The sequence below is a fragment of the Pan troglodytes genome, chromosome 4, assembly GCF_028858775.2.
Source record: "Pan troglodytes isolate AG18354 chromosome 4, NHGRI_mPanTro3-v2.0_pri, whole genome shotgun sequence".
In the NCBI taxonomy this organism is placed as follows: domain Eukaryota; kingdom Metazoa; phylum Chordata; class Mammalia; order Primates; family Hominidae; genus Pan; species Pan troglodytes.
Window position 1 is genome coordinate 131,534,864 of NC_072402.2, and position 72,089 is coordinate 131,606,952.

Below are 72,089 nucleotides of genomic sequence, written 5' to 3' on the forward strand. Positions count from 1 at the left end.
CAGAGGCCAAATAAAGATGGATTTGCTCTCTCTCGCGGCAAACACAACACCTCCGTCAATCTCTGGGCACCCAGACCATGCTCATTGTTCTTGTGTGAATTCCACAGATGCTTATAAACACTTCCATTACTTCTGAAGTTTTATTTATGGTTTTTGTTAAACCTTTACTCTGAAATTTGCCATTTTAAACACTCCCTGACTGAGTAAGATTTATGCGGTTTCCTCACACAGAAGCTACCTATAATGGACAGAGCCAAAATCAATTTATAGGGCCTCCAGAGCAGCAGACAACTTGTTTTTATTGGAAGAAGCTGTTCTCAGGAAGGAGAAAAAAAAATACATTACAACCCCAGAAATATCCACTCCTCCAAGAGGCAGATTGCACTGGGCACCCCTCTCTGCTCCTCCTTCAAAATGAGCTCAATAAAATGGCATAGAACCTGCTCCCCTTCAGACCAGAGATGGAAACAAGGATGCCAGCCTCCTCAGGAGAGGTCCCTGCCCCTCAGTGGCTTGGGATATACAGGTAGGGCACATGCTAACCTGAGCCCAGTGATTCAAATGGAGCCAGGAGTGGGAGGTGGTCAGGGTGGTGGGGGAAGGTTGGCCATGTTACCAATTCATTCATGTTCTAAATCCGCATCCGAAGGGAACCTCACCCACATGTTTTCAGGCCTTGTCAAATAAATTAGGAAATCTCTTCCTTTGAAGATCAATGGTATGGAGATGACTTTGAACTCTTAATATCAGGCATTAGCAAGATAATGTTAGGTTTTATAAAGAATGAAAAGAATTTACCAATTTTCTTCCAGCAATTCTCTCTGGACTCTACAAGGAAGCTAATCACTAGATAATTGTTCAATGACTCTTCAGGTCCATTCAAATGCATTGAATTTTTAGAGAGGGAAAAAGTAGAAGTCCCTTAAAGGACCAGTTACCAAACTGCTGGGACCTATACCGCTGCCAGAAAACACAGTTCTGGGAAAAGCCGGGATGCAAAGAGATTGGTGTATTAGTTGGCTCAGGCTGTCGTAACAAAGTACCACCGACTGGGTGGCTTAAACCTCAGATGTTTATTTTTCTCACAGTTCTGGAGACTGAAGTCCAAGATCAAGGTTCTGGCTGATTCAATTTCTGTCAAGGGCATTCATCCAGGCTAGTAGATGACCACCCCTCACTGTCCTCATATGTTGGGGCGGGGGAATCTCTGATGTCTCTTCTTATAAGGACATGAATTTTATTGGATTAGGTCCCTGCCTTATGTCCTCATCTAAACTTAGTTACTTCTTTAGAGGTCCCATCTCCAAATACAGCCATATTGAGGACTAGGGCTTCAATACATGCATTTTGGGGAGACATAAATATTTACCCCATAACGCTGGGTCTGCCACAACTTGGTTCTCCACTCACAGGATTCCATTTCCTACCCCCATGTGGCGGCCCAAACCTTCTCCATGCTCTCCACCTCTGGTCTCCGCCTCTCCCTCCCCAGTACCTTCTGCAGGAGCCTCCAGTTCCCAAGCCACAGCTCAGAGTCCTTTCTCTGCTCAAAAACTTCAATGACTCCTCCATCATGCATATAATTAAGTCCGTAAGTTAGAAAGCCAGTAAATGCATTGATCTAAAAATGAACAAACTTACTTCAGAGTCAGGCAGACCTACATGAAAATCCTGGCTCTGATCTATAGTAGCTGTGTGATTTGGGATAATTTAATTAACCCCTCAGAGCCTCAGGTTTCTCATCTACAACATGGGGAAAATAACAGCTCTTACTTCATTGGTTTGTGGTAGAGATGAAAAGAGGGAATGCTGGGAAGTGCCTAGCAGAGTGCTTGGCATTTAAAACCAAATAAAATGTTAGCTCTGAGTGTCATTACGCTCTCTCAACAACCCACTGGTGATCACAGCCCCTCTTACGGTTTTAACACCATCTAAAGGCCAATGGCTCCTACATTTCCATCTCTAGCCCTGACCTCTCTCCAGGACTCCAGATGAATGAAGCCAGCTGCCCCCTCAACATCTCCACACAGATGTCAACAGGCATCTCAGGATCATCACGTGTAAAACAGCTCCTGATCCACTCCAACCTGTTCTACCCACAGCCTTCCTAATCCTGACTGCTGAGGCTAAAACTGTGAAGTCATCTTTGATTCCCCGCTGTCTCTCACATCCCACATTCAGATGTTAAGAAATCTTCTGTGTCCAGAACAAAACCGCTTACCACCTCCACGGCATTCGTCTAGCCCTCGCCTCTCACCTGGAGGCAGCAGCAGCCTCCTGACTGGCTCCCTGAGTCCACCCTTGCCCCAGAATGCTCAGGTTTTCACACATGCACACAAAATAATACTTTTAAAACAGAAGCCCTCATCTCACTGATGGTAAAGTCCAAAGTCCTATACTGGCCTGCCAGGCCCCATTGCCTCTCTGATCCCTTCTCCTACCACAGTCCCCTCACTCACTCTGCTGTAGCCACACTGCCTCCTTGCTGGTCCTTAGCATGCCAGGCACACTCCTGCTTCAGGCTCTCCTGCCCTTGCTACTCCTGCCTGGAGTGCTCTTCACCAGATAGCCACCTGGTTAGCTCCCTACAGCCTTCTCAAATTACTCAAATATCATCTTCCCAGAGAAAAGTCTACTCAGCTACCCTTGGCGAAATTGCAACCTGCATGCACATGTGCGTGCACACACACACACACACACATACACACTGTTCCCATCCTATCTCATCCTACTCATTCTTGTTTCCTTGAACTTACCTCTTCCTAACATACTATATACATTACATGTATATTATATTTATTTGTTTATTGTCTGCTTCCCCTTGGTAGAAACTAAATTCACATAGGAGTGATATTTGTTTTATTCACAGCTGTATATCCAGCCCCTAACACAGTGTCTAGCACACAGAGGTCACTCAGTAAATGTTTGTTGAACTAATGAGAGCTGAGCCATTCACTCACATATTTATTTAACAAATACCTGCTGAGCATCTTCCAAGCCCATCAGGGCTCAGTGTTTCCAGCCACTTTCCCTGGATGTCCCCCCACAGAACCTCTTACCAAACTGCCCTCGTCTGTCTACACACCTGCATCCTGAGTGCCCCTTCCCCTGCAGCCTTGCCCATTCCTATTCCACCTGTGGAAATCCTAGGCCTCCGCCAAGGGCAGCTCCCCTCCTCCTCCTCTGTGAGGTTTTGCATCAGTGTGGGAGCCTGGCCCTTGAGTTTCCCCATGCCTTTCCTCTAGCCATCTTCCCATTCTGCTGGGCATCAGCATGGGTTATGGCCTGTCCTACATTCCCACTGATCGCATTTTGCTCCTCTCAACCTCACCCGTGGTTCCAGGCACACCTCAGCTGTTCCAGAAAGATTTAGGAGTGAGTTGGCATGCCTTTGCATCAACCTGTAAATTAAGAAGGCAAAAGTAAACCTTGGTTTTGGAGAGTCAGCTAATTTGGCCCCTTGAGACAAGAGTGGTACGTAATGATATAATTACCTTCCTCCTGCCAGGCTCACAGCCCCATCAACAGCCCCAGAAGGAACATGCTGCCTCTCCCTCATGACATGTCTCCATGATGCAGCTGACCTGTGTCCTCCCACTGAATGCAGCTGCTGCACAGCCTGCCCTCAGGCTCCACCCCAGGCCCCATTAGGACTGCCCCTCCCAGCCCATGAAAAATACTGTGCATTCAGGAACAGAACAATGATACATTTGCTATAAACATGGGGTCTACCAGGCACCACACTCCACTGGTTTTTATCCTTGAAGGAATGAGTTCTGTTGAGCAATTTCTTGCTCAAAGATGGAATAACACATACGATCAAAAGCATTATCTTCCAGCCCTGCCCTGCAACCTCATTCTCTGAGAAAATAGGTGACACACCACCCATGACATCCCAGAGTTCATGTGTCCCCAAAGCTTGCTTCATCCGTGCACATCCATGTAGAAATTAACATAAAAACAACATCCTTGTTTCCGTCACTCTGTCTGACTGTCACTGACTTTAGCTCCTGCTCCTAGCAGGGGTCTGAGGGCACCGAGGTTAGGTGGGGAAGGCGAGGCCTATGTTGTAATCACATTTCCTCTCCTTTTGCTCATCTTCCCAGAGGAGAATGCAGTGGAAGTCATGGAAAGTCAAAGGAGAGGAATTATATTAAATGAGACATCCCTCCTCAAGTCAGCAGTGATCCCATGGCCCAAAGCAGCAATCCAAGTTTTATTTGCTCATAAACATTAATGGGACCAAACCTCATGGAAAGGAACAGGAAAAGCCAAATGGCAGAGAGCACAGTGATGCTGTAAAACTCGGGCTCAGAGCAGGAGGGGAAAGGTCAGAGCTCTGGGGAAAAGGGCGCTCAGAATCTCCCCTTCACAGAGGGACTGTCCTTGCTGGCTCTGGCGGGTAGATCTGGGCAGGTTTTTTAATTCGTTGGAATTCTATAAGTGCTTTTCTTGGGGAGGAAGAAAAAACTTAAAATACAAGGTGTGCTTTTAGTGGCCAACCTCTGCCAAAGATCAATGACAACTGAGGCCCACCCCTCAGGCTCTACATCCCTGACCAGCTGAGACCTGGGGAGGGACCACCCTCTTGGTGCAGGGACAGGACATCCTAACAGAATAGACAGATCCCAATCCCAGTCTAGTTAGTGACAACCAAAATGATTTTAGGTAAACTCATACAACTGCTCTCAGTCTCTGCTTTGTTATCCCCACCATGGGCACATCCCCTCTGCCTGCTGCTGGGGCTTAGAGCTGGTGCAAAGCACCATGTGAGCAATGAAGGTGTTCCCAGGCACCGTGCTGAGCTCCCGCCCACACCAACTCATTTGAGCCTTTCAGCAACCCTGTGAGATAGGCACTACGTTCCCCATTTTACAGATTAGAAACTGAGGCTCACAGGACCTAAGTCCCTGGTTCAAGGTCTCACAGCTGGAACATGGCAGCGCCAGGACTAGAACTCAGGTCTGTGTCAGGAGTTCATGTTTTTCAGCCAGAAGCTACCTGACCTGATTCCACACTGCGGCAGCCCAAGACTAGCACACAGCAGCTGCTTAAGCAAAGCCTGCTGAACTGAATTGATGCCCACTCCCGCGGTCTCACATCTCGCGGCAGCCCCTCAGGGTCAGCACCACCTCCTCCCCTGGCCCTACTAGAAGCAGCCCCGGGTTTGTTTCTCCCTCTCTGATTTGGAGGGAACCACAGGAGCGTGGAGGCCATTTCTGACCCTCCAGCTCTGTATTCAGGTTTTAACTTAGAGGGAGGAAAAGAGAACGTATTTTCTTTCCCAATTTCCTCTCTCATTTGAATATTGAATTCTGTGGGATTTGTAGACGCCCAGTTTCCCGGAGGAATTCCCTGAGAAGCCATCTGCTTGTGTGCTTCTGAGACTCCTTGGCAAATGAAAATGTAGGAGGCTAATCAATCATCCTGGGGAGCCGCTTGCCCTTTCCTGGGAGATGGGTGTGTATGCACGCCCTTGAACACGGGGCTGCACCTCTGAATCTCCGGGCTCTGCAGATGCACTGCCATTCTGGGCTGATCTCTGACTTGAGCCAGGTCTATCCAACCCAGAGGCCAAGGCAGTGACAAGGCCAAGAGAGAGGGCCAGGATAGCTTTTAGAAGGGCTCATGCTTTGGGTCAGAAATGCCAGGGGGCCACCACTGTGTGTTTGCCCACAGCAGACCCCACCACGGTTACAGACAGCGATGCAGACATAACACTACAAGCATATCCATCAGAAGTCAAGTCATGGGGCTGTCCCCAGGAAGTCAGCTCATTAGTGTGGCTGACCAAGGCCATGCTGGCCCTTAGAGGTGGCTGCTCCAGCTCCAGCAGCGACTCTGTGGGCATGAAAGCCTGGGTTCTGTTCAACCCACAGCAGACCACACTCAGGTGGGCCCTGTAAGTGAGCCCTTTCTTCCAAAATGGCCACTGCCTCCAATTTCTCTCACTGGGAATCAAGGCAGCATTGGTAGCTAACAAATGTGTGAACAGACAAACCAGCTTCTGAGTAGAATCCTGTTACATAAACCCTGACAAGCTGCAGAGGGCATCTGCTCACCCATGTAGTTCTATCAGTGGGCAAATCCAAGCCCTCTGGAGAGGGACAAGTCCTTGCCTAATGACTGCAAGACTCCCAACCCAGCACTGTATCCAAGCACACACCACAGCCATGTCCTCCCAGACTCCTGGTCAGCAGTGCCCACCTTTTGCAGCTAGCAGGCAGAAGACGGGGGGTGGGGAAGATCCATCGCCTGCCACCCTTGAGCCATTCCTGGACCTCTCAAGGAAGCTCCACCTCTGAAGTGATTCCTCTTTCCCACTGGCCCTTCAACTCCTCCCTCTAAGCTTGGGGGGTTTTCTGTCACATGTCCAGGCTGCTCCTGGTGCCTTGACAAAAAGGTTTTCAAAACCAGAAGAATTTCTTTCAATATTTCATCATTATATGCAAAACAAGGCAGTCAGAACAGCCCGGGGCCTAAGCAGCTGCAGGTGATTGTGGATGGGACAGATGGAGAGTTTCTGCACACATCCTGTCCCCTGCAGAGCTTCCTGGCCCCAGGTGAGCTTTATTTGGCCGTGAAGGTGAATGTACAGGCTGGCTATGGGGCCAAATGCTCCGATTGAAGCAGGAAGCAATCTGTCTGCAAACTCAGGCCGGCAAGAGGATAGTGGGGTGGTGCAGAGTGAGCAAATGCGCCTGCGCCCTGGAAGCTCAGGGGAGGCCACGGCAAGCCAGAGAATAAATGCCCTGCCTCATGTTCACTGTGGAAGGAGATTTCAAGCTTGTAAGTCCACAAGGCTGTTAGCATGAGAATATAAAGTCATCAGAGTGCCCCAAGGTGTGCATGTCAACTTTCACAGCCTTTCTATGACGAAAGGGATCTGTGATCAAATAAGTTTAGGAAACACGGGATTAAAAAAAAGTTTAACAGGTTTCTTTAGCAGAAGGACTTCGGAAAGCTTTGGAATGCTGATGTTCATTGGGAATCTCCAAGAAGGAAGCACAGAATGGGACGTTTTCCAGGATTATTCAGTTGGCCGTAGGCAGCATTAACAGAGCATCTTAGGAGACTCTACCCCCATAAGGCCTTCTGAAATGGAGTGAAATCATGTCTAAGGAAGTTCTGGAGAAAGACACAAGTGCTCATAGGAGCCGAGTCTCTGTGGTTTTGGGTAACATGCCCTCCTCTTCCATGCAGCCTAAATTCCCCACCTGGGAACCTCCAATGAGTAAGGGAAGCACCATGCCCAAAGCTTGGAGCCCAAGTGGACATTTAGAGTGTGAATCCAGGCCTGCATGGGGAGGAGGTCACCTGGAGTCCACGGGGTCTCCCAAGCCCTGAAGACCCTGGCCCCTTGCTCAGTGTCCAACGTCCCTGCCCTGCACTTCCACCCTCTTTTCTCCCCTGGTCACTAGTCCTTCTGCTCTTCTTACCAGCCCCCCTCCCACTCCTCCAACCACTTCCCCATGTGCTCCTTATACAGCTGTCCCTCAGATAAGGACACAAGTCTTATTTGAAACGACAGAGAAATCTGTGCTACTGAAATGGGAGAGTTCCCTGAACCCCCACGCAGGACATGCGACAGGGGTGTAGCTCACCTGTTCAGTCACCGCTGCTGCTCAAATCCCTTATGGGAGGGGGAGCACACAGGCAGACCAGGTGCAGGAGCCCAAGTGGAATTGTGTTACAGTATGCCCTTTCAGCCTTGCTGTCTGCGGACAGCTTGACTGTCAACCAGCTCAGTGGACCCTCTGCCTTTCTGCAAGGGCAGAGGGCCAGTGTGACCGCTTCCTGTATCCCGAGCTCTGGTCCAGCATCCCAGAAAAATCAGGCCACACACAGACTCGAAGGATGGATGCAGGAGTTGTATTGAGCGGTGGAGGTAGCTCTCAGAGGGATGGATGGGGAGCCAGAAGTGGGGGATGGAATGGGAAGATGATCTTCCCCTGGAGCCTGACTGTCCAGCAGCCAAATCCCTCTCCGACCACCCCCAACCAAACTCCCCTTGGCGTTCAGACATTCCTCCTCTTCTTTCTCTGCCGCGTCATTCCGCTGTTCTGCCATCTGTCTGTCTGCTTGTCTCATCTCCTCACCTACTCTGGAGCCTGTGGTTCAGGGCTTATATGGGGTACAGGATAGGGGGCATGGTGGGCCAAATGGCAACTTTTTGGGGATGAAAACAGGCATGGCTGTTCCCATTTAGGGCCTCGGGTATCCAGGCTTGAGGGTGAGGCCTTTGCCAGGGAATCGCCCTGGGTAGAAGTGTTTCCGCCTCCTGTCTGTGTCACTGCCAGATTCACCAAGTCAAAAAGTGTTATGAAATCTTGGAGATGAACAGTGCCCATCCTTGGCTCCACTGAAGAGTAGACTGCATTGAGCCCAGGAATCCTCAGTCCCCTTTACCACCCTTCCTCTTGTTAATGGAAAAAACAAACTCTGTAAAATATTTTAAAGAGATTTATTCTGAGCCAGTATGAGTGACCATGGCCTGGCAAAATACAATCCCCAGAGGTCCTGACAAAGGGCACCCCAGGCAGTCAGATTCCAGTTTGGTTTTATACATTTTAGGGAGGCAGGAGTTACAGGCGAAGACATAAATCAATACATGGAAGGTAGACATTGATTGGCCTGAAAAGGCAGGATGTCTTGAAGCAGGGGCTTCCAAGTTTAGGTGGATTCGTGGATTCTTTAACCTGTAGTTGGTTAAAGGAGCAAGGCTCTGTCTAAAATTTGGAGTCAGCAGAAAGGAATGTTTTGAATTAAGATAAGGATGCTATGTAGTAAGACTGATGACCTGCAGGGTTCACTTAATCCTTGCCTTGCATGGCCTTAGATGTTGTTTAAAATTTGGCATTATTGCCACAAAGGTTCTGTTCCATCTGTCTTAGGATCTCTATTTTAGCATTAATGCTGGTCAGTTGTGCCTAAACTCCAAAAGAGAGGGGGTATAACCAGGCATGTCCAGCTTCCCTTCCCGTCATGGCCAATAACTCAGATTTTCAGATTTCTCTGGGGTCCTCTTGGCCAAGAGGGGGTCCGTTCAGTCATTTGGGGGTGCTTAGGATTCCATTTTTAATTTACAGTCTTCTCAGTTCTCCGTAGGAGTCCAGCTCAACCTCCTCCTTCCCAGGACTGGGGTACCTTATTTGCATCTTCCATCATCAAATGCCCCTTGCTTCAAAGACCCATCTCATACCCTGAGCAGCGCTTTGCTCCCCAAACATGCCCTGAGGTCAACCAGTCCCACCGCAGGGGACCCAGCCAACCTCCTGCTTCAAGTCTCAAGTCAGTCTGCTCTAAAAACAGCCTCGTGGCCCCAGAGCACAGCCACAAAAACCCAGATATGCTAAACTTCTCCCCACCCCCACAAACACACACACACACAATTGTGCAAGGACAACACTGGCCCGCAGGCTCTTCCTTCACACAAGAATCCAGCAACACCTATAGCTGAGCCAAAGCAAGTGCAACTTGGCTCATTCCAATCCTACGTGGCCCTCTGCTCATCTGTGAGCACGGGCCCATCCCAGACCCTACTGCTCAGCATATTTGCTTTTTCTCAGGTGATTTTCTGCTTCTGAGGTTTCTTCCCCTCAGGCCAAAAATAAGTAAAAATAAAATTTTAAATCATACATTTTGAGTTTCCAGAAGATGGGTTCTAGAGGTTTGGAATGTTATAATCCTTGAAATTCAGCTACTTCAGCCATCTCGCTTCCCAGAGGAGCAAACTCAGGGTGAGAGGGATGAAGGGAGCTGTGATTCTCAGAGGGAGGTCTGTACAGGGAAGTTTTTTAAAAAAATACCAGATTTTATCATTGTGGACAAATGAACTCTTCTCATATATTTGTTTCCTGGACATGGTTTTATGTTAGCTAAGCTGTAAGACTAGATTTAGAAAAAAAAAACTTAAAAAAAAAAAAGACACCAAACTGCATTTAACTAAGGGAGAGCTGAAACAGAAACAAGGGATGCCATGTACAGGTACTGGGCTCCCGCTTCTCTCCCAGTCAATCCTCATGCACAGGGCTCTGACCTAGACAACCTCACAACATCCTGCGGTGGCCATACCCAGCCATAACAGAGAACATCAAGGGACAACCGAAATCTTAGAAAGCCTCTTGTCCCCGCTCAGTTCTGTGGGCTCCTACAGCCCTGTACTCCCCAAACCCATCACCCCCATGCCTACCAAGTAGCTGTCGGTTCTGTCTGCCTTCCCCACCCTGAAGGCACAGACCTTAGTCATTGTATCCCCAGCTTCCTACGGTGGGCCTAGGACACATTAATTAATTTATTAATGGAGGCAGGGGAGGGAGAGAGAAAGGGAAGGAGAGGATAAGGAAGGGAGGGAGGGAGGGATGGAGGAAGGGAGGGAGGGAGGGATGGAGGAAGGGAGGGAGGGAGGGATGGAGGAAGGGAGGGAGAGAGAGGGGAAGGGAAGGAATTAGAGGGGAGGAGAGAGGGAGGAAGGTAGAGAGGAAAGGAGGTGGGGAGGAAAGGAAAGAAGGAGGGAAGGCAGGGAGAAAGAATCTAGCCAGCCACCCCTGACTGGTGAGACACCAGCTTCCCTGGGTTCCACGTGCCCCTCTTCTCCTGGGCATGTAAGCTAATGTTCACAGGTCTTCTAACACTGGGATCTTCCCAGCACCCCGTGGGCACCAGGCCCAGAGACGAAACCTAGTGGGGGAGTCAACACCAGGGGTGAGCCATCCCTGCAGACCTTTCTGGTCTGGCACTCTGAAAATGGCCCACTGTGATCAGTACCCATTCAAGCTAGTTTCAGCAGAAAAGAACTTATGAGGTCACTAAAGCATCCCACGGTGCTCAGGGACTCAGGAAAATTCTAGAACTGAAGATGGGTTAAGCCACAGACACTGCTTCTCATCTCCATACCTCTGAGCTCCTGACAGGTGAGCCACTCTGCCCTTCCAGAAGTCCACCTGTCTGCAACCCCACGCTAGGTACAGGGCTCTGAGGCAGGCCCTGGGAGCCCACTCAGACTCAGAGACATGGGGTACCTGTGGCTGGCAGCCACAGCGTCTCTCCTCCTACCCTGCCCCCAGCAGGAGATGGTTGTGTGCTATCTGCAAATTCTTACCCATCTCATCTCTCTCCCAGGCTGCAGCTGGTAACGCCTCCCCCTCTTGGCCCAGCTTGCCTAGCTGCCCTCACCTTGACAACCACAGAAAAGCCAAAGACTGCACACATGTGCACCACACTATTTATCCTCCTGCCTGTGTTTGCTACAGTAGCCCCACATAAAACATAACAAGGCCACAACAGAGATGCGACACGTGCCATGTACCAGCTCCCCATACTGCTCAAGGAGGAAAGGCACCTGGTGATGTTCTGCAGTTCATCCCCTGCAGCACCTGAGCACCCTTCTCTGTCAGCATACATCCCTGCCTGCTGGGGGAAAGCCAGGGACCTGCACGAAACATCAGCACACGGCGTCCCAGCCCATGCAGTTGTCATGGACAACAGGAGTTCAGAGGAAAGTGCGGGGCATGTAGACCATATGGGCTGCAGGAATTCAGATAGCTATCAGAGTCCAGGATGATTTAGGGAAAGGAGTTTACAAAACAGGCTTATTTTGGAAAGGTTGGTGCTGAGAAGCGGTCCTCCCCAATGTTGGGGGGCAGTCAAAGCAAGGGCAAAGAGATGCAGATGGGATAGAGACAGTACTCAGGGAGGGGACAGGGAGGAACCACCTTCCTGGCCAAGGCTGGTGAGGCAGTCTTGCACCACGGTTTAGGGCAGGGGTATCCAATCTTTTGGCTTCCATAGGCGACATTGGAAGAAGAAAAGTTGTCTTGGGCCACACATAAAACACACTAACACTAACGATAGCTCATGAGCTTTAAAAAAGGTCGGTGCATAAATGTCATAATGTTTTGAGAAAGTTTATGAATTTGTGTTGGGCTGCATTCAAAGCCATCCTGGGCCACAGGTTGGACAAGCTTTGTTTAAGGGGAACAGGGACCAACCGCTTCCTCCTCCCACTGCCCTGCAAGCTGGCATTTTCTCCTTCCCCTCCCCCTGCAAATGACCACCTTTCTCAAAATAACTACTTTGCAGCCCTTTCTTGAGGGGCTTTTAATGGCTTTTGAAATATAAGCCTGGAGCTACAAATGCTGCCTGGCCAATTTACTCGAATGCTTCACCTCCCCAGACATTTTTTCTAAAATGACTTTCCTTCTTCCACCACAAACAGAGCCTTTGGAGCAATGCGCCTTTTAGTCAACAATTATAAGAAGTTTTAGAAGTCACTTTTAAAAGGCTGTCATGGCAAAGCTGCTCAGCTATATCTCTATTCCTGAGGGACTGCCTGGTGGTGGCAGGAAGCAGGCACCGGCGGGAGGTGGGGAGGTGGGGAGCAGCCTTCATCCATCACGCTGCCACGACAGGCCCCGGCACCCGGGGGTCCTCGAAGTACACATCTGCAGCCCAGCAGCACTGGCATGATTTATCGCAGGCAGGTTGTCGCCTTCACCTGGTCGGGTTTCTCCGTTTTTTGGTTGCTTCTCCTCTCACCGACCTCCAGATATTTCTGTTCCTCGGGCCCCAGGCCTGGTCCATCCTGACCCCACACATTGGTGCCCACTGCTGCGACTTCGCTCACTGTCTCTGAACCAACAGCTTCCATGCCTGTGTCTCCAGCCCAGACCCAGAGACCAACTGCTTTCCAGGCATCTCCTCAAACTCAATGCCGAAGAACACGTGCTTATTTCCTCCCAATCAGCTTCTTCCCAGCCTTCTGCACCTCAGCCGGTGGCACCACCCTCTCCCCAGGCCACAAGCCTTGCCATCACCCTTCATTCCTCTCTCTCTCCACACCACCGTGTCCCAAACCAATTCCATCCACGAGACCAGTTGGCTTTACCTCCTAACCACATCCTGAATCTGACGCTCTGTACCACCTCTGCCGCTTCAGCCTCCTGTAGCAGCCACCATCTCTCACCTGCACAACAGCCTAGCTTCCTTTCTCTCTGCCTCATGCAGCAGCTAGGGAGACCATCCTGCAGTGAGCATAACCACAGCGGTGTCCCCGCCCCACTGCCAGCCAGGGCCCTGATGCGAGGGGTTCAGCCCAGGTGCAGTTAGGGGAACCCCTTCCTCCCCTCCAAGTTATCTGGGGCTGGAGAGACAAGAGGAGGCATGGGGGAGCCAGACAGTACCCATTCCTCTGATCCTCTCCGCTGAGGGCTCTAGTGGGACAGAACCAAGTTCCTACTCCCAGGCGAGCTGGAGGTGGCAAGTGGAGACCCTCAGTCATTGCCCCTTCCAGCCAGCAGCCCTGTGCTCTCTGGTCAGAGCCTGCGCATGCAAACACACCTCCCTGCTCCCTACTCCTTTCATCTCATCAATATCCAAAATCCAGCCCATCCTTCCTCTCTCAGCCTACTGTGCCCTTCTCAAGGGAGCCTCCTGCGCCACAGACTAGGTCAGTCCTGAGCTATCTGAACACCTGTGCCTCTCCTTCAGAGCACTTAGCTCATTGCTGCTAAGTAATATGTTAACCAACTGGGTAATGTCTTTGGGTTGAACACTTGACTTCCCCGATGGACTTTCAAACTCTGTAAGGGCCTGGACTGATTTTGTTTACAATTAATCTCCAGGGCCTGGCACACAGTAGGTTTTCAGTAAATATTGACCAAATAGATGCGTAATTCTGCAATTCCTAAGGAGGAGGTTGATGGGAACTAAGGAATCAAGGAAAGAGGAGAGAGAGGGAATGTTTGGATCACTCCTGGATGGGGTGTTTTCAACATAAAACCCATGCAGCTGAAAGGTCCAGTTATCTTCAGACACAGTATCTAGGGAAAAACCAAATATGACATTCAAAATAAGCTCATGGCAAATACAACATCATTGAAGGAAGCAAGTACCTTTGTAATGCTCCAGGGAGGAGTCCAGCCGCCGTCATCCCCAGTCAGCCTGCAGGGCGCTGGCCAGCCTTACCAGAGCTGGGAAAGGGCCTGGCTGGACTCCCAGCTACACACATGTAAGATGATGCTGACAAAACTGAGGGCCTCACGCGGCATTTGTTCTCTGCATGGAGGCACCATCATCCCAGCCCAAGCCTCTTCCTGTTCTATTTATTTCTGAAAATAGATTGCTGTACCTGCAACTTTTATTCCTTTGGGGAACCATCCCTTCCGCTCTCCTTGTGGTCCTGTGGGACTACCAGTCACTGTTTCCCTCCTCTAGCCCCAGACTCTCACCACAGAGGTGGGCAGCTGTGCCCAGCTGAAACAACTACAGTGCCACATCTCCCCAAACACAGTAACTGGTATAGGTGTACACAACTTAGCAAGGCGTCTCATTTCCAGGCACATATACATAGGTGTGGAGAGGAGGCTTGCTTTCCACTGACTGCCAAGCTGGGGCCACGTACGCCTGGAGTTGCTAGCAGCCATTTTCCCTGACTATATGAAGGAAGCCCACCTGTAGTACGGGAGAATTAGACTCACACATGAACAAACAATCAGATAGAGCAGAACCAAGAGAAGGAGGAGAGAGAAAGACCATCATTTGTGTTGCTGGATCTGACCTTACCTGAAGGCAAGCACCCCTGAATGTCTCACTTTGTAAGTCAAACAACCTTTTCAGCTTGAGGGGTTTGCCTGTTGTGTACAATCAAGAATACCAATGAATATAGCTTTCTTCCTGAGACACTCCCCAGATTGACCCACATACCTGAACAAACTCACCTCCTCAAACTCCATGCCAAGTGTCTAAGATGTCTAAGATTATAGTCTGCATGTAAGAGCTGGCCAGGCAACAGTAAGCTAGAAGAAGGGAAATCACAGTTGGGCCCCGCCTCTATACTTCAACCCAACCCCCGGGGATATACCTCCCACTACAGGCTTTTGTTTCCCCACCTTAGGAAGCTTGGAATACAAGGGCCACAACTGTCATCTCCCCAAGTCCAAGAGCACCTCCTGGAGTCCCAGACCGTCTCTCCTCCCAAATGGGAAAAAGTCCTCTGCAAACCCACTATTCACCCCACCCTAGGTGGCAGAAACATGGGGGCAGAAGCATGGTCTTTCTGGGTGGAGTAGGGATGCCCCTCTAAGTGGTACTCCCACCCACTCTTCATTTCTTCAAAAATTGTGTATTTAGTCCTTACCTTGTGCCAGGCACTATGCTAGGCACTGGGGCTACAAAGACCCTCATGCCAAACTGTCTGTTGTCTACCTGGTATCAGTGAGCCTTCTTCTACACCCTCTTCCACATCCCAGGAGTCCCATATCTGCAGGGTTCCAATTAGAGTATACCAATGAGAGGCGCTCATGTGAGATTTGGAGGGCAGAAGAGAAAGAGAAGCCCTGATTTTCAGGTGGAAGCTATGAGCCAATGAGTTGAGGTTTCACCAATGGCCTCCAGGTTTTCTCTGAGAATCTCCTGCTTCAAGGCTGGAGGCAGTTGAAATCATCAGCTAGCTTCCCACAAGATGCTTACATTTCCAAATCCTGAATGTAGCCTTTCTGAATTTTGCTTCCCCCATCCCACCTCCAACAATTGGATAAGCCTCTAAATCCCTATATTCAATCCCTTTCTGCTCAAAATTCCTGGAAAGGTTCCGGTTCTCCATGCCCTAAAGGACCTTGGCCTCATCCTGGATAAAGGCAACAAGATCAAAGTCTCCCCACAGTGGCCCAAAGGAAAAGTTGGGTCTCTCCTGGCACTTTGGAGAAAAGCCTTGCCTGGTCACATTGTCCTCAGGGCCTGCCAGGATACTGCATGGCTGATATAGTGCAGTGCCCACTACACCATAGCAAGTCAGCACAGCCAATGACTGTACAGTCATTGAAAACCTGGCAAACCCTTTTAGGATCACACCAGGCAAGGATAAGTGAACTTAGCCTAGTGGGTATACTATGGCTGAAAACACACACACAGGGAGTAAAACTATATCTTTGACCCCTAAACATTGAAAAGGGCAGAATAGAACAAGCCATGAAACAGTCTGACTCCTTGTTAACTGATCTGCAGGATACCTAGAAAGTGGTGCAGGGAAGTCATTTATGCCAGACCCAGTCACCCACTGTCACCTGTGTGGAGCCCTCCTTGGCTGGGGCTTCCACTCCCTTCCTGACTCTCAGAACTGCACATGTTGGGCCGAGGCAGGTGTATCATGAGGTCAGGAGATCGAGACCACCCTGGTTAACACGGTGAAACCCCATCTCTACTAAAAATACAAAAAATTAGCCGGGCGTCGTGGCGGGCGCCTGTAGTCCCAGCTACTCGGGAGGCTGAGGCAGGAGAACGGCGTGAACCCCGGAGGCGGAGCTTGCAGTGAGCCGAGATCGCGCCACTGCACTCCAGCCTGGGCGACAGAGTGAGACTCCGTCTCAAAAAAAAAAAAAGAAAAAAAATAGAACCGCACATGTTGGGACCCTCTTCACAGCCCCTCAGGCAGCCTTCTCCTAATGCCACCTCTCTCTTAGCCCCAACCCCACTGCCTCCTTGGTTTCTTAATTCCGTCTGCTTGCCCCTCCCAGAATCCCTCTCTTGGCCTCCTCAGTCTTCAGACTCAGTACTCCTTCATCCACTTCACCCACCTCCCCTCATGTCCCAGCCCATTTCCCCATTGAGCTTGAGAGCCAGGCCCCTAGGGAGGCAATGAAGGTCCCACATTCAAAAATGCACCAGACAATCATGCCCCTACTCTGCCAGGAGTCCACCCTAGGCATAACCCCATGCGCTATTACCCAGAAAGAGCCTCCGCCTCCACTCCCTCCTTCAGCTGCATCACTCAAGAGTCCCTTGAGCTATCCCAACTTGGTGTATGCCCCACAAGGAAGGTTTGTGCCATGCTCCAGCCAGAGGGTGGAGAAGAGGGAACAAAAAACTCAAGCTACCACATGTGCATATGAAAAGAACTGTGCAGAAATGTGACTATTGTATCCAGAGTGGTGAGATGATGGGTTGTTTCCTAAGATTCCCTGTTATTGCATGATCTTTTCAGTAAAAAGAAAATAAATAGAAAGAGATCACGTGATCACTTAAATCTTCCTGAAGGTTTGTATGAGTGCTGAAATTAGCACATGTGGCACTGTGGGAGAAGAATTCTTCCAAGCTCTCCTCTCCCAGATAGCTGTTCCACCTCCAGGATGTCCTGTGCCCTGCTCTGCTCAGTTCTCCCAACAGGCCTGAGACTTCCATGGTACTATTACTGGAGCACCATTTTGAGTTTGAACTGTTTGGAGACTGTGGGTGTAGCCCCCCACCAGCCCTCAGTTCCCTGCCAGACTTCTCAGCTCTGGGTCACTGTTGTGAATCTCAGTGTCATCATCTCTATGTGGCAGAATGTGCAAACTGAGTTAACACCACAGTCAGGCTGGGGCCAGACCCCCCAACCCCCGATCAGAAGGTTCCAGTTCACCAAGTTGCCTGCATCCCCATGTATGGGATACCGCCTAATGAAATTTGCTGGAATCACCCCAGCCAGTACTGCTAACTTTTCTTTTATTTTCTATTCCGAAAATCTGTCAAACTCATCATCTCTGGCCCGCAAAACAAATTTATTTTTTGAGTCATGTAGCAAAAAATTGAAGTTGAAATGCTGCGAGGGTAGCGGCTTTTGTCTTGGTGTCGGGCGTCTGTGAAATCTAATAGAGTCGTTCTTTGACAACATTATCTGTGTTTGGTTAATTTGGTGGAGTAGACAACGTCCTCCACTGAACAGGAAGAATAGAATGCACAGTCCTAGGAAAGCAGAGAGTTGGCCCATGGTAGATAATTTCCTTCCACTATTCATCCTGCAGATAGGCACCCAATTACAGAGGTGCTCATAGGTAAATTTCCATTCATTCTTTTATCACCTTGCAAATGAAATAGTCATTTTTTAAATAGCATGAGCAGAGATGCATGTCAGTAAACAAAAGGGCAGGCCTCCTTATCACAGTATATTTTGTCCTGATTATTTGTTCTTCTATCCCGCAGAAAGCTCTGCATCTAATTCACAGGTTTGGCCACCTCTTGCCAACTTGTTCTTATTAATGCAGCCCAAACTGGGTTGCTGATGCACAGTAACAGGAACAAACCCTTCCTGAGCTCGACGTTCAGGGGCCTCGGCCCAGGGCTGAGCGGATGGAGGATAGGAAGTGCCCCTGCCCCTGAGAACCGCCTGAGTGCTGCTGGGTGGCTACTGGTACCAATTACTGGTGTTAGCTTCTGGTACCAACTATGCTGCCCCATAACTGCTTATTTTCTGAAGCAGGACTTGGAGCAACCTGGAGGGGGGCACCCTGCTCTGCATAAATGGAAAGACAAGTACCCCAGATGATCCTCCAGGCAAATGCCACCTAAGGGAGCCCAGTCTTTGCAGAGCCCACCTAGTCAGGGCGATGCCCACAATCATGACTGAAAGGACTTATGAGGATGCTCCAGGGAACATTTCAGGTATGGACTGTCAATCACGCCCACATCTATGAATATGCATAAGTTTCATGGATATTCATGAGCATTCCAGCAACCTCAAAGTTCCTCCTTACAACAATAGCACAATTCCTTTTGTTGTTAAACAGCCTCTTCACATTAAGCGGTCTGCTGGGTCAGAAGAGGAGGCTGGGAAGGAAATATACATCTCTTCTGCCTGTTCCTCAATCTCCCAGCCAGCCAGGGCTAATATTTACTTACTGTAGCTAAAATGCTTTGTGCCTCAAAGGCAAGCGGCTGCTTTCAAAATGCAAGCATGACCCCTTGAGTGTCACTCACCTCACCCAGTGCTATATAGGGAGACTGCGTTCAAACTCCATTTCTGTAAATAGAATTCTACTTCAGAGAGTTTTTTCTTAAAACATTCTTTTATGACCAGCTTATATGGGGTCAAGGGGGCTCCTCATACTTTAAACGGAGGACAAATGGCTTAATCAAAGAGGATGTTCTGCAAACAGATGTTTAACAGCACAGGAGGGTACTCAAATTTCAGGAAGCCTGTCATGCTGCTCTCCCTTGGAACTCTGTTCCCTCTCTTTCCACCAGCTGAATTGTGCCTCTGATAGTCAGTGAGGATGCTCTGTAACCAGCAAAGAGCTGTAGGTATGTGGGCCGTTGAGGCAACACCCTGGAAACCAAGAGGTCTTTGGTAAACAGGATAGGGCAGGGAGAACCACAGGGTTATCTCTTGAAGCTGAGACGGCCAGTGGGTCATGTCCTCTCACCGCAAAATCCAAATGGAACTAAGGGAGACCCAAGTCACACATCTAGACAGCTTAACTTACGAGTGAATCTTGTCCCTGATGGTAGAGACAGTGTCTTCTCCTCACGCTTACGATGGTGCCTTCTGGGAGAACCTCCTTGATTTCCAGCCTGAACCCTCCCTGCCCTAGACTTCCTGCGCTCAGCTTCCCAGGCACTCGGACACTGCCTTCTGCTGCCTTGGATTTTTTCTGCTTCTGTCTCTACCCACCAAGCACTACGAACTCCTTAAAAAAAGAGGAGGTCGTCTGCACGACCTGAAATAGATCCTTGTTAGATTACACAGAGAACTTCACGTTTCTAAGGCATGAAATGTGAAATCCTCCACTGAGGCTTTACTTTTTAATATAGTCAAATATTTTATTTTTCCCCAGAATTTAAACTTCTATCAAAGTTGTCACTGCAAACTAGAATGCATCTTTAAGACATAGTGCATCTCTAACAGAACACAACATGTGGCTTTTCTAAGTAGCCAGGGTGCTGAGAGCTCGTGGAGCCCTCGGGGCTAGACCCAGGGAGAACAGAGGAGGGGAGTGTCCCAGGACAGAGCAGGCTCAAAGGAGTGAAGCCATGTTGTTCAACCTGGGGCACATCTGGTGAAGCTCAATCTCCAGTCCTGATGGTCCAAGCCAATTAACTGCTACCAGACATGACTCTCGTCATCTTGTCCTCAAACCCACCCAGGCTTGAGGGCTAGTGTGAAGCAGGAACTGAGGAGAACACCGGCAGCTGGAAGTCCAGATGTTAAGGGACTTCAGTGTGAACTTCGCAGTATTAAAAATAAAATCAAAAAATTAAAGAGAAAAGTTAAGTATGCTATCTTGGCTTGTTTCCTTCAGGATGACTTTGAAAGCCTGATGGTGAAACTGAGCCTTCCGAAATATTTTCCCTCACGTCTCCCCCAAAGTCAGTGAAAGAGGACATCCGGGAACAAGCCAGCTGGGATTGCACTCAGCTGCCCCTCCATGCTTCTGTACTGGAGGAGAAGATGGAAAAACCCAGAGCCAACCTGAAAACCCAAACACCACAAAGGGCAAATGTACCCTTCACTCACTCCCCGCCCCCCGCCACCCCCCACCACCCCCGCACACAAACAAAACACAACTGAACCTGGAAAATAGAATAGAAAAAGGAATTCAGTGAACCACCAGGACTGTCAGGACATGTGGTCACTAGCAGCTCAATCTGCTCACTTCAAGGGCAGTTCTTTTGGACAGGTTGTGTGAACTTGAGTATAAGAGCCAGAGAAAAGAGGGCCATTTCCTAGTGGTAGGTATAATAAGAGGACCTCAGGCCGGGTGCGTTGGCTCACGTCTGTAATCCTAGCATCTTGGGAGGCCAAGATGGGTGGATCACTTGAGGTCAGGGGTTCGAGACCGGCCTGGCCAACATGGTGAAACCCCATCTCTACTAAAAATACAAAAAATTAGCTGGGCATGGTGGTGCACGGCTATAATCCCAGCTACTCAGGAGGCTGAGGCAGGAGAATTGCTTGAACCCAGGAGGTGGAGGTGCAGTGAGCAGAGATCACACCACTGCACTCCAGCCTGGGTGACAGAGGGAGACACTGTCTCAAAAAAAAAAGAAAAAAAAAAAAGACCTCAGAGGGTAATGTGGTTGCTGAAGATGGTGTGGCAGACAGAGGAGTGCAGGAGTATCTTTTGCTACCCCCAAAGCTCTCAGTCTGGTGTGTCCCAGCATCCCCTCCTGGGCCTGCACCCCACTTTCAGTAGAATTGGTCTCAACAAACAAGATCTGGGGTTTCAAAAGCTACAAGAAATAAAGTCCACCCCCCAAGTCAGGATAGCACCAAAAATGGAAAAAAAAAGAAAAAAAGAACATCATATAGAAATAAATTCCAAACTACCATGTGGCCAGATGAAACTAGTTCACAGAGACAGAAGGAAGGAGTAAGGACCAGTGTGAGGACTATACCTGAAACTGCCAATGCCATGCGTCCCACAGCTGTTAGAGGCTGCATGGAAACTGGAAGGTATGACTTCTTCCTCTGTGTGAGGTCTTCCCAGCCTGACAGTCCAGACCAGGAGGACACCACTGCCTTCCAACCAGTCCAGAGACATTAATTGAGCACCTGCTATTTTCCAGGCCTGGTGCAGGTGTCTGGGAATATCATGATGCACAAAGGCAGACCAGGGCTGCCCTCAAGGCATTCTGGCTCAGCTTGGGATATAGACATTCAATACACAATTACACAAAGAGGAGGAATGCACTGATAGGCGGGACAGGTGCTTCAAGGCTATAAGTCTCTTTCAAAGAGTGCCACATGTGCCACAGACTCGGCTCATTCTTGACAGCAGGGAGAGCCTGGGAATGACACCTAAGGACCTCCTCTGCATAAAACCTGCCCATGCAGATCTTCTGGCTTTTGAGGATCTGATTCCTGGAGCCACCACTAACTACTAGGGTTGCCCCTCTTACAAATGACACCTGGGGGCTGGCCCAGAACTTCCAGGCTATCAGAATCCTCCAGTTCTTCTGGCACAGCCTTCCCAGGAGCCTGTGTCCAGCTCTCCAGACATGATGGCTACAGGATTTGTATTTTGAAAATTCAGTTGCCTTTCCCATTGCCTCATGCCATATTAATCAGCCTCAAACACCAACTTTATCTCATCATTCTGAAGCTGCGTTGTTGTCTGTGGTAATATCCAAGGTCCATTGTCTCATGCCAAGAAAATTAAGGACAGGGACACATACAAGGCATGAGTTTAGGAGCAGGGGTTTAACAAGCAAAAGAAAGAGAAAGAAGAATCTCTCTCTCTCCTGCGAGAGAGAAAGGGGCGCCCAAGTGGGAATTCTGGCCCACAGCGGAGTGCACCAGATTTTATAGACAGGCTTGAGGAGGCAGTGTCTGATTTACATAGGGCCCAAAGACTCGTTGGACCAGGTGTGACGTTTACATAAAATGTGGGGAAACTGACTGCCCCACCTGACCTTATTATGCAAATGGGGTATTTGCCCGGCCAGCACCATGTTGCCTGTTCCTAACTGCACATGTGACTGGCAAAGAGAAGGGAAGATGAAGCCACCATTTTGAACACACCTAGTCCCAGGTAGTCTTTTCTTATTGGCACAACTGCTGGCATTCACCTGTGCAAGCTTCCAGCTTGCTTGTCTATGCTTGCAGCTCGATTTTACAGGCTGCTTTTTGTCAGAAAAGAAAATTATTTGGGGGCTGCTTTTCATTAAAAGGAAAACCTTACCAGGGGCTCCCATACCGTCACTATCTGCCTAAATAATTTCTTAAGTCCTATATCAATTCCACTCCTCAAAAGTGCATTATTTCCAAGCAGGCAGTCGTGGGCCTGTCCAGCTCTATTTCCCTTATGCACCCAAACAAAACCCTTACTTTTGAAGAAAAAACAAAGGTTATTGAGTTCTGATATAGACACTTAGCAAGCTGTCACACTTACCCTAGACCTCTTCATAATCCCTTTCCTCTTCACCATTTCCCCCAAGCACGTTGAGCTACTTCCACCTCAAGGTTTGGTTTCATACCTAGGGGGCCCTTTCATATCTTTATTCTCCCTGCCCTTCAAGGCTTGCTCAGGACTTGCCTCTTCCATGCAGCCTCCTAGATTGCTCTCATAAATGGGTGTCTAAAATCCTATCCTGAACAAAAGCTCCCAGCATCCTGGGTACACCCTGGGACTCAGCCAGCAGGACTGCTGCCCGAGGCATCCCCAAGAAGCATGTCTTACACACCCAACCCTGAGCCGCCTTGGGCCTGAGAATTCCTCAAACACAAATCAGCAAAAGGCCAAAAACTGAGAGTTCATGCCTGACACCACACAGGGCTAAGGAATTTTAGACTTTTTCAGGTTTGGCTTCTGTACTTTTAATCAAGTTTACCTTCACCTTTGCTGTTCTCTTTCCCTGCTCAGCCTCTAAATATGGGAAGGCCCTAAAGCCTCGGGTTTCCAGAACTCTGCCATTCCCCATCTACCCTCACACCCCTGGGGAGCCCATCCAGATCTGCAGTTGTAAATGTCACATAGGTGCCCATGGCTTCCTCGTTTCTATCACAGGCCCAGACCTTTCCTCTGATCTGTATCCTGGGTCGTAGACTCAAGACCCTCCTCCTTGTCTTCACTTGGAATGTCTAATGTAAGCTTTAGCTCAACATGTCTGAAATTGCACTCTTAATAACCCTCTTAATTCCCACCTGTTGCAAAATTCATTTCCCCCACCCAGGCCTCTTCATCTCAGTAAAGGACACCACCATTCAAGTATCCAGCTGCTCAGGATAAACATCTAGGCATCATCCGTATGCGTCTCTTTCCCTCATATTCCACAGCCGAACAATCAGCCACTCCACACAGCTCTACCACCAAAATAAATCTTGAATTCAACCACCTCTTTCCACTTCCACTGCGTCATCCTTGTTCACTTACTACCATCTCTTGCCTGGGAGGACCCTCTTCAGTGGTCTTCCTGCTGCCGGACTTGCACCTCTGTGGTCCACCCTCCACTAAGGGACCAGAGTGGTCACGTCACTCCCAGATTGAAACCCTGCAGGGTTCCCAGAGTCTCAGACTAAAATCGGAACCCCTTACCATGGCTACAAGGTCCCCCATGATCTGTCCCCTGACACTTCTCCATCCCCAGTTCCTATCACACCCTTCCTATGGGTCTTCCTTCTGGTTCTCAAACACACCAGGCTTGGTGAAGCCTTAGGGCCTTTGCACCAGCTGATCCCTCTACCTAAAACATTGATTTTCCACATTTCTGCATGATGGGCTTCTTCTTGTCATTCAAATCTCAACTCAAGTGTCACCTCCTCAGAGAGGCTTTCGTAGACAATCCAGTTTAAGGTCCCCACTCCATCCCCCATCATTTTCTACTCAGTGTCCCCACTTTATTTTACATCCATGCAGCTATCACTGCCTAAAGGCATCTTGTTCATTTATTTACATACCTGTTTATTGTCTGCCTCCACTACAGAATGTAAGCTCCAGGGGTGTAGGAGCTTTCCTGCCTCGTCCACCACTGCATCCCAGTGCTCAGGAAAGTGCCTAGCACTTGGGAGATGCTTAGTACATTCATGATTGTTGAATATTTCCCAACTCTATGACCTGGGGGCTCGGCTGGTTCCTTCATGGTAGCACTTCTGCTCTGAACGAAGAAAAAACATAAACTGGGCTAAGGTTTCCAAAAGACAGTTCAGTGGAAGATGGCTCCCTTTGGCCATCGTGTTAACATTCTGTTGATTGGCTTTCCAGGAAGAACAGACTCTGGCAAAGGAGAGGCTAATATGGGCCAGTGAGTTTCTCAACCACATGCCCACACTCATCTCCAGAAGTCAGCAGCCTCCTGTCCAATGGAGGAGAGTCCACTCTCCTCCACACTGTCCTACAGAAATGCAAGCCACGTATGTAGCTTGGAATTGTCCTGTGGACACATTTTTTAAAAGAAAAAAATAAACGTGAAATAAATTTCAATAATACATTTTACTTAACGTAACATATCTAAAATATTGCAATTTTTCATTGCTTCAGACAAATAATAAAAATAGTATAATTTCATCAATATACAAATTTTATTGAATATTTCACTTTTCTTGGTACCAAGGCTTCAAACACCCGAGTGTACTTTATACACATTGAACATCTCAATTTGGACTAGTCACATTTTACAGGCTCAGTAGTTACATGCGGCTAATGGCTGCTATATTGAACTGTGGGGACCTAAAATAACCAAGCTTCACACATGTAGATTTGAGGAAAGCATAATGTCAAATGTAGGATTCATTTTGTTCTCATATGTTTAATCTTTTTACACAATGCAGGTTTTCTTGCCATAAGACTAAAACACAAAGGCTGCACTGATTTTTCTTCTTTTCCCCTACATTTTTGCAATACATTCCTTTGGCATGCCTTAAATTTGCTGCATGTGTAAATAATGGGCACCAGCCCTTCCCTGCCAAAAAACAGAAGCAGTGTTTCTCCCCATCCCCATGGCATTGCTACCATCAGGCTCCTATATTTCCTGGCTTTGAGTTCACTGAGAGACTATTATAGTTTATTAACTGACTTTAATAGGGATCTGTTTCTAATAGCAGAATTAATGAATCCTATTAACCAGTTGCACAGGGTGAGAGCAACTCCATTGCAAAGAGACAATATGCTTATTTGGAAATCTGAGCATGTGTAGGAATCATACACCTTCATATTAACAAATCTCTCCCCTGACTCCTACAACTAGCTTATTGTACTGGGCTAAACACCAGGCAACGGGGGCTGGGAAACCAGGGACTGTCACCAACAAGGACGACAACAGCCTGCTGAAGTAAGAACACAAAACCTGACACTAATACTTCTCAGGCTTGCCTCTTTGGGTGGATCCAATGTGGGAAGAGTGAGAAATTTAACTGAATTTGGTGCAGTGAGTTTTTCCTGAGGGCTGGCTGGGTCTTCGTGCAAGGTTCTGAGGAGGAGAAAGGGAGGAACTGGGCAGGATGTGCATCCTCCGGTTGGAGGTTGCACGGAAGCCACGTGGAATGTGAAAAGCCGTCTTCCAGTGCTCAGCATAACAAGCACGTTCCTGTCTTGGAAACTGAATCGGGCAGGAGTCCCTGGGTGTGGCTGGAGGGTGTTGGTGGATAATCTGTATTCCACACCAGTGCCCCTGGCACATCACAGCAGAGAGTGACACCACCCAGCCCGGGAGCTAGGTCACACTGGAAATAAGATGATGGAGAAATACACAAGGGATGGCTGCAGACTTCCTTCTACTCCTTTCTTTTGGTGTTCTGGAGAGAAAAGGTTCAGATGACTTAGTGGACCAGAAAGTTAATCTTGCCCTCACAAAAAAATAAGGGCCAGAGAAGGCACAGATGGTGAAAAGCAGCATTAAAGGCAAGCAGTAAACCAAACAACTATGTCGAGAGCGGAAGTCTGTCCAGTCAGCAAGCAGGGATCAGAGGGTGGCCACCACCAGTGTCATTTTGAAACAAATTGCAACAATGAGAAAGATGTTTAAAATTATCTGGAAAATGGAGTAAGACACCTCAGTGATGAGAAATAACTAGACTGTAGTAAGGGAAGTTCTAAACTGTGCCCTAAGTGTTTATATTTTCTTAAATTGTGCTCCAATTTGTTTCCCCTCATTCTGCACACATGCATGTGAGCTACATGGCTTGTTCCAGGGGCTTCTCAAATCCAGCTCACAACAGAACCAAGCCCAGGGCCTCACCGCAGAACAACTGAATCCAAATCTCAGTGCAAGAGGTCTGGGTATCAATATGTGATTTTGTGGTACAGCCAGGGTTGAAAACCACCACTCTAGGATAAGACCCGTGGCCTAAAACGACAGAGATATGGATACTGATCCTCTAATGAAGAAGATTCTAACAGGTCAGGCTGCTCTTGGAGTCATCAACATGGCAAAAGAGTGAGCTCCTGTAGCTGGAAGGGGTCTTGCAGGGAATAACTAGAGCAGAGGAGATTCTTGAACTATTTGGCTAAAGTAGCTTCCAAATCTTAGATAAGAAAATTAAAAATCAAAGGCTTCATGATGATTTTTCTGGGAAGGGTGCAGTTTCCATTTCCTAACTCAGGACCTGAGGTCTGGACAATGCCTCCTGCCTGATTTATGTTTGAGAGGTGGCCTGAGAGATTCACATTGGGTAAAAAGCCTGAGGCTTTCTGGACTATTTCCGTGGTTTATGGGAGCAATGAAACAGAATGCTCGAAATACGACTGTCCTCAGAAATGTAAGATGTGGCATAGTGATAAGGGTAATTGGCTGGCTCATGTGCCAGGGTTCGCACACTGGAGATCAGAATTACCTGGGGGAATCTGGTTTCAAAATACACATCCCCAGGCCCTTCCTCCAAATCTACTAAAGCAGAATATTAGGGGTATGGTTTGGGAATCGTATTTTTAAATATTTTCCCCCAAGTGTTTCTGGCACAAAGTCAGGTCTGAAAATGTTTGGTGTATAGTTTTCCCTTATCCACAGGCGGGAAAGTTTAGGTGATTGGCCCACACAGCAATACCCTAAAAGCTCTGTCTTCTTGATACAAGTACCCAGAATTGTACCCAGGGCCCCAAAAGGAAGTCCAGATTCCCATAGGGTTGACCAGGCAATCCCATGCATTATAGAGACCAACAAAGACACTCCAGCCTGACATTTACAAAGACCTGGAGAATCATTTAAAGCAAAACATAATGACATGTCTATTATACAATACAGAGGAGGACAAGAAGGATAGAGTTAAGCGGGCTCTAGACAGCCAGGGAAGGTTCCTTAGAGCCTTACAGAACAAGTAGGATCTTCATTCATGGAGAGGAGACCTGAGTGAAGTAGCCAAAGACTAGGGGGCCATACTGAGCACCCTGGAAGCTGACCTATCTGAAGGCGAGGACGCTTGTGAGGCAAGTGGGCTCCCTGCAGTGAGGGCACATGGTAGAGTGGAGGCCTTGCACTCTGGGCTGCTGGAGCTACTCCAAATACATGGTTCCCAGCTCCAGCTCTCCAGCACCACCTGGGAAAAGGCAGGGTCTGACAGTGTGGAGTCAGGTGGGCAGTCTACACTGTCCAGGTGACCTGCTTAGGATGCAGGTTGTCTCTGCTGATTCGGATCCTTCCAAAGTTTGCACAGTCCTGGTTTGCTCAGCACGACTCTTCCCTCCTAGAGATGAAAAGCCCAGGGAAAGCCATTTACAATGGAGATGCTGACCTGTCACTCCACAGAAGCCTGAAGGATGGCACATCGATCGGCTCCCAGGCCCTGCAACTCCCAGATAACCCCCAGGCGAGGCCAACACCACCAATCCCCACTAGAGTGTCTAAGCGAGCAAGTGCTGAGAGGTTTGGCCATTGAGTAACAGATAAAATATTGTAGCTCTCCAAACCCCACGAGTGTCATTCTGAGGGGAAAATAACATTATAGGTTTGTTTGAGGTCATTGGCTAATTAGGTGAAATGAATAAGTAGATTTTAAAAGCCACACTGCCAGCAACTCTTCAGATTGAGGCACTGACCCTTCCTCTCTTACCTGAGCTCTGGAGACTTGGGGAAAAAGTCATGGCACCAGGTGGCCCCAGGGAGGGCCTAGCCTCTGCTGCTTAGCTGAAGCTCTGAACCAAACTGGGAGGAAGCGGCAGGGAGATCAGGGGTGTAAAGACTGCTGTACTCCAGGCAGCCCCCATTCAAGCCTCCCATGGCTCCTTGCTGCCCACAGATAGCCAGGCCCAGGCCCACTGCCTCACTTGCCCTTCCCAGTGGCATCCCCAACACTCCTGGGCCAACCTGAGAAAGCAACACACACATCTAGAAACAAACTCTCATGTGTTGATGTTCACTACCCCGCTGTGTTAAGCTTTTCACTTCTATTGTTATCTTTTTAAATCCTCGCGACAGCCCTGTGAAGCTGAGTCTATTATCGTCCCCATTTAATGGATGCAAACACAGAGGCTCAGGTCACACTGCAAGTAAGGAGTGGAGCCAGGGTGTGCAAACCTTGTCTTGTCTGACTCCAAGGCCATGCACTTGTTATAACTAATGGGAGTTCCACTGTATCAGTCACAGTCCGGTCAAGGAAACAGAAGCCATTCTAGGTCCTTCAAATAGAGGAGCTTTCACATAGTGAATTGCTTACCAGGTGCGGTGACAGTAAGAAGGAAGATAGGGTGGCCAAAGATTAGGTAATGCCGGAAGCCAATATCTCCCCAAGGGCTGGGAGTCACAAAGGCAAGAGATAATGTGACCTAGACCTGAAGTGTAAGAGGACCAGCTTCTGTCCCAGGAGCTGGCAGCATGGAGGAAGGGCCACAGCTGCCCCTGCCTCGGAGACACCCCTAGAAGAAGAAGACAAAGAGCAAGAGAAAGAGGAAGAAGGAAGGCTCCTCTCTCTTCCAGCCCTCTGACCTCCCATGGGCAGAACTTGGCAGGGAGCCACCTGGAAAGGGAGCCCAGAAAATGCAGTCTGTGGGTGTTCTGGCCCAGAAATACAGAGTATGGAGGGGCAGGTGAAAGCTGGGACAGAGAATAAAGAAACAGCATGACCTGGCACAGTACTAAGTGCTTTCCATACCCTAAGTCACATCATCCTCCTAACAACCTATGATGCCAGCAAAAACAGTGGCCCCATTTTAAAGATAAAGAAAATGAATCTTGAGAATACACATGACATGTTCAAGGTCATCCAGTAGAATCTGGATTCAAACCCATATCTGCCTGGCTCCTAAGCCAGGGAACTGGGAGTAAATATGGCAACCTTATCCAAGAGAACTTCGATCCAAGAATCTCATGGCATGTGGCCCACCTGAATGACTCTCCTTCCACGTGGTGCAGCCTTGTCACCCCTTTAGGGAACGTGAGCACGGGGATGAATCACATCTTACCTTATCACAGCCCTCAGCATGCTCCAGGTCCCAGAAATTCTGACAGCAGCAGCAAGAGTCAACAATGGGCCGTGGATTAACAGCATTTACTCTGCAAGGAGCTGCCAGGACTGGGAACACACAGCATGGCCATGCAGGGGCTGTTGGCCAGAGAGGCAGCCCCATCACAGAGCCCAGCTGCAGGCCAGTACTGAAGGCCTGGGTCTTGCTGCTTTGGGTCACTCCCAATTTCATCCACATCCTAAACTCCACTAGCTCTGTGTGCTGCCTCCTTGCTGGATCCAGCTACTGGAGAGGGGAGCCGGCTGTGTCACTGGGGAACTTAACAAGGCTAATTCCACTGAAACCTCCATTAACTTTACTACTTCTGTGTAAGTGTTTCATTGTAAATAATGATTCCCCACCACAGAAACACACTGCCAGAATCTCCCGGCGGACATAAAATTAAATTCAGCCCCCACAGCCTACTCACGAAGTGCATTGTGATAGCTGCATAATCTTCCAAACCACAGAGGGCTGCAAGCACTTTCCACCAATTTCAGGGGAGGCTTGACTTTAATCTGCCCTAATGAACAGATCTATGCACCCCTACACCTTCCCCTGCCTCACACCAAATCCCCTTTCAATTCAGATTCCTTTTTGAGGACGAATTGTACCACAGTTCTGAGCACAAAAGAACCTCACTCATCTCAGACAAGGACTCAGCTTAAAGCCCCCCACCCAGCCCTTCTCTTCCAACAAAGTCCGGGAGAAGATGTTTTAGAAGATACTATATAAATATATATATATATATATATATATATGTACACACACACACACACGTACGCATGCACACACACACAATTTCCAGGAAGATCAGCAGAATTTCTAGAACGAAGGAGATCTGCCCAGCCGTCCACCCACATGCCCACCACCCACACACATAGCTTCCCCAATCCTTTCTCAATGCTGGGTCGGAACCTGCTGTTTCCCTGCCTCGCGTACACATGAAACACTTCCCTCCAACCCTGGAGAGAGACTGCACAAGGTTCAGCTAAAATAAGAACCACCTAGAACAAGAGAGTGAAGTCCACTTCACTTTGAAAATAAACAGGCATGCCCTCTGTCTCTCCCAGCCTGGGCAAGGGACAGGAACAGCTTTTGGGTGCAGGGCCCTTGGGAGGAAGCCTTCCCTTCTGAGTTTTTAGATGCAGGTTTCAGGAATGCCTGGACCACCAAGCCTCTGTCTGCTCCCTGCTCACACCCTGCTCCTCCACTCTGCTCAGTGGCTGGGAAGCACGGAGGTGTCATTGCTGAGCTCTCAGGAGCCTCTCTGACCTCCTGGAACCCGCACAAGGCTCTTCACCCTCTCTGTGCAACGACACTCAGCCTGAGGGGTGCACTGAACTGTAGGCTATAATTTAAGCATCTGTTTGTGTGCTCTTCACTTGCTAAACTCATAGCACCGTTGGAGGCGCAGGCAGGTTTAGGTGACCCGAGAAATTCACAATACATCCACAGATCAAGATGAAACCGGGCTGCCCACGCATTGTTCCAGATGAGACCTCCTGTTTCCACATTCAAATTTCCAATTCTGATTTTAAAGAAGAAAAGGAATAGTCTGTTTTTCAAAAACTAAAATCCTGAATGAAGCCTTGCACATAAAGAATATTCAGGCTGAGGGACCTCCACATCAACTGCTCCTGGCCAGCACCTCCTTGTTAATCAAATGACAGTGTGGCAGCCACCCTCCCTGCCCTTGGAGATGGGGCTGCTGAGTTTAATCCTCACAGCAGCCCCATCAGGCATTAGCTTCAGCTCCATTTTTCACTGAGGAGGTGGCCACTCATAGGTACACTGACTTGCTCAAGGTCACACAACTATAGAAAACGGCAGAAGGAAGACTCAAACTTGGGTCTTCTTGCTCCAAATCCTCTTCCCAGCACGGCACGGCACAGGTTCTGCAGTGCCTCGTGTCAGCAGGCCTGATGGGTTGCAGTCGCAGAGGCCTGTGTCCTCCAGGGCCCCTTTCCACCCATGCCTCCTCCCCCAGAAGTCCTTCCCCACAGAGCAGCACAGCTTCCCCGGGCCGGCTGGGAGTGTCCAGCTGTCACGCTGCATTTCTTTCCACTTATTTCTGCTTCCCTCACGACCTCAGTTTCAACAAGATGTGCCTTTAAATTAGATCCCAGAAGGAACTTCAAGGCAAATTCCCACATTTGTGACGTTTATGGAACTTGTCATTGTTTATGCTATTATAGTGCCATCAGCTGCGAGGGCACATTCTTCCTGGTTACAACATTGTTTTTCTTCCCTTGGGGAGGGAAGCACCCTTGAAACCAAAGGCTTGTCTGGTACCGGCATAACCTCCTCATTCCCTACTCCACTTATGTATATTTTTCTCTGTGGATCATGTACATGGTCTTTCAATTTCATGTCTGTGATTTATACATTACAGTGTTTGCTATCCTCCGTACAACAGAGAGAAAATAGTTACTTTACAGGAAGAACAATATGACAGGCTCCCAACTCTGCAACATTCGCCAAACCCGGAGTCAAGTGCAGCTTTAGCTTTTGTAAGTGTTGGAATTTAGGCTTCATGTTTCACTTACTCTTGCAGGCAACTAAAGAGCAGAAACCAGCTGTTTGTGGCCAGCCCTGAGCTAGGGACCAAGGAAGAACCAAGACATGTAATATCTTATATCCTCTCCCTGGGGACTTCTCAACTTGTTCGAGGGAAAAAAGATACATTAAACTATTAGAAAACAATGCAATGTATGTTATTGATAGTGTATTCTAATAAATAAGCTGCTATTTTCAGAAAAGGGTGGTAATAGGAGATGTTTAAGATTTGAAGGGAAGTTATACGAGAAAACATTGATTGTGTTTGAAAACTATACATTTTCTGAAAACTTGTTATAATGTATCCCTTTAAAAGCTTAATACAAACTATCTCATAGGCTGTTGCCAAGCTTTGAAAAGTCCACAAGGAAGTAAGGAAAGAAAGAAATTATTAAATTGTAAAAATACTGATTAAAGGAAGAAGACCCTTTCTTTAGAAAAAATAATTTTCTTCTGATTAGTCACAGAATTTCTTCAGGGCTTCATGCTAACATCATGCCTTCAGCAAAAGGTCAAGATTTCCTTCTCATCTGGTTCTTGATCAGCCTGAGCTAAAGACAGACCCTCCCTGGAAATGAGCCATCAAGGATGAGAGAGACAGAAGCTGAATTTAGCAGGAGGGAGAATGAAGATGAAAAGTGAAAGCGAACAGGGGTAGGACGCAGCCCCAGTGACCACATGTCCTGGCTTGCTGGGACAATTCAATTTACACCCACTGTTCCAGCATTAATTATTAACAGTGTCCCTTTTCCTTACCAGAATAATCCTGATTGGGACAATAAGGAACATGGGCCACTCTAGAAACAGTGGGAACAAGAGTCCAGAGGCAGGAATTGGCAGTGTGTGTGCTCAGGGGTGAGAGGTGCTATGAAGACTCCAGCTCAAGTGGAGAGTTGAGCACATGTGGGGACAGGGAAGAGGGCACTGTGGAGGAGGCGCAGGACTGGATCCAACAGCGCCCAGAAGCCAGCAGGGAGGAGCTCCTACTTCATCCTATGGGTTTATTAGGGAGTCACTAAGGATTCTTGAGTGGGATAATTATGGCCCCAGGCAACATGCTCAGAAAGGACAAGGAGTGAGATACCAGAGACAAGGGGACTGGTCGGAAATTCAGTTGCCAGGAGTGTAGTGGTGCAAGGAGGAGGAACACAAAAGGCAGGAGGATCAGATGCCAAGGGTCTTACGGGAGCCCAACGGGGGCACCGTGAGAAGGGAAGAGTGAAGACAAGTGACCGTGGGGGTCACACTCAGGCACATTTCTCAATCAAACCTCCTGCACTTCTTGAGTGACAAAGATGACTTGCCTCCAAGACTCTGCATTGCAAGAACAAAGAGAAAAGCTGATATGACAAAATGCTTAGAATTATGTCTTTGATGTATGAACACTCCTCGCCCCCTGGACCCTGATAAACAGAGTTCACCCCAGAATCCCTTGATGTATCCAAAGTGCACATCTTTAATAACAAGAGGTCTCTGAAGGTAGATTTCCTCTTCCATTTGTGGAGCTATTTCAATTTTTAGGGGCTTGGAGATGCTTCCGATTAATTGTTAAGTTAGCCTTTTGAGACCTCAATTTATATGCAGCATTGACCAGTGTCTGCAAATAATCTGAGCAGAGGAAGGAAGAGATCCTTAGGAAATTAATGTAATCGTTTCAGCTCATTATTTGAAGAGCATATTCTCAGAGCCCAGAAACTTCATTCATTCATTCAAAATTGCTCTGAAATCCAATTAAAATCAGGGGTCACACACAGCACCATTGTTTACTTCTTCATTACTGAGATGGGAGAGTAGACTTTAAAACTGCAGAAATCTAAGGAAGGTGAGGGTGGAGCCGTGGGAAATCAGGGAGGGTCCCTGGTGAAGCCAGAAAGCTAAGGATGTGAACATTCCGGGGGCGTCATGGAAAGGCACACGCACCGATGCTCCTGGAAAGGCAACATTTCAACAAGAATATGAATCCCATCTTTAATAAATAGTTTCTAGTCCTTCAGCAGACATTAAACATCCTTTTCCGGACCCACGACCTCTAACGCCATGCAAAAGGAAGCCCAAAACCAAAAAACAAAGAGTAGAGAATTACCTCCCAGAGGTAATTCTGCCAGAAGTCTGAATATATGTGGGAAGGAAATGTGATTCATTTATTCATGTGTCCTTTTAACAATATCCATAGAGATCTTACCTAAACTACAGCAGTGAACAAATCAGACAGTCTCTCTGCCCTGGAGTAGCTTTCATGTGGGGGCAGGAGATGGGGTTGGGGGCATGGGCATGGAAACAGACCATGAACAGTAGACAAAGTAAACAGGTAAAGCATATGGTACATTAGAAGGTGATCAAGTGCCATAGCGTTCAGGAGACAAACCTTCAAGGCAAGAAGTCAAGAACTTCTGGATGGGCAAGAACAAAACAGGAAAAGAAAGCAGAGCCCAGAGCTGGTCACCACCAGGTGCTCCTGGGCCATTCATAGGTCCCAATCAGCTCCTCTCAAAAGTAGCTTCAGCACCCCAGGAAATAAGTTGAAATTAAAACATCAGAAGAGGGTGTCCCACAGCAGCCCTGCTGGTCCCCTGAGCAACAATTACATTCCACAGGAAAGGACTTCAGCGCAGCCCCAAATCATGCCCCTGTACCCAGAATCTCTCCCCAGCCCTGCACTCTCCTCCTCTCCAGGGGCTGGTTCAGGCCCCCTTGGACAGAGGGAGTGATGAGGCCTTAGTCTGAAAGTCAGTCTTAGGGGACTTGTCACACAGAGGGGAGATCTGACTAGAAGCCAGATCCTCAGGATATCAGAGACTCAAACACCCAGCAGGTCTGAGAATAGCTCCCAGAGAGGCAGTATGGTGTCCCAGACAGAGTGCCCCTGTCTCCTTCCCCACTCCTCCATCAAGCTGGAAACCAGGGGAGTCCTGCTTGGCCAGGAGCCTGCTGGGACACATGGACCAGTCCACTTCCCTCTCTTGTCTCAAGTCCCTCCGTTGTAAAATGAGGAGGCTGACTGGGTGGCTTTCTGACCAAGGTCAGCATACCCTGGAACTGGGGCATGGGGAAGTCCTCATGCCCCCTCCAAAGCCAGCCTGCCCCTGGGGAGAAAGGGCCAGATGGGAGGGCTGAAACTCCCTGCTGCAGAACAGCTCCCCTTTTCTTTGTCTTACATATTGAATTTCCTTCTAAGGTTTAATTTTTTAAAGAATGTTGCTGCTAGATAGATGTTTGAAAGCCACTTCTAGTGTTCTGAGACAAATAGCTTTGAAGAGACGGGACAAAGACCAAAGTGTTTTTCCCTCTACCCCCACACCACCCAGGCACTCAAGACAATACTTCTGACACCAGATGCATGGGAGGGTTTTCTCACACACCACGCAATTCTGTAGGTGATTCTCTAGCAGACACCAGCTGGGTGTCCTCTTCTTCAATTCAGTTCTGACACTGTCTACCTGGAGAGAGCATCAGATCCCACAGGACTGCTCCCACTCCAGATGCCAATCATAAATAGTGAGTTGCCACCTATGCTTCTGATGGACCCACTATAAATGAGGGTTCCCACAGCCCCCTCCTCGGGTTCGATTAATCTGCTATAGCAGCTCACAGAACTCAGGGAAACGCTTTACTTACATTTACCAGTTTAATCCAGGTGAAAGAGATCCACAGAACAAGGCATGTGCCCCCATCCTGAGGCTATCTAGGGGCCACCAGCCATCTCAGAAGCAGACAAAAGACACCCATATCCCTCTAGAGATTCCAGGGCTTCAGGATCTCTTGCCAGGAAAGGGAGATGAAGACCAAATGTATATTTCACAGTATCAGAGTACCTGAGTATATTTCACCACCATTAAACAAGAGGTGATGCATGACTCAGCTCCATCAGAGAAGTAAGAAGACTCACGGCAAAGAAGGCCCTGTGCCTTTCTCTGGCACACTGGAAGCACCTGCTTGTGTACCAGCTTCTCACCAGGACCCCTGTTGCCAAAGCAACCAAGTTTGGCTTTTCCTGCCCAAAGCACGCAGGCATCCTTGAGCAGGGGAGAGGTGGAGCCAGGCATGCACCGGGAAACCACCACATACCATGTCCAATGGCTGAGCCCTTTGAACTCTCAAGGTTGCTAAATGGTACCTGAGTCCAGGACTCCCACCAAGACATCCAACTCCACAGACAGACAAGTTAATAAATCACAGGGTGAATCCCCTTCAGAGGGTGGCTGTGTGTAAAAATAGAGAGGGCACCACAGCTTCCTGCCCACCTTTTCCCGGTGTCCCTGGAATCATTCATTACAACCACAGGGCAAGAGTCCGTGGTGGCAGAGATGAAGAGGCTCAGTGGCCTGGCTCTACCTCCTCACTTCACAGAGACACTGAGGTCACTCAGGGACTCGGTGCCTCGCTCCACTCACACAGAGACTCAGGAGTCAAAACCAGTTAAAACCAGGCCTCGGGTCTCCCTACTCCCACGCCACCTTGAAGGACACACCCCCCAGAAACCACAGCTCACTCCTTTTTCAGGACTTCATAGTCAAGAAACAAGCCCTGCCAATCCTATGCTCAAAAAGTCCCCAGGCTGAGATGCAGGTCTTTCAGGTGGGCACCAAACTTTGGTCTGGAATCTTGAACTCATTTCAAAGTGTTTCTCAAGATGGTTCTTGTATAATTTCCACCTTAGCACAAACTAATAGCTCCTCATTGCAATTCCTCTGCCTCTGCAGCCATTTACCACTGCATTGACCTTTGCTTCTAGGTTAATTATCAATAGTTTTGTCTATTGAAGAAATTGAACTGAATTAGCTTAGTTTTAATCTCTCATCAGTAATTCAAATGACCATTTCCCACTGATGAAAAATAAAACTATCCGGGGGGGTGGGTGCAGCAGAGCCACCAACTCCTAACAAGGCTTCACCAGGCAGGGAGGGGCATGGCCCTCACCAGTAGGCATCAAAGCCGTTCCCCTGGCGTCCCATGCTTGAGTGCCCTCGGTCTGGACTGGACTCGTGCCAGGGAGCACGGAGGATGTCCCAGGTTGGTCCGGCCCTGTCTGACAGCCCATTAGCTCCAGCTGTCGGTGACATCTGCCTGCTCTGATTACCGTCAGAGCTGCGGAGAAGCAATGGCCCCCAGCATCGAGCTGTCTCCCCCTGTGCTCAGCTGTCATCAAGTATTGTGTTTCCACCTCAAGGCACTCAGAACCCATCCCCGGCTGCTATTTATAACCTTCCTTGAGGTCGCCTGCCGGTGAGGCTGCAGAAGGGGTGTGCCACTTCAGGGCAAAAGGCCCCAAACACCACCAACTTCCTGCCACTGCCTCCAGGTGAGAAGCAGGCAACTTCTGAGCTGAGCAAAATCAATTCACAAAAGTACATGCAGCATCAGGTCAGCTTCCACTGCGCTCCATGGCTGGGGACTCCAGGCTACATGAGAGGGACACTGAGACTAGGGCAGCTTGCGATGTCACCAGAGGCCTGGAGAGATGGATTCAAATGGCGCCACATGGCTCCATGCTCAGCCTGACAGGACTGCCTCTGATATCTAAAAAGATGCCACAGTGATTGCAAAGGGACTGAAAATCCCAGCCTTTGACTTGTGCTGAGCCACCCATGTTAGTTTCCTGTGGCTGCCATAACAAAGGACCACAAACTGGGTGGCTTATAACGACAGAAATGATTCTCCCACAGTTCTGAAGCCCAGAAGCCCAGAATCCTGCCACACCAGACTCCCTCCAGGGACCCTAAGGGAGAAGCTGCCTTTGCCTCTTTCAGCTTCTGGTGGCCATCAGCGTTCCTTGACTTGTGGCCGCATCACTCCAACCTCTGCCTCTGTGGCCACACTGCCTCCTCTTCGTGTGTCTTCTCTGGTCTCAAATCCCCCGTTGGCCTTTCTCCTACAAGGACACTTGGATGCAGGGCCCACCTAGGTAATCCAGGAGTATCACCCCATCTCAAGATCCTTAATTTAATTTCACCTGCAAAACTCTTTTTCCAAATAAAGTCACACACACTGGGCTCAGGGACGTAGATACATCTTTTGGGGGACCACCTATTCAACCTAGTCTATACCCCAACCTAAGGGAATAAAACAAGAGTCTGGCTTTTAGAGTCAGGAAGCACTGGGTTTGAATCCCACCACTGCCACTGACTTAATAACTAAAATTCTGTCTTTTCTTAGGATGTCACCAGCACCCAGTGTGATTCCAATAATGGGGCCCAGCAGGGCAGGGATCTGAGAACAGGCCTTGCCCTCCTCCCCTCTCACCACAGAAGGCCCAATGGCACGCCCAGTGACAGTCCCGCCCCAGGCCCAGATGGGAGCAGGAACTTTGTGGGTCCGTAAAGACGGCCTGCAGAGGAGCCATTTGCTTTCCCCACTCCAGGGAAGCAGCACTCTGTCACCTCTTATGATACCGCATCATCCTCAGCTCTGGGACCTGGCTGCCTGCCTGCTTGTTTCTGCCTCGGCGCCCCCAGCAGCACCAATAGGTCTCCATCCAGGCTTTGTTTGCTTTTAATTACTAAGCCAACTAAGTGAGCCCCCAGCACAGACACACCTGGCTGCCTCTGACAGGTAATGAATCGTTCAAGCATGTTCAAGGACAGGCCTTCCTGACAGCAGCGGGGCGATCAACTGAACAAAGTCAGGGTGAGCTGGGAGGTCAGAGAATATTGACTAAGGAGCGTCGCGGATGCCTGCCTCCCAACACTGCCCCTGAGCTCGGCTGATATGGATGCAGATAGTCTTGGGACCACAAGTTTCTGACGAGGAGGATTGATTTCTCTAGGAAAATGGAGAGTGGACACTGTGCAAATACTCTCTTATATATCAGCACCAACATGGAGATCCTTTAAACATCACTTTTCAGTGACCAAAAGAAGAGTTTTTCTTAAGACCAGAGAGAAGACATCCAAGTCTGTGGACTCCTCTTGTATGATTTTCCTCCACAGGCTGAAAAGACCTACAAAGCCATGGATTTCTTCCACACTATCTCACCCCAAATTCTGTACATTGCACACAAGGCTGGTCACACACCTCTCTGGAGCCATCCTCAAGCAGAAGAGGGTCATGTTCGACAACCCAGGGTTGACAAAGGACAGAGCATGAGGCACGGGCACAACTGGGGGTCTTGCAGGCTATAAGGATCAGGATTTGCCTCAAAACTTGAGAGGTCAGCCACACCCTGTGCGTCAGTAGCTATCCCAGCCCCCTGGGCAGGAGAGAGCTGCCAAGAAATGCTGAACACTTGGTATCTCCTGGGTCACAAAGCCATCGAGGGAAGCCAGAGGATTGGCCACCCCAACTCCTGTCCCTGGTGGCAACATGGAAACTCCACCCCGGTGGACACAGACCATTGGGTTGGGGACATATGGTCAGTGTTCAGTCACCCTCCTCTGCTGTGTGTTAAGCTGGGGAAGATTCCCTAGAGGAGGACAAGGGCCAGGAACAAGGAAGGCTTCATGTGAGCTGGTGGGTCTGGTGGCTTCCTGGGGAACCAAAGACACCAGGGCTGTGAAGGGAAAGAGCAAGTGAGCTTTTGACCCCTTTCTTATAAAAATTCTAAGTACATATGTATAGGTATACATACACACACGTGCCTAGTGGATCCTAAAGTTTGCTCACTAAAGTGTTCACAATGCTTCACCCTCAGTGACAGGATTTTTCACTGTGCTTTGTCTCTATTTTCCAAATTTTCTACAATATACACCATATTACTTTTATAATGTGAAAAAGTGCTATTTTTTAAAAACTGTACAAATGCAAAGAATTGGCACTCTTAATCTCAGATCGCTACATCCGTTCTGTAGGAACGAGTGCCCTATTTGTCAACTTTTTGTAACAGACTGTGCCTAATTAAATTCTAGAGAAAACCCAGCTACACCCTCAGCCAATTCTGCATCAGGCACTATGGGCACCGTGATCCTCCAGGCCCAAGGGGGACACCGGACTGCTGGTTCTCTCCTCTGCAAACGCTGGAGCCCCAACACCACTATTTATCCCATTTAAAAATAACCAAAAGTACAAAATAGATTTCATAAATCACTTAGTCTTTACAGCTTGCTCCTCAAGGACATGCATGCAGGCTTCTAGCAAAGATGATGCAAAATAACAAGACAGATGTAGTAACTAATACAAAGTGCTTGCTTCACTAAACAAAGAGCTTTTGATGCTGTAACTCAATTTGCGTTGGCATAATAGGATCTGAGTGGGGCTAAGAGGAGCCACATAACAGCGGGCAGGCAGCCTCACCAGCAGAGGGGAGCATGGAAACACACGGCAGAGCCTCCCGGGGCCACGTGCTTCTCATCTGGGACCTCCGAAAGGCACCATTTCTTCAGGTAATCCTCAGAGGGATTGCTCATGTTCCTCCAAGAAAAGGCTCAAACAGCTGGGCATGGTGCCTCACGCCTGCAATCCCAGCACTTTGGGAGGCCAAGGTGGGAGGATCACCTGAGGTCAGGAGTTCAAGTCCAGCCTGGCCAAAACAGTGAAACCCTCAACAGTGTCCTGTTGAGGACACTGACCCCCAACAGGTATTACCCCACTAAATCGTTTCTACTAAAAATACAAAAAAATAAAATTAGCCGGGTGTGGTAGCATGTGCCTGTAGTCCCTGCTACTCAGGACTTGCATCGCTTGAACCGGGAGGCAGAGGTTGCAGTGAGCTGAGATCGCGCCACTGCACTCCAGCCTCGGCAACAGAGTGAGACTCTGTCTCAAAAAAAAGAAAAGAAAGAAAAAGCTCAAACATTTCATGGTTGTTTGTGGAACCAAAACCCAAACCAAACAGCTCTTCCTTCCCTGTGCCCTGCTCTCTCATTCATTTATTCAGCACCTGCTCTATATTGAGCACTTACTGTGTCCACCAAGGTGAGTAGGGAGAAGAATTAGACACAGTTGCCAACACTCAGGCTGACAGGTGCTTTCCTTGTGTTGTCAGGGGGAGAGAAAGGGTTCATGGTTTTGCTGCCCCTGCTGCTCTGAGAGTAGTAGAAAAGAACCAGAACTGCTGGCTCCCAAATGTCCCAGCCCAGGGAGAGATAGAAGAACCTCATGCCAATTCTTCTTATGAAGTCTCTTATTCTCAAAGAGGCTGTTTCTAGAGCCTTGCTGCCAGCCCTGAGGAAGAAAGCCTCCCCAGAGACAGGGTCTCTGGGGTTTGCTCCAGGGCGGCCGGTCAGCTTCCCTCCACCCTCACAGCCATAGTCTCTCTGCCCTGAGAAGATGCTCTGGGTCTGGGAATCTAGTGATCTACCCTGGCTCAAGACTCCCATGAGGTCTTGAACAAGACCCTAGCCCCCACTGAGGGATGGAATCCCCCCGGTGACAGCCAAGGTTGGCCTGGATGAGGATGAGGGGTGGGCCCACCTCTGCCCTCAGACATGCTCTGAGGATGCTTCCCTGACATGCAGGCCCCAGTGACAAGATCAACAAGCATGTCCTCACATCAGTGGACAAATGGGCTAATGAGATAGTCATAGCCCTGACCCAGAACTGTGGGTGTTCATTTTATGCTCAGACTTGAGTACCCCAGTCAAGGTGAAAGGATCAGAGGGGTGTGAGATCTGGAGCTGCCTCAGTGATGAGTTAACCCCTGGCTGAGCAGGCTTCTGGGCCATAAACCTAGATGTGCCTGTGTCAGAAGAGCCAGCCACTTGGCTCTCTGTACCTAGGGGTGCTGCCCAGCATGGCTAGAAGTAGCTCTCAGAGGCCCTGCCAGGGACAGGGTCTGGAAGTACCACCGCATGGAGGAAGTAGGGGGCCACCATTGCCAACAAGGGCACAGGGCTGGGGCAAGGCCCTGCCTCACTGTACTCACTCTCCCTCCATCTCTGCCCAGCCTCCCAGAGCCAGGGAAGGGACACAGAAGCACAAATGCTTTCTCAGCAAGCCTTCTATGTGTTTCTCACAGGCACAGAGACCATCGGGACAGAAAATCATCCCCACTTCCCAGATGAAAAAACCGAGCCTCAGGCAGGGCCATGCTTGAAAGGACAGAGCTGGCACCTGTGCTGGCCTCCTGCCTCCAGTCCCAGCACTCCCTGCTCCGTGCTGCTCTGCCTCATTTAGGGGAGTCCTCGTCAATTAGGTGAACACCCCAGACTCTGCGGCACAGCCTGAAGCACCCTCTGCCTGACACTGGAGCTTCCTCTTTTCTCTTATCCATCCATTTAAAGTCTGGGCCTAGGAACTCAGAGAGACGGTCTCTGTTCTCTGCTTGGCCACTCATCAAGAACAGATCACCTCTGAGCCTCAGTTTCTCCATCTGTAAAGGGCATCCAGGGCCTCCCAGCTCTTCCCACTATAATTATAGGGGCATCTGGGAGATGTTCACTACCTGTCAGAGTGCTGAAAAACACAGGGCCGAGACGCTTAGCAGGTGGGAGGTGAAAGTTGTTTCTGCCCTGGTGTTGTAAAAGATACTGAAAATGAAACCATGGTTCCACACAGCCCATGAGCCAAGGCTGTCCACCACAAGGTACATGGATTTAAGCCCCAGTGAGTGCTCTGAGTGTCCTAGAGGTAGCAAGAGAGCTGGACCCCATGGAAGGGTATGTCTGCATAGCCTCTGGTCCAACCTCTCAAACAGCAAGGTGCATCCAGGCTGCTGTATCTGTGCATACGAAGACTTTCCCTGAGCTACTAACTCCAAGAAGGACAAGGGCCCTACATCTTGAGGTTACCAAATTCCTTTTAATGACTCTTAAGTGCTTCCTTACAACTTTCTATAAATCCACCAGCTCATCCCCACCCCAGAACTCCACACGCAACCTCATTAGGAGGCAGTGAGTGGTGGAAAATATTGATACTTCTGGCTAATGGCATTATTAATACCATTACCATTCATATCACCTCGTAAACAACTCTTATAGGACATTTAGCATGGCTAAGTCCAAATGAAGATAATATTGTTGCTAATTATCTCTCTATAAACTTATTTTATGGCAGGGAACAAGGGCCCTTATATCCTCTGATTACTCAGTTGCCAGAACCATAAGGAAGTAGGAAAGACTGCATGAAGATGTGCCCTCTGGGGATGATTCATTATGAAGAAGTGTGGTTTGCAAAAGCACAAGAGCTGTTTGGAGATTTTTAAAAAGAAAGGAATGCTAATTTGTGAGAGAGGGGACAGGGAGGAAACATCTCAGGGAGCCAGAACTGATCAAGGCTGACTCTCTGGCACCGCTGGATGGGATTCGCAAGCTGGCTCTCTCGGGTCCCTGTGTCCAAGGGTCAGAAAGTGGCCTAGGTAGGGCACGCCTGAGCTGCTCATTTTGGTGATAAATACACGGTGGAGCTCCAGGGAGGGAAGCTGAGCAAGTGTCCTCAACTCATGAGAGGGTTCTAAATCCAGCAGCCCTACAATCACATTTTGAAATGACTCGCATTTTCTTATTTACTCAGTGGCTTACTTAGCACTTGCGGACTTAACTGGGGCTTGTCTGAAGCTGGTGGGGGGGTTTATGCTGTCTCAGGAAGCAGTGTCAGCCTTGCGATTTCGCCTCCTGCATTGTTTGGGAAACATTACTCCCAGATAAGACTCCAAAGTGATTACTCTAAAGGAAGCTGTGAATAAGAAAATAAATGTTTTTCTTTTTCTCTTTCTAGCTGAGCTCAAACGATTTACAGTATTAAATGTCCCCTTGTACTCAGGAGAACTAGAATTGATTTTTTTTTTCTTAAAACTGCTCATTGGGTTGCTTATAAATTTCTCTAGCTGTTGTTATCAAGTTGTAAATTGCAGTTATGAGAATAACCACAGATCGATGGCAGTCATTCTGAGGAAGGACCAGGTCTGTGTGGACGAAGGCAATTCAGGCTTTTAACAGACATTTATAGTCAATTATCTTTAGTCCAGATTTGATTAAGAATTGGTGAAATCTCAGCCAGATACTAGGTAGGAATTTACCTTCACTCTGCCCATGGGTAAGTCCATATGGCCATTCACCAGATATTTCCAGCTTTCCTCCCTACATACATTTCTCCATCTCTTTTGCAGTTAGGCAAGACCATTAAACTTGTTTTGACCAATAAAATGTGAGTATGAGCATCACATATTAGTGCCTGGTAGGTGGTTTAAAACAAGAGGCAGATAACTTTTTTTATAAAAAGCCAGACATATATTAAGGCTTTGTGGTCATATGGCCACTGTCACCAACTATCCAACTCTGCCGTTGTGGCACCACCAAAGCAGCCATAGATAATAGTATCAAATGGGTGTGGTGTATTCCCATAAAACTTTACTAATGGACACCAAAATTTGAATTTCATATGGTTTTTGTGTCACAAAATCTTTTGATTTTTTTAACCATTTTTGAATGTTTAAAAAAAACCCTTATAGAATGCACAAAAAAATGTGACAGGTCAGATTTGGTCTCGAGGCCATAATTTACCAACCCCTGCCATAAATAAAATCAGTGGATGATTTGCTATATCCCCTCTCCCTGCTGAGACAGCTCTGTCATCGGTCCAGGTCCATGAGTGCCTATGAGGAGCAGAGCCCACAGTCAGTTCCCAGCAGACATGGAGAGTGAGCAAGAAAGAAACCTTGATTGTTGGAGTCACTGAGATTTGGGAGGTTGTTACTGCAGCAAACCTACCCTCTGAAATGGTCTCTGATGGGATTTTCTAAGATAACTAATGGACTAGACAAAATTGCAATATGAAGAGATTATTAAGAAATGATTTTTTTGAAACATACTTTATTTTTTGTAGTACCCATTGTTATTAAAATCATAAATTATGCATAAAGAATATTAATCTCTTCGTTAAAGCAGATCCTGAATATGCTGAAACTTGACAACATCTCCTACATCTATTTAGAATCACGGGGAAGTTTCAGAGTCATGACCTTTCTTTTCCTTCTCAAGGATATTTACATTCATCCTGGGCTTTCTCCTCATCTGTCTCATCAGTGACACTGACCGTTTGGGAATCTCAGTCTCATACCCAACCTTTCCGTCTTTAACCCAAGAGATGAGTAGGATTCCAGACAGAATGAACCATTCCAGACATCACATTTTAATAATGAGACAGGAAGAGGCAGAAGCAGAAAGGTATGCCATGTGACTTCAAGTATGTCCCTTGTCCTTTCTGGGTCTTTTTTCCTCCTGTAAAACTAGGAGTTGGAAAAATAATATTTATAAGCTCTTTTAGTTTAGATATTCTAAGACTAGATATAATGTCCAACAATTTAAAACAAACCCTTTTGGATCTGACTACAGAAACAAACTAGAAAGAGCCTGTGGACCCACTCAATCTAGCTCTTTATCTAAGAGTCTTCTAAAGAAGTCAGACGTGTCCCTATTTTGATCCCACAGAATTAATCTAGAATGACCTGGAAACTGACCAAAGAAGAAACACAAATGAACAATGAACAATGAAAGTCTGAGAAATATTCAGTCATATTCAGTCTTGCTAGAGATTAGGGTAATACAGATTTAAAGATCAAGAACAATTTTCCATCTACTGGCTTTGCCAAGGTTCATAAGGAGGATCATATCCCATGTTGGTAAGAGGAGGGAGTCCAGAGACCCTGTGTTAATGGGGAAGTAAGCTGGCATGGTTTTTCTAGAGCCATATGTATTGAAAGCAATAAACATGGGCACCCCCTTGGACTAAGCAATAGCCCTACATCTACTGTTTTTTTTCAAAAAAATGGATAAGCACAAGACAGGTAACACAACAAATAGATACAGCATCATTTCTAATGACAAAAAAAATTAGAAACAGTAAATGACTAAAGGTAAGGAACGATATAAATTAAAAATGGTACCTTGATAAAGTGAAATACCATCCTGCCATTAAAGATAATGCTGCCATACATTATATGAGCCTAATTTTGCGGGGGGTGGGGGGAGTAACAATTATAGACATACATAGAAAAAGGACTGGAAAAAGTATCAAGATGGAAACACCAAATATCGAAAATATCAAAATACCAAAAATGGAAGTAGTTATCTCTAGAGGTGTTAATTTTCTGAATTCTACTTTTCATTTTCCATATTGTTATAGAATCAGAAAAAATAAGCATTAAATGGAAGTAAAAACTAAAAAATATAAATCTATATATTTATTGATTTCAAAGGTGTTCTTGACACAATTGAAAAGTTATTTTTCTAAGTTAGCTATCAAATAACATGTATAGTTAGATCCTGTTTTGGAAAATGAGAAAAAGACTGAAAATATCTTTATGATATATATTTTATGAAAAATGCATAAAATCAAGTGATTTGTGGGGTAGGGTTATGAGTGAATTTTTTCCTTCTTGTCTTTTTTCTGATTATTCTACACTGAACATATATGTGTAAAAACAATAAAAAGGAAGCAAAACTCTTTAAAAATAAGTGAATTAAGAAAGATCCAGATGCTTCAGGCAAGTTTGCTCTCAATGCTAAATAAGTCACGTAGATCAGTACCCTCCTCCTACACACACACAAAGACAGCAACCTCCATGGTCTTCTATAACTTTCCCATGATTCTATATCATCACTGCGTGGATGAACAGGCTGCCTTGAAGAGGCAGGCGGGAACATTGGGAGCCCAGCACACTTAAGACTAGGGACACACTTTTGATTCTTGCTACTGACTCTCAAGGGTCCCGATTCTGATAGTCTGTCTTTCCACTTTTGGGCATCTCACAGCCAATACCCATCAGCCCATGTGTGTTCTGTGTGTGAGCCTCAATTTGCTGACTGATATAAAATATTAGGCAGTAAGAAGAATATGGTTCTGGAAGAGCATCACAATGGACGTTTGGCATTCTTTAAAGTTCTTACCTGTTCCTGAAATTTGTTCAGGTAGTTAGACACCCAGGAAGCAGGGCACTTACTATGTAACACTTCGATTTAGCAGTATACTTGATCTGTATCATATGAACCAGGAAGATCTCTCTTAGTGAGTAATCTCTATTTATATATACTACAGAAATCTCCATGAGCACATAAGACCACAGGTAAAGCAAGCTCTAAGAAAATGCCTGCCCTGCTATTATTTTCCAGTGATACTTGTTTTTATTTATTTTGTCATCTGCTAGTGCTAACTTCAAATAAAAGGTATCAGGACCCAGATATTTAAGAAAAAAATATATGGGAGAAAACTTAAAGTTGAGAAAACTCTATTAACTTGAAAAGAAAATTTTGTAATAGACTTAATTACAAATAAGTCTATTTCTCCTTTTGAGTCTAACAATTTTTGCTTTCTATATTATGAAGCTATGTTATTAGATGCCTATAAATTTGGATTTGTTATAGATTCCTTGTATGTTGACACTTTATCATCATGAAATGATTATTTTTATCTCTAGTAATGATTCTTGCCTCTATACATTGTGCCTCTGATTAATATTTGCATAGTAAATACACAGTAAAAGTTACTTTTTCTCCTTTTACTTTCAATCTTTTTGAATTATCACATATAAAAACATGTCTCTAAGAAACATAGTTGAGTTTTGTTTTTATCTAGTCTAACAATCTTCATCCTGTAATTAGTCTATTTACATTCAATGTAATTACTGATATATTTGAGTTTATAATCTTACTGTTTAATTTCCAGTTGTCCTGTCTGTTTTATGTTTCTTTTTCTTTTTTTCTTACCTCTTTTGGATCAAGTATTTTCACTATCTCATTTTCCTTCACTCTTAGCTAGTTATACATCGTTTTACAAATCTTATAGTGCATACCCTATATTGAGTGCATTCTTGACTCGTTAAAGCCTAAACTAAATTAGTATTTTGTGTTACTTCTTGGACAAATTTAAAATTTTAATTTCATTTGTCCCAAACCCACTGCCATTTGTACATTGTGTTGTGTATTTTAATTGTATATTTTTAACCCTAGAAGACATAGTCAGATTTTTACCCATACATATATGCACACATGTATGTGTGTGGATGTATTTATACTTTTTGTTGCTCATCATTCATTCCTCAATTTCCATGTTTCCATCTGGGATCAACATCCTTCTGTCTTCAGATGTTCCTTTTTTTTTTAGGGTGGATATAATAATTTCTCACAATTTTTGTCTAAAAATGTGTCTCTGAAGTTTTTCACTGGATATAGAATTCTGTGTTGGAGATTATTTTGTTTCACCATGGTTCTGATATGAGATATTTCAGTGCCTTCAAGCTTCCGCTGTTCCTTGGAAGTCAGTGTCACACTCACTGTTGCTCTTAGAAGGAAATTTGTCCTTTTTTCCTCTGAATTTTATAAGATTCCCTCTTGTTCCTTGATTTTCAGTCATTTTATCGTGATGTGTCTAGGTGTATTCCTTTTAATTTTTTCTATGTGGGGGTTCATAGTGCTTCTGGAATGTGTGGCTTGATGTTTTAGTCAGTTTGGGGAAATTCTTGTCCCTTATCTTTTCAAATATGGCTTCTACCCCTCCCTAAGACTCCAGTTACGCATGTTAGACCATTTTACCATCTCACATATTTCTCTTAAGCTCTTTCCTGTATTTCCTATCATTTTTTTTCTGTCTTTTAAACTAGAAGTTTTCTACTGATCCTTCTTCCAGTTCACTAATCTGCTCCTCCACTGCATCTAATATGCTATTAAATCCCTCTATTGAAGTCTCAGTTATTGATTTCTCAATTCTCAAATTTCTATTTGATTATATAGTTTCCAATTCTCCACAGAAGTCTCAATGTTGTTGCTCAAATTCTTGAACATATTAACCACAGTCATTTTAAAGCTCATGATGAATAACTCCAATTTCCAGGCTTCCTGTAAGTCTATTCTCCTACAGGCATTCTCTCTTGGTTTTCAGTCAATTATTGTCTTTGTGCACACCTAGTTATTTCTTTACTGGATTCCAGATACTGTAGAGATAATGTGAGTTTCTGGATGACGTGGCCTCATTCAAGAGAGGGTTCATGTTTGTTTCTGGTGGCAGTTAGAGTAGGAAGAGATGACCTTAATCCAGTAAATAACTGAGCTGATTTAATGATGGCCTTTGTGAGAGCTGGCTTATTTCAAGGTCAACTTTACTCTTATAAATTTCAACTCAAAGTTGGGGAGGTGTTTACCAAGACTTCCTATCTTGTAGAACCACAATTTTCCCCTGAAGTCCCATGAAAATGCCAAAAGCTATGATCGACATCTCAGGCATTTCGAGCCACTTTCTGCTCAGCCTCTCAGCAGCTGCATTCACGTCAGCAAATTTGGGGTAAAAGTAGCACCAAGTATATGACTCTCCCCTTGGGATTTCCCTTCTTTATTTTTATTTTATATATATATATATATTTTAGGATAGAGTCTTGCTCTGTCACCCAGGCTGGAGTGCAATGGCACAATCTCGGCTCACTGCAGCCTCTGTCTCCCAGGTTCAAGCGATTCTCCTGCCTCAACCTCCCCAGTTGCTGGGATTACAGGCACCTGCCACCACACCCAGCTAATTTTTGTATTTTTAGTAAAGACAGGATTTCACCATGTTGGCAAAGTTGGTCTGGAACTCCTGACATCAGGAGATCCACCCCACTCAGCCTCCCAAAGTGCCTGGATTACAGGTATGAGCCACCGTGCCCAGCTGGGATTTTTCTTCTTCCAAGAATCTTGGCCCTTTGAGCCAAGCTCTTGTCACCTTGATAGCTTTCCGAAGACTTCAACTCATTTTTTATTTAATTTTGTAGAGTTGTATTCCAATTACTATGGCAGCAAAACAAATTCCCCTAAAACTTAGTGGCTTAAAACAAAGTCAATCATCTATTATCTCCCACAGTTACTGTAGTCAGGAATTCAGGAGCAGCTCAACTGGACAATTCTGGCTTGGGGCCTCCCGTGAGTTTCCAATCAGATGCTGGCTGAGCTGGACGATTCTGGTTTGGGGCCTCCCATGAGGTTGCAATCAGATGCTGGCTTTGGCTGGGCTCATCTCAAAGGCTGCTTCACTCGCATGTCTGGTACCTAGTCTGGAAAGACTCAAATTGCTAAGAATTGGGCTCCTCCAGTGTCTCTAACTGTCTTTATGTACTCTCTCCCTGTAACTTGCTACCACATGGAAGCTTCAGATTAGTTGGACTTTTACAAATTGGCTAAGGGCTACCAAAAGCATGTATCCCAGGGGAGAAAAGGAAAGGCAGGAGGTAATTTCTACGGCATAGTGTTGAAAGTCACACAGCTTCACTTCTACTGCATTCTGCTGGTCGTGACAATTACAAAGGCCTATCTGTGTTGAAGGGAAGAAACATAAAAGCCACCTCTCAGTGCAGGTGAGTCAAGGTCTCCCTGTAAGGAGACATCACACACATGGACACACAGCATGGGCGAGCTAGTGATGTGGCCATCTGGAAAATACAACTGCCACAATGGCTCCAGCTGTCCTTGATAGGAGGTTGGTCTCAAACAAGTCAGTCTGCCATTTCCAGGAGTAGAAAATCCCCTCTCCGATAACTTGGAGTTTTCTGTCACTGAGAAAAGACTGCCGTGACTGTGTTCTAATGGAGATACCTCTGTGTTGGAGCCCTTGTGTCAGCTCAGCTGAACCCATCTTCTCAGAGACCCAGTGAGAGCTTTGGCACCGTTTCAGCAAAGCTTAGGCAGACATGGCCTGAGTCTCCTGCTGCCCCACTCAGACTCACTCCCAAGGCTAGTTTCTAGAAGCCCAATAAAGAAAATCCACACCGCTCCTCATGGTCCACTCTACCTTTGCTTTATTCCTGCAGATGAGTACTGCACAAAGAATATTCTGTAAAAACCCTGTTTGTACAAGATAAGAATTCTGTTACAATTTCTTTTCAGAGAATTTAACATATTCTTTCCCCCTCTTCCAGATTCATAATGCATATTAGCATAAAGCCTCTGAAAAGTCCTGTAGCAAGGAAACTTTGTTTCATCCCCATTTTCATGAATTTATTTAATGACAGAAAGTGGGTTGAGGGGCTATCTTTTTATTAGCAGGACAGAAATTAACACCCCATGAACATTGTACAGAACATGCAAACATTGTACAGAGCATCCTTAGACTTCTGATCCCACCATTGCTCTTGCGGGACTGCGGAGCTAAGTTGTTCATAATAAAACATTGTGTCTCAAATTGCCTTATGGGAGCTAAGTCATGGCTGAGCGCCCCTTTGCTGAGTGGTATGCTTTTTTGGGTGTTCCAAAGCAAAGATGGGCCATGTACCATTTTCCAAATTAGGCTGATGAATGCATCAACCTTTTCCACCTGCCAGTAACACAACAAGAAGTTTTTAAAAGGCTTTTGTTTACTGTCTGCCAATACACACGGGGCCATTAGCCAGTTGGCAGGTCTTGTGTGAGCTTCATTTCTGCCAGCTACAGTGAGCTGCCCACTCCTTAGCTGAGAGCCTCGATCAATGCCCCTTCAATGCTAAAGGGCTGCAGGGGTGAGAGGTTGGGGAGAGCAAGTTGGTTTGATGAGAGAGTAAGAAACAAGGAGAAAGGGACAAAACCTTCCTTCTACCCTTCACATTACACAGTCCTCCCACTCAAAGCCTCATTACAGGCATTGCTGCCTGTCTGTTCTACCAATCTTTTGATAATTTAGTTGTGCTTCCAGTTGAGAGCTGTGTTGTTTAATAAAACAGAGACAATCGACTCTTCCTCAGTGTTGTAATAGCCTCTCTGTGTTTACTTGAGAACAAATGCTGTTATAATTTCTTTGGGGAATCAATATCTTCCAGTGCATATGCACAGCCCTATTGGAGGTTCAGATTGTGTAAGGAGAGAAGGGGAAATTTATTGCCTTGTAAATGCTGGCAGAAGGTAATAGGTTTAGTGAGAGCTGTAATTAAAGTTTTGCTGATAATAAAAAATGGAGGCAATAAACACTCCGATTTTCCAGTCCTCAGTCTCAGAATGGCTGAACCATCACAGGGTCCTGGACTCTTGCTGGTCTCTGCACAATTAACCTCTGAAGGTAAAGGTCCCAGGGCCCAAAGGCTGCCAGCTCCTGGGCCCTTGAGATGCCCTCGATGTGCTCACAGGCCCATCTGCTTTCTTCAACTTTAGCAGCAGCAAAGTCAACCTTTATTTTACCAACTGATTCTAAAGCTGGCTATTCAAGCCAGAGCTACCAGGCTAAAAGTCTACACAGGATTTGAGAATGAGGAGTTCAACCTGGAGGCAAGCACCCGTACTCCAAAAAGAACTGAAGTATAAGGGGAGATAAATCACTCGCTTGTCAATCTTTCTGCAGGGGGACCCCTCTCCGGGAATTCATTCAAGTCTTCCGAAATAGCACACAAAGATTTTCCAAAGGTGATTGCTTGTTTCTCTGCTAAGCACTTGCTGTGCAGGTTTGTGTGTGCTCCAGGTTTGATGGAGGCAGAGGAACTGCATGGTTGGGAAGGGGATGGAGACCTCCTCATGCCCACAAGGCGGCAATGTCTACAAGGTACCACTGACACCTTGCCACTGGCTAAGGACATCTGCATTGTCTTTTCCAACTGGGATGAAATCACAGTCACCTCTCTCCCTGCAATTCCTGGCTGTGTCCACAACAGTATCAGACTATGGAAGAAGGAGGCAATTTCTCTGACCCACTGGGATGGGGGCATCTTCAAGGCTTCTTTGGCCCTGGGTATCAAAGTAAGATCAACTGGCCTGGGAAAATCAGAAACTATCCCCACTCACCAGCCCCACTACCACCATCACCCCTAGGTTAAGTTCCCAAAGGGGAAGAACTTTGTCTATCACTCTGTAGCCATCCAGACAATAAATACCTACTGAGCACCTACTATTTGCCATGCACGGTATCACCGCACCCAGCACCAAACTCTTGCAGAAAGAACAAACAAGTGAGCAAATTGGCCTCCATATCCACCAGGAGGTTCCTCTGAGAATACAGGAGCCCGAGTTCTTCTAGAAATAATAAGATGCTCCATATTGAGCACCTACTATGTACCAGATGGCCTACACAGCCCTTTACACATGTCCATTCTCTCTTTTGGTCCTTACAACCACTCCCCACTGTGAGGTAGAGATGGTGGTTGTTGTTGACAGTAGAGGACGGTAAGGCTCAGAGGGGCAAGCCATGTGCCCAGAGCCAACGCCACCCAACACACAGCACAGGGCCAGCAGGGAAGGCCCCAGTTGATGGTGTTCCAAAGCCTGCATTCTTTCCTTTATGCCATGTTCCCTGTCAACAATGTCACATAAGCCCCTCATCTGCCATCACTTGTCTTCTCCTCGCAGGGTCTGCTGAGAGAGGAGGTGGAAAGTGCAAAAAGAATTTCACTCCTGAATCCTTGAGAGAGCTCAGCAGAAAAAGGGCTGAGCAGGGCTGCCAAGCAGCACCACGGGGAAGCAGCAAAGGGGTCTAGGGCTTACCTGTCCACAGGAGGCAGGCCTGGCCGGGACCACTGGCTGCCGGCATTTCTGGATTCTGTGCCTTTCTCTCCTGTCTCATCTTCCACCTTCCTTCCCTCCTCTAAAATGTTCAGAGGACTAAGAGCCTGCAGGGAATCTCAGTCCAGTCCCCTTGCCAGCCCAAACACCTCCCACTGGTGGCCCTTAGCCCTGGGGCACCTCCAGCCAGTGCCAAGCATACGCAGCCCCTTTCCAAGGCCGGGCACATGTGGTGCAAAACCAGCTAGGCACCAGACATAACAAGGTACTGGTGAGGTGCAGAGGCTGGCTGTCCCCAGAACACAAGACCCTCCCGGTGTGCAGCCCTCTCCTGGGCAGCTTCCCTTAGAGAAACAAAGCTCCCAGCAGCAAGTCCCAAGTCCAGGATGGCCCTGCACCAATTCTGATGCTGTCCCTGCAATCCCTTTCTTCAGATGCCTAGCACTTGCACAAACTTCAAGTTGCTCATCTCCAAATGGGTGAGGGACTCACTCTGTCATATCAGCTTCCCTGGATCTGCCCACAGGGAGCAGCAGGCCCAAGGGAGAGTCTGGAGAAAGTGTCCACATTTGCAACTCTCCAACTCTGTGGCTTCTCCAAGGTACCCAATGGCCCCACATGAGAGCTCCAGAGCTCAGGCTGCGGTGGGGACCCTAGGCCGCTGATTAGCCAATAACATCACCAGCAGGCATTAAATCTATCCTCAGTTAACCCAATGTCTTTAATAATAAAAAGGATTTTGCTTTTTTATTATTAAATACTGGGGATAAATACTGTGTCTCATTTTCTCACTCTCACTGGTCTCCTGTCACTGTGCGCTTATTAATACAATCACTAATATATGGCTCCCAATCAGCCACTAAAATGCTGCTGTTATTCCTACTAATTCGACAATAAAATATGGCTGTGCCAGGCCATAAAAAGTAGGCTGCCATGTGACTGGGGGCTCTGTGGGAGGTAAGCCAGGGGGCCCAGAGCTCTAGACTGGCCACCGGGAACTGAGCCACCATGGCCACGGCCCTGCAGGCCCTGACTTCCAAGGGCCCAGACACCACCAGAAACTCAGAGGTGTTCCCTGCTATATTTCCATTACTATATAACAAATTACCACAAACTTAGCAGCTTAAAACAACACCCATTAATCGTCTCACCGTTCTGTAGGTCAGAAGTCCAGGCGTGACTAAATTCTCTGCTCACAGGCTCACCAGGCTGAAGTCAAAGTGTCAGCTGGGCCACATTCGCAGTGGGAGGCTTGATGAGGGTGGAATCCACTTCCAGGTGCATCTCATTCAGGCTCTTGGCAGATTTCTATTCCTTGCAGCTGTAGGACTGAGGTCTCTGCTTTCTTGCTGGTTGTCAGCCAGGGCTCACTCTCTGCTCCTAGAGGCTGTCTCAGGTCCTAGCCCCCCGCCCCTCCACAATATGGTAGCTTCCTTCTGCAAAGCCAGTGGGAGAGTCTCTTCAGTCTTAAACTGCATAATCTAATCAGGGCTGGGGGAGGGTGATATCCCATCCTATCCACAGTCCCACCACACTCAGGGGGAGGGGCATTCTGCAGGCCATGTATACCAGAGGTGGGAATCTTGGAATCCTGCCATCTCAGAATCCTGCCCACCACACACGGTATTAAGATCTTCCACTTGCCCGTCTTTGTGTGTAGGCAGCCTTTCTGCTGACAACTGGACCTTGGTTCTAATCTCACTCCCCTTCCCCCACACACCAGAGAAGAATCCTACAGCATCTGGCAGCTCTTCTCCCAGGCCAAGCCTCCACCGCTGGCCAAACAGAGAAGAAAGCAGTGGGCTCAGGTAACGTGATGTGCAAGGGATGGACGGAGGGGCTCAGGAGCAGCCCCACCCTAGGCTGCACAGCATGGAATAGGTATTTGCAAAAGCATTCTCTTCACCAAGTAGCAATAATTCACTTCCAATCCAAAGAAGGCCCTTCCTCAGACCTTCTTACGGCTTCTCCTAAAAAAATCTCCTCTCTGTAAAGCTCCCAACTACTGAGGCAAAGCAAATCCCATTACCCCCCAGGTTATTTCCTCACCCTGGTTCTGAGCACCCAGATTCCTGGGCCCCACCCCCAGATCAGTGGACCCAGAGAAATAGGATCTGCCTTTGTAAAGCTCTCAGCCAGAGCTGCTGCCTAAGAGCTCTGAGGGAGAAGCAGGCCTGGGGCCCTGCCCTGATCCAGCTGCTTTCAATGAGCTCTTCAAGCCCAGAGAGGAAACAAAAACAAATTGGCTTTTGATTTTAAGAATCAGGTTTATATGAAAATACACTCATCGTAATTAAAACACCATAACCCCAAATGATCCCTATAGCCTTCCAGATAATGTCCACCTTCTTCCGGCTCCCCACTCCCAGGCCTGCACAGGGGGCCCCTCACCCTGTCTCACTGGCCTTCTCTACTCTCCCTTAGTTTTCCTGAGCCTTTACTCTTAGGGTCCCCTCAGCTGGGAACACTTTGGGAGGCCGAGGCAGGAGGATTGCTTGAGCCCAGGAGTTCGAGACCAGACTGGGCAACATGGTGAAACCCTGTCCTTAAAAAAAAAAAAAAAAAAAAATTACTTAGCTAGGCATGGTGGTGCATGCCTGCAGTCCCAGCTACTCGGGAGGCTGAGGGTAGGAGGATTGCTTGGGACCTGGAGGTCGATGTTGCAGTGAGCCATGATCATATCACTTGCACTCGAGCCTGGGTGACAGAGTGAGACCCTGTCTCCAAAAAAAATAAATAAATAAAGTCAGATTGTGCAAAATCTGAAAATGAGAGTCAGACTCTCGGCAGGTGGGGACCTCATCTCAAGCCCTTATCCCACCCCCTAAACTCAGGTGGCAGGGGACAAAGACTTGAGGCATGGCAACAGACTATGACTTTAGAATAAAGGCAGCCACAGCCATCGGCATGACTATGAGCTGCTGGGCATCAGTGCCTTTCTCCTGGCAGCAAACAACCCCCACGCCATAGCCTTGGGGCAAATCTCAGAGAACAGGCTGGGCAGAGGGCCCTAGCAGGGGAGTCAGCTTAGGTCGTGTCCTGGGGATAGCTACATGCGGCAGTCCTGCCGCTGTGCCCCTGTGTCTCCACACTTTCCCTGGCGTCTGGGACCTGGAGACTCAGAGAACATGTTTGCATCTGTCAAGCCCAACAAGTCATTAATTACACCTTGGGGAAAGTCACAGAGGCAGGGTGTGGATGGGCAAACACTGTTCAAACATGCTGAGGCAAACCTCGAGGTTGTGTTTGACACTGCTGGGGTTATTGTGGTAAGTCTCTGTTTTGGTTGACTACAAATCCCAAAACTTTCCAGTGTTCCTTTTGGAAGATCTTTGAATTGAAAGATTCAAGCCTATACTGCTCCTTCCTTCCCTGAGGGAGTTCCCTCAGTCACTGTGACCTCACCTATGGTCCTTGAGGCCTGAGGGGTCCTCCCCAAGGTCCCTCTCCTAGCCCCCAAGGTGAAAACTACCCCCCAGAGCTAATGCCAGGGGGTTGGAGCAGGATTAAACTTTGTCACAGCCCTCGGCCTGCTGTTGCCCTGACTCAGAATTCTAGGAAGGACTTTTGGGCTAGGAGCCTTGTTTGGTTTGTTGGGTTTTAAGATGGAGTTTCACTCTTGTTGCCCAGGCTGGAGTGCAATGGCAGGATCTTGGCTCACTACAACCTCCACTTTCTGGGTTCAAGAGATTCTCCTGCCTCAGCCTCCCAAGTAGCTGGGATAACAGGTGCACGCCACCACGCCCGGCTTTTTGTATTTTTAGTAGAAATGGGGTTTCACCATGTTAGCCATGCTGGTCTCGAACTCCTGACCTCAGGTGATCCACCCGCCTCGGCCTCCCAAAGTGCAGGGATTACAGGCGTGAGCCACCGCGCCCAGCCAGGACTCTTGTTTTACAAGTGGGCTCAGGCCCACAGCAAGCAGGATCCTATATAGCTTCAGCTGAGCTCTGAGTTTCTCGAACTGTAGAGTCATCTAGGAATCCTGTTAAAGTGCCAGTTTGGACTCAGCAGGTCTGGAGTAGCACCTGAAATTCAGCATTTCCCACATGCTCCCAGGTGACACCCATGCTGCTGGTTCACAGACCACACTTTGAGTAGGAAAGCTCAAAAGTGGCACTGCCCAGCAGAAATAGAAGCAGAGCCACATAAGTCATTTTAAAGTGTCTCCTAAACACATCAAAAAGTAATTGTCATAATGTATTTTATTTAACCCAATGTGTCTAAAAGAGTATTATGTCAACATATAATGAATATAAAAAAATACTTATGAGATAGCTTACATTCTTTTTTTGTACTAAGTCTTCAAACTGCAGGGTGGATTTTACCCTTACAGCACATGTCAGTCTGAACTAGCCACATTTCTGCACTTAGTGGCCACATGTGGCTAGTGGCTGCTGTTTTGGACAGTGCAACTCAAGGGGATGGGAGAAAAGGAAAAGAATATGAGAGGAAAGAAGAAAAATCAAGGAGGAGCCACTGGGTGACCCACCTTGGGACAATACAGAAAGAGCATAGCAATGAGTTCTAGATGCAGCCCTGCCTGTCATTCAGTGTATTGCCTAAAGAGAGTCAGGTAAACTCTGGACCTAGCCCTTTCCACCAAAAAATGGGTACAGCAATGCCTGCCCATCACTAGCCCCAAAATCTGGGCGAGACACTGTTCCCAGCTTATGGGGCTTGTCAATATTGGATTCTGCCAAGCAGAAACCTAGAGTCTCCAGGCAATTAATACCTGGCTCTCCAGGGTGGGGCCTGAGCCCTCCAGAGAGCTCCAACAGGAGAGTCTCTATGTTCACTGTTCAACAGAGCCTCCTGGGGGGGGGGGGGGGTGGGCAGGCTGGCAGGGGCTTTACCCCCACTCCAAAACTACCCTGAACAATCTGGCGCTATTTAGGAAGGGCACTTTGCTGTCACTGTGAATCGAGGAAACGCAGGCAGATAGAATTAGTGCTGCCCACCCATCTCACACTGTCAGAGGAGCTATTTTCAGGTCCTTGCTGCTGAGTTCATTTTCACATCCTTTGCTCTTTTCCTGTGCTTCAAGAGCTGAAGCACCAGAGAGGCCGGTCCCGATGGGTATTCTGGTCTGGCCACTTCCTGGATCTCTGAGGCCCAATAGGGATTTGGGGGAAGTGAACTTTGTAGAACTCAGGAGCAGGGTGGGGCACGAGGTTTGAACACCAGCCTACACTAGTGAAGCACTGAATGCCACATATAATCTTAGTTACCTACGCTTTACAGACATCAAACCTGTGGCAGGAGGAGGAAAAGGAGCAGGAGGAGAAAAGTAAAGCCAGGCTAGGTGACAACCTAACCCAGCAAATCCCTAAGCCAGGACCTGAGCTTTCCAATTCCTGGTCCTGTGATGCTGCTGCACCAGCGGATGCCAGGTGAGCCAACTGCCAACCTCTGTCTCCCCTTTGGGGCACCAATGGGCATAGTGCCTGGCCCAGCCTCCAGGGAGCCACACACACAGCTCAAGGGCCTAGTTCTCTGAGAGGGCAGTGAACCTCCCACCAATGGCCCGGACTTTTCCAGCCCCTGGTCAAGAGGCAGTCTTGTCTCAGTCATACTAACAGAGTCTGAGTCGGGGGTCCTCGGCGCCTGCCTGTCTCACGTTCCTGAAGGAGGTACCACAAGTCCTCCAAACCTCAGCCAGGAACCAACCATCCCCAGGTACTGGAGGGAGCTTTTAGGTTAAACAGAGGCAAGAAGAACTTGTGGACTCCTTCCGTACCAGCTGGAAAGGGAAGGTGGGTCTGATGGCCATGTCATCTCCCAGCAATCCCCAGATAAGGGTCCCAGCAGGAGAGGTCGCTGGCCCCTACATCACCCTTGATATGAGGGCACTCACTCATCTCCCTTTGGGCCTTGAGGAAGTTAACAAAAATAATTAATTCCCTACCCTACCTGCTGGAACCACCTCTTGGTCAAGTTCTCCTTGCCCAGTGATACAATACATACTATTTGTTCCCAAGCTATTTCGTTCCCCAACTGGTCCAAGGGTCTGAGGATAAGAAACACTCCCAGTCTCCCCTCCCCAGCCTAAGACAACTTCATCATGCCAGGTGGGCCCTGGTGCCAGCTGCCCCTTGCTGTCACCTCCACAGTCCTTTGAGCTCCATGGGTCTGACCACATGTGTCCCCATATCTCATAGCATTCCTCTCAAGCTGCCAGGATTGCACATGGCAGACCCGGAGCCCCATGCTTCTCTCCTGGAGGAGGAAAGTGCCAGTAGGGTGACCTCTGCTCATCCTTCAGAGTTCAATTTAGACATCACCTCTTCCAGGAGGCCCTCCCCAGCTGAACCAGGTACCTCTCCTCCAAGCTCCCACAGAACCTCATCCTTCCCCATTCCCAAGGGAAACTGGGAGGTAACCTGGCATCTTTGTTTGACCAGTGACTGGTATATGCAGTTGGTACTCCAAAAATTCTGGCTCGTGGAATGAGCATGCTTCTCAACAAATCCAGCCAACCACATTGCCCAGGGCACTGATACACACAAATACTCACAGACTCAGCAAACACACCCTCCTGAGCCATGACCGCAAATATCCTGCTGAGAGCGCCTTTGAAGTTCAGAGAAATGCTGGGCACAGTTCCTCAGGCCAAGATAGGGGCAGCTGGGTGAAAACAGGCCCCCTGCCAGTGCCACTGCCTACCCCCTTCCCCCACCCCAAGAAACCTACACAGCACTTTCTGGGGGAAAAGCAACCAACAAAGACAGCAGCTGCCTCCCTCAACAGCCAGACCCCCAGAGAGTTTAAATGGAAATAAAATAATCTCACTTCGTCACCCCAGCCACAGATAGGCACAGTCAGGGGAGAACAGCCGGCTAACTGCTTCTTTGAAGCGGTGAAGACTCTTTTACCCAAAAGCTATTTGTCCTCCGTAAATGGGATTTTAGAAACAGTGCTGAAAGGGAGGCTATGGCCGCAAGAGCCTAAGCTTGTATTATACATTAGACAGATATTTAGAAATAAAGCGTGATTAAAAGGAAAGCTATAAATGACAGCGGAGAGCTCCAGACCCTCCGAGGCCTTCATGCAAATGTCTCGCTGCTCTGTCCATCCCAGAAATCTGGGCCAAACTGTAGCCATTTCTCTGATTTTTTAAAAACTGTTGTCTCCGCAGCTGCTTTGAGGGGCTGTGTTCTGTCCCTGGTGGTGGGCTCGGATCTGAGGAGGGGAGGGTCTGAGCAGGAACCAAGCACTTGTGCCAGGGGGCCCCTTGGAGCCGCTGTCCCGCAGAGGTTGGTGTGCATGCTCAGACTCCCCTCCGCAGGCTCCCCTGAACATCGCCTGGTCCAGGAGGCCTCCCCTCATCTGTCATCGGGCTAGGTCGGTGTCCCCTTTTCACAACACTCATCACACCCTGTGCCACCAGGCTGTGTGTGGCTTCCATGGGGTAGGGAACCCTGCCCTGCTCTGGGCAGTCTATGAGATTAACTAAAGAACGGTGTGTCCCACACACACACACTAAGAGGCACGTCAGGAAGGAGGCCAAACCCCGGCCAGTAGACACCTGTGTAGTCAGCCTCACTTGGTCTTGTTAGTTACTGCTGTTATTATTATCAACACTCATCAGTGATGGCTGCAGTTCCAGTCTTTGGCTAATGCCTCCACTTATGCCTAGTGTTCCATTAGTGGAAAGCTAAGCATGTGGGAGTTATTTATATCTTACTGCTCAAGGTCATCACCAAGGTCTGATTTTTCAAATTCAAAAAATTACAACCTCAGGCATAAATGGGTTAATCACTGTTAAGACCCCCTTAGAACTATCATAGGCTAAAAACTCTCCTGAGTCTTCCCTTTTCAGAGAAAATGAGCTTACTTCCTGTTTTTTATAACTGAAGTCCATACTTTATTCAGATTTTAGTAGTTTTTACCTGGTGTCCTTTTCTTGTTCCAGGGTCTTCTCCAGGATCCCAATTACCCTTAGTTGTCACATCTGCTTAGGCTCCTCTTGGCTGTGAGATTGTTCTCATACTTCGCTGGGTTTTGATGACCTCAACCGTATTGAAGGGTACTGGTTGGGTTTTTTATAGAATGACCCTCTATCAGAATTTGTCTGATGTTTTCCTCATCATTAAACTGGGTTTGTGGGTGGAAAACCACAGAGGTGAAGTGCCATTTTCATCATATCATACCTGGAGTACGTACTACTGACATGGTTTATCATTGTTGATGTTTATATTGGTCAACTGGCTGAAGCAGTGTTTGTCAAATTTCTCTAGATCTTTTAATTGAAATCTTTCCCACCTCTCTAAACACCACATCAAAAATCACCTCCTCCTAGAAGTCACCCCAGATTGCATGTGCACACACAGGCACACATACTCTATTGGCTCCTCTCAGGACTTAGCACACCTCAAAGTATTTCAGATGTCTGTGAACTTTCCAACCTTATTTTGACTGCATGCTCTGTGAAGCAGTGACCTAATGCCCAGCAAGCATCTAGCCTATGATGAAAAGTGACCACACATTTAGTGCTCACTGATAGTACCTCACAGGCACTATCTGGCTATAACCCAATGAGGGAAGAAGGTCTCTTGTTATTGCCATTTTACAGATGAAGAAGGATCTTGTACAGCAAGTAACCAGCAGAGCCAAGATCTGGCTGTGTGGCTGTGCAATCGGTTCCTTCTTGGCTCTGCTCCACTCCTTCCCCCGGGCGTAGGTAAGCACTCTCAGCTTATCCTCCACAGCTGGTTCAAGGACATGCTGCTGTAATGGAGGCAGAAATGTTTGGTGGGCTGAGAGTCTGGGGCCTCCAACAGCAGCACCAAGGATGTGAGGCTCTGTCCCACCCAGGCTCTGTCCCGCTCCCAGCCCTGGCAAGTATGGACCATGACACCAGCACACCCACATCCCTATAAATCCTCAAACAACCACAGCTTTTTTTTTTTTTTTTAACGTCAGATGGGTAATATGCTGATGTCATAATGAGGTTTAAGGGAGGCACACCTCACGTGAGTATGAAAACTCAATCATCACACTTAGGAAACACAAAAGATCAAGCCTTACCACTTTTGACATCCAGAGACGGGAGGCCGGGCTGTGCACTTGCTAACATGCTGTGTCAGCGAGAAGTCAAATGATGTACGTGGAACTGGAACATCTCCCATAAATTTTATTAAATTTTAAACTTTAATAAAACAATGACACAATTCAAATGCCAGCTCTGGACTTCCTCATCCCCACCACCTACCATCATGGGTTCCCCAAGAACCCTCCCACTGGCAGAGTCTTCAGAGTGTTCAAGGCTTTCCTGTGGTGTTGGCATTGGACTCTGGGCCCTGGACCAGGGAACCAGAAGACAGGGGGCCTAGTGGGAGTCGATGGCCCCAGAAAGCCCAGGTGGGCACACAGCTAGATATGACCCAGGCAACCAATACAAGAGGTTTCCAGTCTCCAAGATGGGAGAAAGAGAGAACGGGTATTGTCAGCTCTGATTAAGGATGAGGCTCTCTGTTGATTCCCCAGGGACCCAGATTTAACAGTGTAGTTAAGAGCTAGGACCCCAAGTTTCCTAGAGTCAGACAGATGGTAAACCGGGCTCCAGAACAATCGCCCACTTCTCTCCAACAGCTATACCAGAAGAGCAAATCGTCTCTTCTGTGCCCCTTCTCCTCCATCTTCCTTCAGATTCAAATAAAAGGTAGGGAACAAAGTAATCAGCATCCACTCAGCCAGGATACTTCTCCAAGCTTCACTTCTCCAAATCATGCCACCACCACTCTGGCTCTGGTCTGGGGAGATGAGAGGACTGTCCACGTGTCCCCACATCAGCCCCCTTCAGCAAAAAAGGAAGTAAGGAGGTCTCTATCTCTGGGGGCAGGGCATAGCTGAACAAAAGGCAGCAGAAACTTCCACAGACTGAAACATCTCTGTCTGACAAGCTCTGAAGAGAGCAGTGGTTCTCCCAGCATGGTGTTTGAGCTCTGAGAAAGGACAGACTGTCTCCTCAAGTGGGTCCCTGACCCCTGTGTAGCCTAACTTGGAGACACCTCCCAGTAGAGGCTGACTAACACCTCATACAGCTTGGTGCCCCTCTGAGATGAAGCTTCCAGAAGAAAGATCAGGCAGCAATATTTGCTGATCTGCAGCCTCCACTGGTGATACCCAGGCAAACAGAGTCTGGAGTGGACCTCCAGCAAACTCCAACAGACCTGCAGCTGAGGGACCTGACTGTTAGAAGGAAAACTAACAAATGGAAAGGAATAGCATCAACATCAACAAAAAGGACATCCACTCCAAAACCCCATCTGTAGGTCACCATCATCAAAGACCAAAGGTAGATAAGACCACAAAGATGGGGAGAAACCAGAGCAGAAAAGCTGAAAATTCTAAAAGCCAGAGTGCCCCTTCTCCTCCAAAGGATCGCAGCTCCTCCCCAGCAACAGAACAAAGCTGGATGGAGAATGACTTTGATGAGCTGACAGAAGTAGACTTCAGAAAGTCGGTAATAACAAACTTCTCCGAGCTAAAGGAGGATGTTTAAACCCATTGCAAGGAAGCTAAAAACCTCAAAACAAGATTAGACGAATGGCTAACTAGAATAAACAGTGTAGAGAAGACCTTAAATGACCTGATGGAGCTGAAAACCATGGCACGAGAACTACGTGACGCATGCACAAGCTGCAGTAGCCGATTCAGTCAAGTGGAAGAAAGGGTATCAGTGATTGAAGATCAAATGAATGAAATGAAGTGAGAAGTTTAGAGAAAAAAGAGTAAAAAGAAACGAACAAAGCCTCTAAGAAATATGGGACTATGTGAAAAGACCAAATCTACGTTTGGTTGGTGTACCTGAAAGTGACGGGGAGAATGAAACCAAGCTGGAAAATGCTCCTCAGGATATTATCCAGGAGAACTTCCCCAATCTAGCAAGGCAGGCCAACATTCAAATTCAAGAAATACAGAGAACACCACATAGATACTCCTCAAGAAGAGCAACCCCAAGACACATAATTGTCAGATTCACCAAGGTTGAACTGAAGGAAAAAATGTTAAGGGCAGCCAGAGAGAAAGGTCGGGTTACCCACAAAGGGAAGCCCATCAGACCAACAGCAGATCTCTCGGCAGAAACTCTACAAGCCAGAAGAGAGTAGGGGCCAATATTCAACATTCTGAAAGAAAAGAATTTTCAACCTAGAATTTCATATCCGGCCAAACTAAACTTCATAAGTGAAAGAGAAATAAAATCCTTTCCAGACAAGCAAATGCTGAGAGATTTTGTCACCACCAGGCCTGCCTTACAAGAGCTCCTGAAGGAAGCACTAAACATGGAGAGGAACAACTGGTACCAGGCACTGCAAAAACATGCCAAATTGTAAAGACCATCGATGCTAAGAAGAAACTGCATCAACTAACGAGCAAAATAACCAGCTAACATCATAATGACAGGATCAAATTCACACATAACAATATTAACCTTAAATGTAAATGGGCTAAATGCCCCAATTAAAAGACACAGACTGGCAAACTGGATAAAGAGTCAAGACCCATCCATGTGCTGTATTCAGGAGACCCATCTCACATGCAGAGACACACATAGGCTCAAAATAAAGGGATGGAGGAAGATCTACCAAGCAAATGGAAAGCAAAAAAAAGCAGGGGTTGCAATCCTAGTCTCTCATAAAACAGACTTTAAACCAACAAAGATCAAAAGAGACAAAGAAGGGCATTACATAATGGTAAAGGAAGTAAGGGGGTCTCCTGCACAGGAAGGGCAGTGTGGTCCCCCAGTTCCCCCGTCACACAGCAACAGCCTCAAGGACCCTGCTTCCTCATCCCCAGCCCACTTCTTGCCATTTGCTGGATTGCATGCCTTCTAAAATCAGACTTCCTGCAGAAATGCTTTCAGAAAAACCATTACAAAACAAACTGGTGACTGTGAGTACAACACTGAGCTTCCTAGCACCCTGCCCGACATGCCCCGGTCCCTCCACCACACACTCGTGATGAAACCCCTGGGAGGCCCTCATGGAAGTTCAGCCTACTTAGCTCAGCACCTTTCAAGCACCATTTCCAGCCATCATCACTTTTTTCCAGGCCAGAAATCTTGTTGAAAGGATGGAAGAAAAGAGAGAGATCTGCTAGCCTCGGAACTAATCCATTGTCATTCCAGCCAAGGCGCCCTCCATCAGCTTTGTAAAGCTTTCACTATGAAGCAGCTTCTAAGTCCAGGCAAACAAACCAGCCTATGGAATTCCATCAAGGACCCAGGAATCCTTGGAGTTGGCACTACAGACCCTCCCCGCTGGTGTTGGATTTCAAGGGCCTCCAGGATTGCTGACTCTCCCTGCTGCAGCCGCTGCCTCTCTCACTTCCACACCAAGCCCATTAGGTTTTCTTCAATTCTTAATGCCCTTCAAGGATAAACATGTTTCCTTAAAATGAAGAAATTTTTTCTCCCCCAAAGGGTGAGAATGTTTCACACTAGGGAGAAGAATAGGAGAAACAGTTCAATTAGGTTTAAGGCATACGCCCACAAAACCCACTCTTTTGTAATTGAAAGTAATGAAGTTTAATAAAAAACCAGCACAGCCCCTTCAGCATCAGATTAGATAGATGTCACTGAAACTCATTTGAGCGCTGTCTTTCAAGGTTCCTTCCGCAGGGCATTGCAATGAGCAAAAGCCAAGGAGAAGGAGGACAGGTTAATAGTTCTGACTCCCTTCTAATCAGTCTCAGCTGGGAGGGGATTCTGGGATTGGATGCCTGCTGCCTGCCAAAGCCCCTCGCCAAGGACCTGTTGAGCCCACATCAGGGCTCAGCCTTCATGGTCACTTCATGCATTGGCTAGGCTGGGAACACACAAATGTGCACACATGCACACATACACAGCGGGCTTGTGGAGGCCAGGCCACAGCGCTCCTCCCTGCCAGCACCATCTCTCACCCAGCAAGGGTCCTTCAATCAACTGCCAAGGGGCCCAGGGTCATCAACCCACCTGCAGAACGCTCATTCTCGCCCAGGGGCATTTTCAAGAGACAGATTCACAAATTCACTCCTTGAACTCTGACCCTCTTCTCCTAAATGCCGCGGGGCCTGTCACCTCAGCATAACTGAACCGAATCATCGAGCATCTTTCGCCCAAAACAACTACTCCCCCTGAATTCCCTAGTCTTCTCTTCCATGTTTTTATTACAAAAGTAATAGATGTTCATTATGGAAAATTCAAAAAATACAGAAAAGCCATAAGAAGAAAATGAGAATATCTCATAATATCACCACTCAGAAATCACATTAACATTTTGGTTTATAGTCTTCTGCACATTGTTGTGTGCATATGAAGACAGGTTTTTCATTTCATGGGGGTGTTTTTTCTAAAGCAAAAATGGGATCCGAACATTGGCTTCCTTATCTCTGTTCCTATCAAAGTGCATTCTCTGTCACACAGACTCAGAATCTATGACTCCTGCTCCCCCAAAACCCACTTCTGGGCACTCACCGAGCTTGCGGCACCTCCTTCATTTGTCCCTTTATCTGCATTCTCATTGCTTTGTGGCTGCATTCAGATTCCCCAGTGCGGTAAGGCCGGGCTCTCGCTATCCTCCTAGCTGTTCTTCCCTCCTAGCCCAGGAGGAGGGAGAGGTTAATTGGTTTTACTCACCATCTGTCTGTGTTGTAAACACATCTGAGCAGAGTTCACAATCTCCCTCTCCAAGGAACGGATTGCATCAGTCTCAGAGATTGGTCAGATGATGGTATATTCCAACCATGGAATACTACGCAGCCATGCATAAATGGTGCAGTGGGACAATGTTTAAGACTTGGAGAAATGTTTAAAAAGCAGCATACACAACAATATTTATAGTAAAATCTCAATCTTCTTCAAAATTGGGTACATTTATAAATATACACATATACCTATAATAATGAAGCGATATGCACTAAAAAATTAATACTAACCTGCAGATTATTTAAAATTTCTTCTTTGTGCTTCCCTGGATCTTCCAACATTTATATATTGAACATCTTTGCTTTGGGAAATTTTTATTTTTAAAAATGTAAAAGCTTGGGAGGATTTAAAGAAAAACTGCCTAGAGCAATGGTTCTCAGATTTTATCCACATCAGAATCACCTGGAGGATTCATTAAAACACAGATTTCTGGGCCCCGTGCCTGGAGTTTCTAACTCTGGATCTGGGTGGGAAAGCCTGAAAATTTGCACATCTAACACGTTCCAGGTGGGGCTGATGCGGCTGGTCCAGATCCTTTGAAAACCACTGTCCTAGAAGCTCCCAGCAGATGGCATTTAGGAAGAAGGCAACAGCACCGTGCTGAATCAATGATGGGGAAATACCTCCTCACTCCTGCAGGAAGCCATCAACCTTCTAGGGATCCCTGAGCTTTGTCCCACGTGGACAATGCGCAATAGACACCACTTGTGTCCCTGACTTGTGTCCAGAGGACACTGCTGGCCTCTCCTTTTCCCAGAATGGGCCCTTCAAGACCCATTCGCCTTGAACTTTTTTGGACACTGCTCTGTCCTGCCACTGTGCCCTGGGGTCCAAAGAGATGCTACAGGAGAGATGAAGGGCGGGTCAAGGAAGCTGCCAAGCTGTGAGCTTCTAAGGGCCCAGGAAAGCCCCACACAGAGATAGCCAAACACAGAAATCCAATGTCAGCGCATGCTCCTACGCATCAGGGAAGGACTCCTCATCCTGTGGCCCCATGTTTCCAGGACACTCTTCCTTAAATATCAAACTCTCCTGAGCCCATGCCTTCATTCCTTACTTTCAGTTATCTGTCTTGTGCCTGGCTTGTCATCCTATCTAGCCGGACAGAGAAGAAACCAATTATGGCAGTGCAGGGAGGCCCATCCTAGGACCGAGGTGTACATGAGGGCCATCAGCACACTAAGGAGGGCCATTCAAATGGTCTGAGGACAGCAAAAGTGTTTAAATAACATAGGCTCAAGAAAGCAAGACAGCAAAATGGTTAAGAAGGTGGGCTCTGAGCTCACCCAGGGCTGGATTCAAACCCCAGCTCTATCTTTTACTAGCTTAAGCTCTCTGGACTACAGCTATCCCACCTGTAAAGTGGGTGAGTAAGCAGTTTCTAAAACGATCCCCAATGATCTCTGCCTGCTGTATTCACACCCAGATGGAAACCCCTCCCCTTGACTTGAGTGTGGTTGAATCTAGCCACTGGCTTCTAATAAATAGAGTATGGTAGAAATGATAGAATGTCACTCTTTTATTTTCTTTTTTTTTTTTTTACTTTTTTTTTTTTTTTTTTTTTTTTTTTAGTATTTATTGATCATTCTTGGGTGTTTCTCGGAGAGGGGGATGTGGCAGGGTCATAGGATAATAGTGGAGAGAAGCTCAGCAGATAAACACGTGAACAAAGGTCTCTGGTTTTCCTAGGCAGAGGTCCCTGCAGCCTTCCACAGTGTTTGTGTCCCTGGGTACTTGAGATTAGGGAGTGGTATGACTCTTAACGAGCATGCTGCCTTCAAGCATCTGTTTAACAAAGCACATCTTGCACCGCCCTTAATCCATTTAACCCTGAGTTGACACAGCACATGTTTCAGAGAGCACGGGGTGGGGGTAAGGTTATAGATTAACAGCATCCCAAGGCAGAAGAATTTTTCTTAGTACAGAACAAAATGGAGTCTCCTATGTCTACTTCTTTCTACACAGACACAGTAACAATCTGATCTCTCTTTCCTTTCCCCACATTTCCCCCTTTTCTTTTCGACAAAACTGCCATGGTCATCATGGCCCGTTCTCGATGGTCGCTGTCTCTTTGGAGCTGTTGGGTACACCTGCAGAAAGGCTGTCACTTCACACTTGGAAGATTGCACAGCGGCCAGGCAGAGGCGCTTCTCACATCCCAGATGGGGTGGCGGCCGGGCAGAGGCACTCCTCACCTCCCAGAAGGATGGCTGGGCAGAGGCGCTCCTCACATCCCAGACGGGGCGGCCGGGCAGAGGTGCTCCCTACTTCCCAGATGGGGCAGCCGGGCAGAGGCGCTCCCCACTTCCCAGCGGGGCGGCCGGGCAGAGACGCTTCTCACTTCCCAGATGGGGCAGCTGCCAGGCAGAGGTGCTCCTCACTTCCCAGACGGGGCAGCCGGGCAGAGGCACTCCTCACTTCTCAGACGGGGCGGCCGGGCAGAGGCACTCCTCACTTCTCAGACGGGGCGGCCGGGCAGAGGCGCTCCTCACTTCTTAGACGGGGCGGCCGGGCAGAGGCACTCCTCACATCCCAGATGGGGCGGCCGGGCAGAGGCGCTCCTGACTTCCCAGATGATGGGCAGCTGGGCAGAGGCGCTCCCCACTTCCCAGTGGGCGGCCGGGCAGAGACGCTTCTCACTTCCCAGACGGGGCGGCTGCCAGGCAGAGGCGCTCCTCACTTCCCAGACGGGGCAGCCGGGCAGAGGCACTCCTCACTTCTCAGACGGGGCGGCCGGGCAGAGGCACTCCTCACTTCTCAGACGGGGCGGCCGGGCAGAGGTGCTCCTCACTTCTTAGACAGGGTGGCCGGGCAGAGGCACTCTTCACATCCCAGACGGGGTGGCCGAGCAGAGGCGCTCCTGACTTCCCAGACGATGGGCAGCTGGGCAGAGGCGCTCCTCACTTCCTAGATGGGGCGGCCAGGCAGAGATGCTCCTCACATCCCAGACGGGGTGGCGGCCAGGCAGAGGCGCTCCCCACCTCCCAGATGGGGTGGCCGGGCAGAGGCGCTCCTCACTTCCCAGACGGGGCGGCGGCCAGGCAGAGACGCTCCTCACCTCCCAGACGGGGCGGCCGGGCAGAGGCGCTCCTCACTTCCCAGACAGGGTGGCCGGGCAGAGGCACTCCTCACATCCCAGACGATGGGCAGCCGGGCAGAGGTGCTCCGCACATCCCAGACGACAGGTGGCCAGGCAGAGACACTCCTCACTTCCTAGACGGGGTGGCGGCTGGGCAGAGGCTGTAATCTTAGCACTTTGGGAGCCCAAGGCAGGCGGCTGGGAGGTGGAGGTTGTAGCGAGCTGAGATCATGCCACTGCACTCCAGCCTGGGCAACATTGAGCATTGAGTGAGCGAGACTCCGTCTGCAATCCCAGCACCTCCGGAGGCAGAGGCGGGCAGATCACTCGAGGTCAGGAGCTGGAGACCAGCCCAGCCAACACGGCGAAACCCTGTCTCCACCAAAAATACAAAAACCAGTCAGGAGTGGCGGCACATGCCTGCAATCCCAGGCACTCGGCAGGCCCAGGCAGGAGAATCACGGGAGCCCGAGGCAGGGAGGTTGCAGTGAGCCGAGATCACGGCAGTACGGTCCAGCCTTGGCAACAGAGGGAGACCGTGGAAAGAAAGAGAGGGAGGGAGGGAGGGAGGGAGGGAGGGAGGAAGGAAGGAAGGAAGGAAGGAAGACTCTTTTATTTTCTTTTGAGACAGGGTCTTGCTCTGTTGCCCAGGCTGGAGTGCAGTGACATGATCATAGCTCACTGCAGCCTCTAGCTTCTGAGTTCAAACCATCCTCCTGCCTCAGCCTCCTGAGTAGCTGGCACTACAGACATAGGCCACCACACCCAGGTAATTTTTTATTTTTATGTTTTTGGAGAGACAGGGTCTCACAAGGTTGTTCAGGCCTCAAGCAATCCTCCCACCACGGCCTCCCAAAGCACTGGGATTGCAGGCTTGCATCACTGTGCCTGGCCAGGATGTCACTTCTGAAACTGAGGGCTGTGACTTTCACTTTGCATTCTTTCACTCTCATTCTCTTTCTCAGCATTTGCTCTGGGGGAAACAAGCTGCCATGCTGTGAGCAGCCCACTGGAGAAGCCCACGTGACAAACTGAACTGAAGCTTCCAGCCAACAGCCAGGGAACCTGAGTTGGGAAATGGGCCCTCCACGAGTCAAGCTCTTGGATGACACCTTGACAGCAGTCTCATGAGAGACCCTGAGCCAGAACCACCCAGCTAAGCTTCTCCTGGATTCCTGACCCACAGAAACTGAGAGATAATACATGTGTGTTTTCTTGAGCTGTTTTTTGTTACACGGCAGTAGATAACTAATACGGTATAAATAGTAATGGTACCTGACTGCAGGCTCTCAGTAAGGAGTGAATAGGCAAGCGCAGGTAGAGCTCCTAGCACAGAGCATGGCACATAGTAAGTTCTTACGAATATTAATTACAATAGAGAATATCTGCTTCCCACAAGTGCCTCTAAAGGAGCGAGTCTGGTGGTATCATTGTGGGCACACAGCAAGTTGTATGTAGAGAGTCAAGGGTGCATGTATCATTTCCCATAGTGGCTGTAACAAATTACCAAAAATGTACTGGCTTAAAATGACACAAATGTATTACTTTACAGCCGGCGAGGTCAGAAATCCAAAATGGATCATACAGAGCTAAAATCAAGGTGTCAGCAGAGATGTGTTCCTTCTGGAGTCTCTAACAGAAAATGCGTTCCTGGCCCTGTCCAGCTTCCACAGGCTGCCCACATTCCTTCGGTCTTGGTGGCACCACTCTGAACTCTGTTTCCATTGTCACATCTCCTCTGACTCTGACACTCTTGCCTCTCTTTTTTTTTCTTCTTTTTTTTTTTTTTTTTTGTGAGACAGAGTCTCACTGTCACTCAGGCTGGAGTGCAGTGACGTGGTCTCGGCTCACTGCAA

General features: G+C 47.9%; 1 long non-coding RNA gene and 1 other non-coding gene across 4 annotated transcripts; one reads left to right on the forward strand and one right to left on the reverse strand.

Moving 5' to 3' along the window:
* Positions 1-10,825: 10,825 nt before the first annotated feature.
* Positions 10,826-32,289, forward strand: LOC107974867 (uncharacterized). 3 transcript variants are annotated; one of them, XR_001717915.3, is made up of 3 exons: positions 10,826-10,913; positions 18,233-18,414; positions 32,179-32,289. It is a non-coding gene; the product is annotated as an uncharacterized LOC107974867 (long non-coding RNA). The 3 variants fall into 3 exon arrangements; XR_001717914.2 differs by lacking the exon at positions 32,179-32,289 and adding an exon at positions 23,425-23,653; XR_001717916.1 differs by lacking the exon at positions 32,179-32,289 and adding an exon at positions 19,587-20,000.
* A 30,094-nt stretch (positions 32,290-62,383) lies between these two features.
* On the reverse strand, positions 62,384-62,484 carry LOC112209370 (small nucleolar RNA U13). Its single transcript, XR_002944107.1, has one exon. It is a non-coding gene; the product is annotated as a small nucleolar RNA U13 (small nucleolar RNA).
* Between the last annotated feature and the right edge of the window lie 9,605 nt (positions 62,485-72,089).